Raw genomic sequence first — 72089 nt, forward strand, 5'->3', positions numbered from 1 at the left:
ACTTGAATTGATGGAAATCAATATCAAAAAAGGAAATGGAAACCAAATAAGGATATGAAAATCGAATAAGGAAATGTTAATCGAATAAGGAAATAGAAACCGAATAAGGAAATAGACACCGAATAAGAAAATGAAAATCGGAATAAGGAAATAGAAACCGAATAAGGATATAGAAACTGAATAAGGAAATGAAAATCAAATAAGGAAATAGAAACCGAATAAGGAAATGAAAATCGAATAATGAAATAGAAACCGAAAAAGGAAATAGAAACCGAATAAGGAAATGGAAAAAAAAAATTTTGAAGAAAAAATTTTGAGAAAAAAAAATTTTGAGAAAAAAATTCTGAGGAAAATTTTTTGGAGGAAAAACAATTTTTGTGAAAAAAAAATTCAGTTTGGAATTAGAATATTTTTCAAAATTTGAATATCGAAAAAGGAAAAAGGAAAAAGTAAACAACTTGTGTCTGGTGAAATTTCAAAGTTTTTATTTCACTGCCATTTACAAAAATGTTCAAGTTCACATACGACATTTTGGAAGCATGCATTACAGCCAAATTTTCAAAGCCTGTTTGTGAGATATACTTTTTTGGGAAAAATTAGCAATTTACTACATTTAAGAAGCCCAACGACGACATTCTTGTTCATTTATAACTATTCGGAAACTATTCTATAAATAAAAATGCATGACTGTACATTCAAACTGAAATTTATATTAAAAGTTTACAAATAAAAGAGGTAATCTTGCAAACATTATCCATAAGCACATGTTAAAAATCTAGTTGTCCTACATCAGATCATACATGTTACCCAAAGCTAAACATATGTTAATTAAAACGCCTCTTGTATTTTTAACAAAAAAAGAATAATAAACAAAATAAGAAAACTTCCAGGATATTCATCCTTCTATGAATTAGATGATGCATATCTCGTTCATTATGTATAATAGTGCAAGAGAGCAGTGAGTTGGTTGTTGATGCTTTTCCCCTTTTTGTGGGAGGAAAGTAGTGTTTGCTTGTATGTTCTTTTTATAAATAACGGAGTAGTCCTATTTGTTAACGACAGTTTCACTTTTAGTGTCTGGTAGGTCTGTTAACTAACATAATATATATACTTTACAAACTGTAAACTTTAACATGATTTTCTTTAGTTAATTGAAATATAATGGTTCGTTTGGAATGAAAGCAAACCGCTTTTACAGAGGAAACAGAAAACATGCATTTGCACACTGACCTTCTGACCATTAAACGATTCGAAACATAATCATATTGTTATAAATATAGTTGCATCCTATAATAAAACTAATGAATGCATGTTATTCTTACAGATCATATCTATAGTGACCAATATTCTGTACTCACTTTCGTTATCTTAGATTTTGCGATGTGCTTTTCTTGCTTTCTCTTCATTAGTAATATAGATGCAAATATGTGAATTTACTTTTACTGCACAACACAAAGTAGTAAAAGTGATTATCTTTGATTATTTTGTTTGTCTTCACTTTTTTGTCCTGTTTTTCCTTTAGGGAATTTAGCATTGCCAGGAGATATTAAGTAAATTAGTTATTGTTACACTTCCAATCTTGTTTTAAATCTGTTGATTTTGGAGCTTTACATTTCGTATACGCACTTGTGTTTTGTTAAAGAGCAGTAAAAGACCTATCGACTTAAACATATTTGTTTGGTTTTTGTATTAGTGAATTGTAGTCTCATTGCCGAACGTGTATTTATCAAATTGACATTTAATAAAATCACCAAAAAACTGACGATTGCTTTCTTTGTCTCTTTACAACCGTATGTTGTGACTTTCCCATTCTAGAATCCGCAAATCATGCGTTGGCTCCGTTTAAGAATTAGATGTTTTGTTGCGTATCATAAATAAGGAACGTATGTGGAACAGAAAATGCTTCCACGTCCGCAACTGTTGAGTTTACCCCTAAACTTGGTGAGTTTCTTGTTATTCAGTCTTTAGTTTTCGTTCTAATGTTTTGTTATTGTTGTTGGTCCTTTCACCGTTTTAATTTTTGACGATGATGTTGCATTTTTTTTTATTATACTAACTGTAAAGTTTAGTTTCTTCGATTAATATATATAATACTGATAACATGAAGTGTATATTAATTCAAGGATGACTTATCTACAATAACAGGATAGGTACTTGCATATATGGAACAGTCTAAATTTTAAAAAAAAAATAACCCTACGGTTTTGCTTGGGGTATAGGAATATGGTCATCTCATAACTTCTCCCGTCTGGCTGTAAATCACTTCATAAAAAGTAGCGGAATATGCCAATGAGTCATTTAAAACTCAACAAATTGGAAACTGAGTGTCGAAAGAGCTTAAAAGACAAGCAAGGAAAACCCTACAAAGAAAACTATAATTGAGCAACACAAACTTTTAGTTTTTCTTAGATAACTGTATACATTACGCAGCCATATCCGGTTGGAATAGCGACGTTAACTCCGCTGCCGTTTTAAGCGGAATTGCAACGGTGTCTGCACGTCCAAGAACCCTTGCAACAACTTTCCTAAGGTCCGTAGGTTGGCTGTTGTAATGTGTTCTTCTAAAATCAATTTGTCATTTCTTTTTACTTAAATAGATATATATATATATATCAATTCAAAATAAAACAAAATGTAAATAATAAAATAATCTATTTTATTTCAAATACTACTGTTGTTTGATAGAAGATAACAGTTACAAAATAATATTTTTACTTAACATCTGAGGGTTTAACAGCGTCAGTAATGTCAGCCTATAAAGCAATTGGCATATACATTGATCAGATGTTAAAATTGTAACCCCTACCCTTTAATGTAAAGGCTTGGCAGTACAGGTCTTGAAATAAGTATACTTAAAACAAAACAGATCTATATAACTGTATCTACATTAAAGATCCATAACACTGACAACAACATGTGTACAAAAAACTAAAAGCCATTCAATAGACCAAACATATAAATTCTGTTCTTTTTCTTTGAATATATATCAAACATGAATCTGGCTTTAAACGTAATTCGAGGCAATCATTATCCAATATGAGGAAAATACTTCTGAAGAACCTGCAAAAAATGATAAGAAAGTTAAGTTAATATAAAAAAGCAGGAGGTGAGGTATAATTTCCAATGAGACAAATATCCACCACGTTAAACAACGATTTGATGTGGTATGCATGATTGCCAATTAGACAAGTATCAGACAGCTTCGAATGGATATAAATATAAGTAGTTATAGGCAACTGGACAGGCCTACAAACATGAGTGAAACCCGTTCCGTATACTAGACAATAAACAGCCCCATGCACGACAAAGTGTGATACAAATGAAAACAAGCAGCTTGTTCTATTCTAAAACAATAAACGAAAAACAGTTATGGTAGACAGGAACACCAGACAACCAATGATTTGCAGGCCTTGATCTTAAAACATAAAATACCAAACAGGAAAATACCAATAACAACTAATAGATACATTATATATCTCTACCTGTGTGACGTTTACATTCTGACGTCAAACACGCTATTCTACGCCAGAGTTAATGTTAAAATTACGATTCGGTCCCAGAGTTTAAAATCCCTCGATTTTTTATGGGTTGATTTGAAATACATAAATAAAATACAAAAAAAAGTAAGCAATGAACGAGGTTGTTAAATGTAATATATGCTTTTTTGTGCTTCTTTGTTAAATATTTATTCGTTTTTGTTGTGATTAAGATTGTGACACGGTGTTGACTGCTGAACCTCTATTTTACATTTTTACCTATTATGTCTGTTTGTTTTATTCACGCACCGTTTTCAATATGATTTGATGCGACTGTCATACAAGTAAGAGGTTTAGCGCTATAAAACCAGGTTCAACCCTCCATTTTCTACATAAGAAAATGCCTGTACCAAGACAGGAATATGACAGTTGTTGTCCATTCGTTTGATGTGTTTGTGCTTTTGATTTTGCAATTTGATTAGGGACATTCCGTTTTGGATTTTCCTCAGATTTCAGTATTTTTGTTATTTAACTTTTTTTTATATGATCTGTGAATTATTTACAACCAACGTATTAAGAGTAAGAACGTTATAAACAGTTTGCGACAAGAATGCACGTGTGCAGAGCTTAAATACAAGTATTGACAAGATGTACGACGATTCCATTTGTTCTATTTCACAAATAACCGAACCAATTTTAGTTCCAATAAAGACTTTCCTTAAAGATTTTATTATACATCCGGGTTTTATAAATAATTTTAATAAACAAGTGCATTCAATGGATTAAATAAGTTAATAAAGGTCGTATCGTTATTACCGAGGAACTATAAACATCAGATTAAAAATAGAAATGTTATACCCCGTATTTAAGATTTCTTCACGTATAACGAAACGGCAATAAAGTTTATCGACAGATTGTAGGTATTCCTAAGGGCACCAATTGTGTCCCTTAAATAGCAAACGTGTTCCTGTTCTGTTATGATAAACAATTTAAAGCAGGACTCATTAAAGACCCGTCTAAATTTCATCTAATTGATCAATTCAAAAACATTTACCGTTATCTTCATGATATTTTTTCGCTAAATAATCAAGAATTCTAAACATACTGCCGAAATTTACTCAAAGGAACTTAACTTAAATAAATCAAACATTAACAGCAATAAGTGTCCTTTCATAGATTAAGACATTTCAGTTTTACACGAGATTTTATCAAAGCATTTCCTACATCGAGCCCTGTTGATATACGATTTGGGTATACTTATCAATCCTTTAAATAAACTTATTCTAAAAGGTTACCAATCCAACACTGCAAATAGATCTTTGAATAATGTACATTTTGGTTTAAGTAATGATTATGTTATCGGTAAATTTTAAACATACTTAATAGTATAGCTATATACATACATGTATGCACTATCACGGTACTACAATCTGTCGATACCTATATTTTGGCATTGCACATGGTCATGTTTTCCTTAACTCTTTATGACGTCTTTATACTAAATCAATTGGATGTTAGATCTGTGCTGATTGATATATTAGTCTTATATACATGATTTCATTTATTAGTTGTTATTGGCTTTGAACTAGCTTTCAGTAACTGCGAGTACTCTCAGATCTGTACATTTTGGTTTTTTTTGTTGTTGATAGGGATGTATAAATACTCTCCCACGTCCGGTCTGTGTTTTTTGTTAGATGTTTTTCTGCTTTGTATAGATCTGAGGAGTTCAGCTATTTTTAAGTGATATTTAGAGTTTGTTCATAGGTTCTGCTGTAACACCAATGCCAGGTTAGGGGAGGGCTGAGCGCCCACAAACATGTTTAACCCCACCTCATTTTGTTCGTCCTAAGTCATGAGCCTGTAGTCTAGTTGTTGTCGTTGGTTCATGTCTGTCAGTTGTAAATTGTTTTGTCATGAATTAGAACGTTAGTTTTCTCAATTGAATTGTTTCATATTTTTCATATCGGGACCTTTTTTAGCTGATTTATGGTATTGGTTTTTCTCATTGTTGAAGGCAACACTGTTGCCTATACTTGCTAAGATCTATTTCATTTGAACTTGGATGGATATTTTTTCATTGGCAATCATACCACATCTCCTTATTTTTATATCATATGCACGGTTTCATAAAATTTATCCAAGTTGAGAAATAAATAATATAGTCAACTTCCTTTTTTTCACACAAACATACATGTATGACTAATGTAACTAAAATAAACAGTAGGTAAGCCATTCATGATTTGATCGATCGTATATTACACAAATGGCTTCTGGCGTGCAATATTGTAGGCCTGTTATATATGATCTGTGTATTTACAACCACCAAGTCAATGACACTGCGGGTGAAGGTTTCCTGCGCAGGGTATGATTAGCACAGTAGTCAGCAATTCTGTGTAGACAGGAATTATTATTTATATGTTCACAATTATAATGGAATAGATTTCATTTATTTAAAAAGCTATATTTGGCAAAACCATTTGGAAATTGTTGTCTTAAATGCTCTTTAACTTTGAACTTCTTTTGGCCTTTTTAACTTTTATTATTTGCGCGTCTCCGACGTGTCGTTTGTAAATTTTAAGCATGATGTCGGTGATGATTTCATTTGCCTCCTTACTCCACCAGACAAGGAGTGCTATAAACAATCATCTGTCTGAGCAAATACATATTAAATCACAATGCAGTTATTGTCTGGGACTAACGTGAGTTATTTTCTATGTTGTGATTAATATCACTTTTTTTTAAAACATATTTCTTGAAAAACATTTTAAACATGCCCTCTTGCACGTGCTTTTCTAATCCAAAATATATTTTAAAGTATATATAATAAAAGAAATCTGAACAGTTAATAGAATAAACATTTCGTAGTGGTTGTTGCAATTGTAACTCGTCAAAGTCATTTGTCCCGCCATTGTGTTATTGTACAACGGTCATTTTTTTATATTCTTGTCTTTCGTTTTTGCTTATGTGCTTTGTCTATAGAGGGTCTATATGACATTTTTTTCTTTGTTGACTTAGTTTGTTTTATAGTGACTTATATGTCTGTTTGTTTTCCTCAAAAAATGTCAATATAATGGAATTCTATGCGAATGTCATACAAGTGAGAAGTTAAGCTAGCAGTGAAACCATGTTTCATCCACCATTTTCTTCATACTGAAATGTCTATACCAAGCTTAATTCATGAATATGACAGTCGTTTTCCATTCGTTTGATGTGTTTGAACTTTTTATTTTGCCATTTGATATTGGACTCTATGTTGTGTTTTGAGTTTTCTTTAGAGTTTGGTATTTTAGTTATATTGTTTTTTTTTCTAGACACCCTTTGCCTAAGTAGTCTACGAAAATTTTAAGATCATGGAAGGTACTCTTGAATTTGTACTTTAATTTTGGCCAAATCAAGGTCATATTGTCCCTTCCCCTTGTTGACTAATTAAAAAAGGAAAGGAAGATATGGTGCAGAAGTGTAAACATAACAGAGTTACCGTTTTCTCTTTCCTATCAGATGCTATAATCGTGATTTGGAAGTCTTGAAGATTTTTCGTTTTCCTTTCATCTGAAAATTCTGTTATCTTTTGATTGAAAATCTTTGCAACAGTTTCAACTTGATAATTACATTCCTCGACAAAGCTAGGGAACGCTATGCTGTCGTAATCTTCATGAGCACTGCTAATGCATTTCATAACAAACTTTTCCAGAACCTACATTTATATTAAAATTTGGCTAATTAGATCATTTGTACATAAACAATTCACTTTCCTACGCATTTATGTGGTCATATGAAATATAGATTTTGTTTTGTTTTAGCTCATTTTAAAACAATCAGTTTGCTGTCTTGTGTGTCCTTTCACGTGCCTAGCTAAATACAAGAGTGCACACGCTGAAATGTCTCGTCTGCTTTACTGACCATTGATTTTATGTTGACAGTACTTTACTATAAGTATCACATAAACTTAACATGATCTAAGAAAATGAGGTCAAGGTCAGATAAACCAAACCTGAAATACATGTACACCTTACAATCATTCCATACACCAAATATAGTTGACAACCTGCTTACAGTTTCTTAGAAACAAACTTAACCAGGAAAACTTAACATTGAACAATGAATCATAAAAAGAGGTCAAGGTCAGATGAACTATGCCAGACAGACATGTACACTTTACAACCAATCTATGCATTAAATATAGTTGACATATTGTTTATAGTATCTATGAAACAAACTTAACCATGAAAACTTAACATTGACCAATGAACAATGAATATGATGTCAAGGTCAGATAAACCATGCCAGACAGACATGTTCACCTTACAACCAATCTATGCATTAAATATAGTTGACCTATTTCGTTCAGTATCTGAGATATGGACTTGACCACGAAAACTTAACCTTATTCACTGATCCATGAAATGAGGTCGAGGTCAGATAAAAACTGTCTGACAGGTACGTGGACTATCCAAGGTACGCAATACTAAAAATAGTTATCGTATTACTCATAATAAGAGAAAAATTAACATTACAAAAAATCTCATTTTTTATCAAGTAGTCACTAAACCATGAAAATTAGGCCAAGGACAATGGATATATGACTAACGGAAACTTCATAATATAAGGCATCTATATACAAAGTATGAAGCATCCAGGTCTTCAACCGTCTAAAATATAAAGCTTTTAAGTAGTTATTTAATGGTATCAGTAGCTAGTGCTATGGTATGGGGAGAATATAAATCATACATTTTCTCTATAATGTTCTGTTCATGAAGATATAAAAATAGCACTAAACCTGGGGTTGTAACTACCTCAGGCAAAGTGAACTGCTTTGTTTAGAAACTCTTTGTTGTTCGTGTTCTCTGCCGTTTTTTTTTAATTTAATTTTTTAATTTTTTTCTCTATTGTTTGGTTACATTTTTATTTTTGCTATTAGCCATTTTATTTACTCTAGTAAATACTATACCAACAGTGCACTACCAGTTTCTTGCAAATATCATTAACCCAGTAGGAAATTCTTTGAGATCTTCTGATTCAAATAATACATTATGTCTTTGACATGATAAATTTGTAAAACTATATAGATTGTTATGAAACTTGGTCAGAAGCTAATCTTTAAGACCATGATATACATGTAGCATCTGAAGAAAAAATTTGATTTTTTTTAATTCCGTATTTTACTGATGAGTCACTGTAAGGTCTTCAACACTGAGCAAAATACCTCATATTATTGCAAGTTTAAGACGGGTTCTAGGACCGGTTAAATTCTTTGCAAAATAATTCGGGTAGACTTTGTAAGATGTATTACTGCCTAATCGGGACCGGTCAAAAAGAACATATCTGAAAGAAGTACATATTTATCACAAAATAGTTTTTACGGATAGGTGTAATATCAATCTATTAAGAATATATTTTGGTAACTAAGGATTCAAATAAAAGGGGAAGAACTGGTGATATTTGTAGAACATCTTTTTACTGATAATTTTGAATAATACAAAATTGTATGAACTAGATATCATTGAGATGGGAGCCATCTCTGTGGGCCCCGCTGTGAATATTGTGTGGTAAATAATTTGTATCTTTATCATTGGAAGTGGGGTTGTCAACTGAAACCAAAGTTTTTGACCTTGACCTTTGACCTAGGAAGTTGTACATAAATTATGACACACCCTGTGGTGTTGGTTTATATACATGTCAAGTATAAACTTTGAAATCATAACGGTTCTCAAGATATAGAGCGGACACGATCCTTACCATAGGACATGGGGTTGTCAACTAAAACCAAAGTTTTTGACTTTGGTCTTTGACCTAGAAAGTTGTACATAAATTATGACACACCCTCTGGTGTTGGTTTATATACATGTCAAGTAAAAACATTGAAATCATAACGGTTCTCAAGATATAGAGCGGACACGATCTTTACCATAGGACATGGGGTTTTCAACTAAAACCAAAGTTTGTGACCTTACCCTTTGACCTAGGAAGTTGTACATACATTATGACACACCCTCTGGTGTTGGTTAATATGCATGTCAAGTATGAACTTTGAAATCATAACGGTTATCTAGATATAGAGCGGACACAATTTGTTACGGACGGACGTACGTACGGACGGACGTACGGACGGACAGACGGACGGACAGACCGACGGACAGACAGACCGACGGACAGACAGACCGACGGACAGACTGATCACTATAAGGCGTCCGCCATTCGGCGGGGCCCTAATAAATCTAAGAAAAGAGAGTATATATTGACTGTTTTTCAGATATAAAGTTATTGATCCGGTATATTCAAAGCCCCGGTAACCAGTACGGTCTTATGAATAAAAAACGGAACAGTCAAACCTGTATTACGCAGTTACTCTTAGGATAAACATTTACCGCTCAAGAAAAGTAACCTTGTAACCTTTTAACAAGGTTCCAAAAATTCCAATTTCGACATGACCCGTACAAGGGTTCAGGGCAAATTGTTTAAGGGTTTTCAGTCAGTAAAGTTATAAAATAAAATAAAGGGCTGATTTCGGTGATTTGATTTGAAGAGCAATTTGAAATATGTTTTTATTCGTGGAAAAATAAGTCGTTGATACGGTTTTGAATAGAAAATGTAAGGAGTGGAACACGGGGAATTCACGAATTCACCTTCTTTTGTGCAATCTCGTTTGCAAGTGGGTTTCGAATTTCATTTTGACTTCGATTTTGATAACGTCATAATTTTTTTCCGTTAAAACATTAAAATGACCGTTATTAAAAATTGAAATGACGATTTCGTGCGGAAATCATACGACCACTGACCGCGTTAGACAGGTGACCGCTGAAACGAGTTAAATTAAATAGAGAGAATGCTCGGAAGTCTGTGAAAGCAACCGTAAGAGGCAGGTTTTATTGTATATCGACCTCGTCACTCATGAAATCATACCCTTGATATAGCCACATATATTGGCTAAACGAAATTGTATAGTAAGCGATACAATCAATCGATATGACTAAATGTGATCAACTACCTGTTCAAAGCTTAAACAAAATGAAAAACAAATACGACAAACAGTAAACCCGATAACCTTGGTTTGAACTCCTTAATGTTTTGGAGCATCCGCGTCTAAATATTTACTTGTTTATGTACTTTTCTATGATTTACTTTATTGTTCATTCATCTTGCTTTATTCTTTCATCGGACCAAATTATTATTATTTAATTTTAATAAATCGATAGATCTAACAGGAATCTAAGATTAAGATAGGAAACTAATTAATCACATATTTTAGGCATTATTCAAAAAATGCATATCAAACAGAAAAAAAAAAAAACAATTACTATAATGTTAAAAGATAATAACGTTGCTCATAGCTGCTTACCTAGATGATCAGTTGCTCATGTTGCTGTGGAACTTAACCTTTTTGCCTTTTTTTTTTACAATGGTTCATGGAATAATGATGCACATTTTTTTTATAAAATACTTCACATCAAACACAGATGTTTTTTTTTAAATGTTTACCATAAAATGACATATATACGTCCATGAGATAGCAACCCGACGACACAAAAACAACTGGTATTTGTTATACAAACATTATTTTAGTATGAACACTGAAGAGATTTATCCTGCCGAACTGACTTTAAATGTAGCTAATACTAACAATGAACACTGCCCTTTCCTGGATCTTGATATCTTTATCTTTAACGGGAAGCTTAAAACCAAAATTTAGGATAAAAGAGATGATTTTTCATTTCCTATTGTTAATTATCCATTTTTAAATGGTGACGTTCCCTTATTGCCACCTTATGGTGTTTATATATCTCAACTTGTTCGATTCGCTCGTGTATGTAACAACGTATTTGATTTCAGCGAAAGAAACTAATATTACACCAGGGTTTTCGATATCACAAACTAGTCAAAACATTTACTAAATTTTATCATCGGTACAAGGACATCATTCGTAAATATAAATCAACATGCAGACATCTTATACGTTCGGGTATTTCACATCAAATATTTTATGGTAATAATCTTTACAAAACACAAAAATGTCGGCATTCACCTCAAAAGCTAACCAAACCTTTCAACAGACTTATTCGGAAAGGATATAGTTACGATAATATTGTCAAGTCATTAAGGATTGCATATTTTGGTATTAATATTGATTCACTCATAGGGTCTTTGCATCGGACATAAACACAGTTATTGGCATGATACGGGTTATGTTCTTCTCATTTATCTTATGATGGTATGATACTAAACCCCTAACGGGAGGGATTGTACTTGATTTTCATATGATGAAGACATAATCTTTCAATTAGTTTAATTGAGGTCTGGACCTGGCATGTCAGTAACTGATAGTAGTCCTTTGTTCATTTATGTATCATTGTCATTTTGCTTAGTTTCTTTTGTTACCTATTCTGACATCGGACTCGGACTTCTTTTAAACTGAATTATTACTGTGGGTATTGCTATGTGTTTCTTTATTCTACATTGGCTAGAGGTATAAGGGAAGGTTGAGATCTCACAAAACATGTTTAACCACGCCGCATTTTTGCGCTTGTCCCAAGTCAGGAGTCCTGGCCTTTGTTAGTCTTGTAGGTTTTGTTAAGTTTAGTTCATTTATATGTTTTGGAGTTTAGTGTGACGTCCAATTTCACTGAACTAGTACACACTTTTATTTAGGTGCCAGCTGAGGACCACCTCCAGGTGCGGGATTTTCTCGCTGCGTTGAAGACCCATTGGTGGCCTTCGGCTGTTGTCTGGTCTTTGGTCGGGTTGTTGTCTCTTTGACACATTCCCCATTTCCATTCTCAATTCTATATATTTTACTGATAGATTGATAAAGGTGTTGAATAAAACAGAAGTCTCTGCGCGTTTAACAAAGACGTACCTCTTTTCCGTTATTTGCCTCATTTTCTTTTGGAACCCAGCCAAAAAATAGCTTCTCACAATCTAATTTACAACTGCTTAAAATAGCAACAACTCCTGGACTAAGACCATTCCCATACGACTTCTTGAAGTCTCTACCTATTTCGCCATTTGTTTCTTGCAAAAGTTTGTTCGATAGCCTTCTTTCTTCAAATTTTGAATCCAACGGTAAACCGACAACAATAACATCCGTCTGCCAAAATAATTAGTTATATTATAAATGAAACTATCGTAAATTAAATTGTATGCATAAACATGATAAAGTGAACATTTTGCAACTCCATGTTTGATATATTGCTAAGCCTTTCATCTGCCTGGTATTTTCCTGTGAAAAATACAAATAACACTTGCATGTCATAACATATGCATAGTATTAGACAAAATGTGATCCCCCTCTACCTATGTTCGTTTTGCTATAGATAGATCTAATAAAACAAGTTGTGAACATTAGAAGAAAAAAATTCATAACTACAGACAAGTTGAACTTAACAAAAATCAGCTAGGCAACTGGCAGGCATTTGTCAAAGTAAAAAGTTTGTACTCCGCCCTATGCGCATTTCTGAATTTTAAGTAAAAGGCAAACAAAATTGCATGAAGGTCTATATTCAGGACATTTTGATATATTGATATAAAGCGTTCATTTTAAGTAATAGATTAGATACCTTTTGTAGTAGAATATCATCTGTCGTCACTCTTACTATTGGCATATGAGTTGTATAACCTGGAGATGAGTCAACTAAAATATATCAAAATTTTAAAATGTATCTGTTGATAGTTTTGAGTGGTATATTCAATTTTATGAAGCACACATTCATGACATTGCAATGATGCAAAATGTCGATAATTTTATTACACTATCCCATAAAAAAAATCTAAAATACATTCTCATTTCATACGTATGGGGAAATATTGGCTATGCAAACAACTGAAACTTCGGAATCTGAAATAAAATGCTTACTTAGAAGAAGTAAATGGTCATGCTTGTGTGTATCATGATTACTAATTTTTGCAATTTTGAGTAAATTCTATAAAGTAAGAGACCTATAAATAACAAAACATGATCCTGTTTTATATACTGAAAGTGAAAAAAAAAGTGTTAAAATCTTCATCTAGTTCAAAATGTTTTTTTTTTCATTTTGTTACCAATATTTTTTCACGACCCATTTTGGTTATATCATCTCTTCAAAGTGTGTACTAATATTGAATTTTCAAATTTACATAGTTTTGATGTATACAAATTGATGAACCAGATTCGCATTTCCACAATTGATTGCTCTCAAATGATGTCTAATGTCGAAATATCCATGTTTTTTGTTTTTTGTTTCAAATTGGAAAATCTAATGTTTTATGAGATACTCTTGTCATAGTATAAATTGTTTCGGCTTTATAAAGATCAGCAGTGATTTTGACGGTGCCAGGCATGACACGGCATGTAGACTAACTATAATGATTTACTTTTTACAAATGGTGATTTGGATGGAGAGTCTCATTGGCACTCATACCACATCTTCTTATATCTAATTAAGATAATTGTACATTTCTCCTGATCAATATTCGAAATAATTCAAAATACTATGTGTTACCCTCAATAAATCAGTCAAAGATTGCGTAAAATTACCTGCATCTGTCAAGTCGTATTAATTCAAAATACAAAAAGATATATAGAATGATGGAAAAAGTTCGAAAACTAGAAAAAATGTCTGTAACCAAAATTAAGGATGAGACGTAGTTTCTTCAAAAATTCATACTTACGTCTAATCCTTTTGCATTCTTCACATACAGTCTGAAAAGAAGAAGTTTGTGACTAAAATTATAAGAACCAAATGGAATATAGAATTTTATCACGTGATGATGTGCAGTGCGATAGGGTCTTATTTAATCCCTTTTTCATACAATACATAAGACTGTAAGACGAAACAAGAAAGAATAATCATTCCATCAGGATGTGAATCATCGCCACAAATAACGGACTATCTGGAATGCATTAAAAGTATGTAAAAGCAGGGCATTATATTTAATTATGTAAAAGCAGGGCATTATATCTAATTATGTAAAAGCAGGGCATTATATCTAATTATGTAAAAGCAGGGCATTATATTTAATTATGTAAAAGCAGGGCATTATATTTAATTATGTAAAAACAAATCGATGACACTTGACTTATAATTTAGTAGGACATGTGCGCTTTTCGTCTGAATAAGTCTTATCAGTGGCGCCCAAATAAAAAAGAATGACATGTGATGTTGAAGAGCATTAAAAAAAAAAGCGGAAGGTCCAAACGGTTGCAATATAAGCTGTTTAAAGGGCTATACCTACATATACTCACCTTAAAATCTCGATCGCAATTTCTATCGTTTTTATAAACTACAAAATCTATTCTTTTTAACTCTGTACTCGGATGTGCTGATGAAAAATTTCTGATACAATCAATCATTGTCTTTGCCACTACTTGCATTGGAAATCCTAATCCACCTGTTCCAAGAGTTGGAAAAGCTACTTTACCTGATCTATGTTTGTGTGCATTCGATAACGATTTGCCTATTATGTCTTTAAGCACCTAAATTAAAATATATCAGATTCAAAACTGTAACAACTGCAATCGAAATAAACGGCAAATGTAAATTAATAAGTGATTTATAAAATTGTTCTACTATTGTATATGTAATGATTCAGATAAGGGCTGTTTAATATTCACTAGAAACGTATCTAAAGTATATCATACTTAGTCGTTCTCGCTTTCGGGTAAAAGTTGATTGGAAAAAGACTTAGCACAATATACTTTGTAATAACCCTGGTATATCAAGGTTTGGTTTTCAGTAGCAATGTATATTGACTAATACATGTCAAAAATCCGACACATATATTGATGTAAAACATTTAAAACAGATATGTTCTAAACTATGATCATCACATAACAAGTAGTAATGAAGGCGTCAAACTGTTAAACCTCAATAGATTAGGCTTTACTTACCATTCCAAAACATCATAGATAACTCCCAGATTTTGAAAAGGTTAGTTTTGCTAAATTTTTAGTTTTCGATGGGGTGTTTAACTTTTCGTTCTCATCCATTATTCGCAATTACGTTATCAGTTTTTATTTTATTTAAACTGAAGTTGAAGTATCACTGAGATATTATAGTCGTTACCAAAGCATTCAAACCTCAACATATTTTAGTAGGTCAGATTTGGGCAAATAAATCAATTTAAAAATCTATAACACCATGGTCGGTGTTTCACAAAACGGAGCACATAACGATAAATGGTACCAACATAAATATAATCAACAAGACAACATTGAAAAAAGTGTGCATGTATATATTTAATGAACATCTAAAGATTTTTTTTCTAACCATGATTAAAATTTACATAAATCAATTAAAGAATATTTTTTAACAAACGGTTGGGTTTCTTGACGACTATATTGCTGTTCAAAACTTCTCGTTTAAAATCTGTATTTTTATCAATGCACATAAAAACTTTTATGGTTGTAAAAACAAGTTTAGTTATCCAACCATTTGAAATTACAAAATGTCAGCTATATCAAAGTGCAATGTGTCGAATCACATTAACGATATTCAGAATTACTTGATTTTAATATAAGCTGCACAATTAAAGCTATCGTGTCTGTTCTGCTGATGTTTATATCTTCTATTGTATTATTCTAACCGGACATATTTTTTTCTGGATAATGTCAGTCGATTTTGGAATTAGAAATTAGGCTGCTATATTCATGATATTCCAAAAAATACTGAATCGGATATTGGGTTTAGTATTATTTTTTGTTATGATTGAAGCCTTCAATACCATAACATTGCATCGCGTATTTATTAGCGATGATCACACTTTAGTATTTTGGTTTATGTACAAGCTTGATATGACACTTTGATAATAGAAATACATACTTTTGTAGGCTTAAATGTTCCTTTCTCATTCCAATGTGGTAAAACACCAAAGTAAATATATTTGCAGCTTAATTCGCCACCATCAATTGTAAATATATCGCCTATTTTTCGATTCTTTCGAGTGCAATCGGTTAATATTTTCCGACCGCCAACATCCACTAATGATTTGAAAATAACACTCGATTCAGTCTTCATATCCATTGGGAATGTAGATACGAAAATGTCAGCCTGGAGTTTGAAACAATAAAAAGAAAAAAATGCAATCAGTTGAAATGCAACAAAATCTTCTAAGTGGTTATGTAACGTTTCACTCGAGTCCCATTTGAAAATATTTCATGTAAATGGGAATAGGTAAGAAAATAGTTATTCAGTTCCTCAATAAAAGAATGAATACAAGTAAACGAACTTTTAAAGGCTAGCAATACCATTTTGTCTATTTTTTGTTTATCTTAGACGTGTTCTTATATGTTATACTAATCTGTTAATTCCAGCGCCAGACGAAACACGCGTCTGGCATATCAAATCACAAGCTTGTACCTTCCATGAGTTTTTACAACCATTAAGTCGATTCCATGCTATTGGGCGTTTCGTCTCAGAGGAAATAAGCAGCCCAATAGTCAACACGTCTGTGCTGACATAACATATCATTGATATATTTATATTCTGTTAATTTGCTGTTAATAAAATGTTAAATTATTGAAAAATCTTAGGTTTTTCTACCCACAGGCGTAGATTGCTACTGTTTTACGGAATTTTCGCTTTTTGATTCTCTTCAACTTTGTATTTGAATTGCTTTTAACCTGTTGATTCGATCGCCACTGGTGAGTATGTAAAGACGAAACGCACGTCTGGTGTGCCGAATTATAAGCCAGGTATCTTTGATGAGTTTTTATACAGTTATTATGATTTACGCAGAAATCTCATACCCTTGATGTTGTTATATCACTCTTTTTCACTTTCAATTTAACAGCACCAAAATTGAAGTTTTCTGTATCTTCGTCTGAAAGATATGAATTATGAACATTTAATGAAATCAATGAAAAAGGTCATGAACTTGTCGCAGTGTATAGTGGATTATGTGTATGTTTCTTGTTTGGGACAGGTACACACACAGTTTTGTGTGGTTTACAGGTTTGTAAGCGCAATGTTCAAAGATCCTTCAGCCTGGGACACCCATATTGTCTGAAAAAATTACTGAACAATTCTGAATTTATTGCAGGCGAATTGTCTAAACAGAACTGAATTTACAGCTATGGATAAGTCTGGAAATTGATTGAAAGACTGAACATGCATGGCTGAATAATTTATTGTTCAGACTTTTCAGATGTTGTTAATATCAACATGACCGTTTCAGATTGATATTTATTTATTAGAGAACGTGACCCCTACGACCCTATTCTGCATTTTAGAGGTGCTGCAATTATCATAAATATAAGTTAAATGCTTAAAGCATTTTTAAAAGTGATTTGTCTACCATATAAAAAAAGGGAGACGTGGTATGATTGCCGATGAGACAACTATCCACCAAAGTTCAAATGAAGTGGATGTTAGTAATTACAGGCAACCGTGCGGCCGCTAACAATGATAAAAACCCAAACCGTATTGTCGGCTATTAAAGCCCCTTACATGAAAAATATTTAACCATTCAATTGAGAAACTAATGGCCTAATTTATAACATCACAATTTAAGAAAATCAAATATGACAGAATGAACCATCGTCAACCACTAAACTACAGGATCCTGACTTGGGACCGACGGATAAAGAATGTGGCGGGGTTAAACATGTTTGTGAGCTCATCCCTCCCCTAACCTGGGACAGAGGTGTAACAACACAACAAAAGCACAAACTATGAAAAAAACACTTGTCCTACCTCCATGACAAATATGTTCTTGTCCCCGCAGATAAACCCCCAAACAACATCGTTTTTGTGTGTAAATCACGTTACATAAACTGCCTGATAATGAATTAGGTATTGAGAATTCACTTTGAAACTCAACATATACCCCAACGACACTTACTAAAGAGGAATTCTTTTATAATCATAGGTCTGTTCTATGATGAAGAACTGGATCTTCCATCACTGTATTGGATACCTAAACAACATAATTGTCCTTACAATCAACGATATATTGCTGGGTCTTCCAAGTGCTCGACGAAACCTCTTTCTAAATTATTAACATCAATTTTATCAGCAATCAAAGCCGGGCTTCAAAGTTATTGTGAAACTACCTATTCTAGAGGTGGCGTGAATCAGATGTGGATACACAAAATTCCAAAGAACTTTAAGAGTAAATTCAATCTAAGACTCTTTCATCTTGCAATAGTATTAAAACATTTGATTTTTCTACACTTTACACAAGTATTCCCCATTCCAAACTAAGAGAAAAATTGAAAGAGTTGTCCTGCTTAGTCCATAAAAAAGAATGGTCATTGTAGATACAAGTATCTTGTCTAAGGGAGGGATTAATCATACTTTGTAAAAAAATCACTCTGATTCAAACCAAAAAATTATCTGAAACTGACATTATCAAGATGCTTGATTTCTTGATTGACAACATATTTGTTACGTTTTGAGGACGCGTTTTTCAACAAACAATCGGCATTCTCTTGGGAACAAACTGTACCCTTCTTGCCGACTTGTTTCTTTATTCATATGAGGTTGAATTCATACAGGAACTTCTAAGGAAGAAGGAAAAGAAATAAGCAGTATCCATTAACGTTACTTTCCGCTATATAGATGATGTTCTCTCAATAAATAATTAAAAATTTGGTGACTATGTTGAACGCATCTATCCCATCGAACTTGAAATAAAGGATACAACAGATACAGTAAAGTCTGCCTCATATCTTGACTTACATCTAGAAATTGACAATGAGGGTCGGTTGAAAACAAAACTTTACGACAAAAGAGATGATTTCAGCTTCCCAATTGTGAACTTTCCATTTCTATGTAGCAACATTCCAGTAGCCCCTGCATGACACATGTGGAGCAGGATCTGCTTACCCTTCCGGAGCACCTGAGATCACCCCCAGTTTTTGGTGGAGTTCGTGTTGCTCGGTCTTTAGCTTGCTATGTTGTGTTTTATGTACTATTGTTTGTCTGTTGGTCTTTTTTTTTTTAGCCCAGGCTTTTTCAGTTTATTTTCGACTTATGAGTTTGAATATCCCTCTGGTATATTTCGCCTCCCTTGCAAAAGGCTTTATTCATCAGATCGATACAAAGCAGAAAAACACCAAACAAAAACATAGACCGGATGTGGCAGGATATTTGTCTATTCCTCATCCCTTACAACAATAAAAAAGACACTAAGTACAGATCTGAGAGTACTTGCAGTTACTGACAGCTAGTTCAAAGCCAATACAAGTAATAAAAAAATAATGTATCTTAGACATTAAGGTTACAAAGATTAAAGTGAATCTGAAGAAGGCCAGTGGCCAAAACATATTTAATTACTACAATAGAATATCACAACGTACAAACATATAACAAAAGAAACGTTGCGGAAAAGTATTTGAACACTGAGTTGCGAAACTCATTATTAATGTTTCTGTAAAAATATTCACAATCAATAGAATTCAGTTTACAATTTACTCGCATTTGTTATCATGTATTCTGACATTTGGAACTAACTGCTCATCATGACCCAATGTTTGTTCGTGGTTGTGGGGTTTATCCGACTATCGGAAGGATTTGTATGCATAGCCGTCTGATAATTACAATCAGTTTTTGTATTTGAACAGTACTATGATATTTATTCGACTTTCAAAAACTGCATCTTTTCATTTGTCCAAGAGTAGAAGTACGGCTTAAAGGGACATACATTCCTTGTAAGGGTGGCAATGAAAAGCAGGCACAAGACATTCATTATTTTTTGGAAGGTCACAAGTACGACATTATAAAGACTACTTGTCTTATCTAAAACTAAGTTTCGAGGGTTAACTAAATATTAGTTTTTTAAAGGACATTCATATATCATGAACAGTTCAATAATTCAATAAATTATATCGCAAATCTAAGAATGTATTATAGAACAATGATTTAATACAATTCTACATTAATTGAAAATTAGTTTTTCCCACACATTTCGACGATGAGAATGTTTTCCATATATTTCTTTAATTTGTGGTTGAATTCTTGCTTATCTCGTTTTAGAAAATAGTAGCAAGAAAATTAGTATTAACAATTGTAAACATAATTGCATATGATCGATTTATTCTGCAATATGCATGGTAATGCTTTAGCAAACAATCGAAACTGGACGAAGCAATGTTTAGAGCAAAAAAATACTATTTACTAGGCGAAGCTTATGTTAATAGCAATATTTAAACACAGAAAAAAAACATATTGGTTTATTTCAAGATAAAACATCAACTCCCCTAGAAAGAGAAAATTACCAAGATTTTAGTCTATTAAAAAGTAATAATACATATTTTGTAGTTGGAATTCCTTATTTTTTGTCTATTTTACGAACCGTGATAAAGATAAAAATAACAAGATGTGGTATGATTGACAGTGACCATAGGATATAGAAGTTAGCAATTATAGGACTTAAACAATGAACAAAATCCATGCAAATGTTAACAGGCCACGACAGGAACAATCTTAAACTATTCAAACGAAAAATCTTACGGCCTGATTTATGTAAAAAAAAAGAGTAAAAAACGAGGAACAAATATAATATACAGCAACAATTAACAACCACAGGCTTCTGCCAAGGACGAACTTTCATATTGTACTTCACAATCTAGCATTTTGTTTTCTTCCTAATTGTTTACGTTGTATAATCTGTACAGCACATCAGGAAAACAAATAAGATCGTATATACATCTTATCATACATTTAGAAATAGCACGATGTTAACTACATTTTTTTAACAGCTTTATTACCGTAATTTATCATTTATTTAATTTTTTGTTACCTTCACTATTGGAGTCGATATCTGCTAAAGGATCACTCTTTTTTTTATGTGTTAGGTGCTAAAACAGACAGTGTTTACAACAATATAATGAAATAAAATGACTCAAGTAAATTATATAAGACTTTGTGGATTTTAACAGCATGTGTATCCTTTTCACTAACTTGTGTAACTAACTATGCCTTCTAAACATCTGTCATAAAAATTAATTGTATTTTTCCCTCAACAAATACTTGAAAAACAAGTTTTAAGCTGTTACTATGATTCAGTTTAATAAAAACACAGAGACTGCAAAAAGAAAACATGATATATTGATTTCTTCGTAAAATTTTCTGAAATAGCATTCGTCAGGTGTTTTTGAAACGTAATGGGTCTATTCAATACAACCAAAACGAAAGGTTTGTCTGGCAAGGTGGGAAACAAAACAAACGATTATTTACTGCTTGACATGTATGACGTGGAACGAATTGTGATCTTTTTCTGAGACTGACACTGTGATGTTCGGGTAAATATAAAACTTTAAAGCAGGATTTCGACATTTTCTTTCTGAACTTTCCATTTATGTTTTTCGGTGTAGTCATAGTTGGTATCTTACCTCTCTTATTATCTTTCTGTGACACTTGAGAAGATTTTAAGATATGACAATCGAAATCGGGACCATTGCCAAAAGAAAAGAAATTGTTGTTTACAATCACGTCATTTTTTTTTCTGGTATATAGTTGTCTCATTGGCAATCATACCACATCTCCTTATTTTTATATAAAAAGACAATACAGACAAAGCTCTCTACAAAACGAAAGATTCGGCAACAATAGTTATCAAAGGTACCAGGATTCTATACTATTAAATGAGAAGACCTAATTTTGTGTGTTTTTTCTCTTCCTTTCACAATAAATTAATCGTCATGCCATTGTGTCCTATAGTTACCATGCAGAGTCGCATTTGTCATCCCTGCTTATGATTATTCCCTTTGGGTTATTTAGGAGGAAAATGAAAATAAAGGCGTCCGGATATTGTTTCCATCATCGGACGGACTTTAAAGTCATAGACAAGACTTCCGTTTAGAACTGTTTAAAATTACACATTATTTTCATAGGTACTTGGGGACAGAACAATTATTATCGCCTTTTCTGTATACTATGAACATACATATACAATAAATAAAGTGTATTTGCTATTTACTATCAATGCCAAGTTTACTTTCAACGGCGGTCATATATTATATAGAGATCATAGTATACGTATGTTCATAGTATACAGAAAAACGTGAAAATAATTGAAATTAAAAGAAAACAAAAAAATGGGGAGGGCTAAAAAGAATTGTCCTGTCCCTAAGTACCTATGCCTTTTGATACCTTTCCCTGAAATTCTCCAGTCATAAAATCTTTTACAAAAACATATCCTACAACAGTTTCCATACTTTCAACCACGCTCTAAATGACCGTGATTTCGCGGGTGTGTTCTAGTATAATTTAATACGCCAGACGAGCGTTTCGTCGACATCAGACTCATCAGTGACGCTCAGATCAAAATAGTTATAAAGCCAAACAAGTACAAAGTTGAAGAGCATTGAGGACCCAAAATTCAAAAAAGTTGTGCCAAATACGGCTAAGAGAATCTATTCCGGGGATAAGACAATCCTTAGTTTTTCGAAAAATTCAAAGTTGTGTACAAGGAAATTTATAAAAATGACCATATAATTGATATCCATGTCAACACCGAAGTGCTGACTACTGGGCTGGTGATACCCTCGGGGACGAAACGTCCACCAGCAGTGGCATTGACCCAGTGGTGTAAATAGTTATCAAAGGTACCAGGATTATAATTTAATACGCCAGACGCGCGTTTCGTCTACATACGTGACTCATCAGTGACGCTCAGATCAAAATAGCTATAAAGCCAAACAAGTATAAAGTTGAAGAGCATTGAGGACCCAAAATTCCAAAAAGTTGTGCCAAATACGGCTAAGCTAATCTATTTCTGGGATAAGAAAATCCAATAGTTGAATATTTCTACGATGAGTAAATGTTCTTTGTGGCACGACTGTCATACGGTTAATCTAGGAAAATTATCGTGAAAGAATAAGAAACGGTGATCAAGTATTGTGATGGAATCGTGTAAGATCTAGTAGAGGATCGTGAATACCATTAGATACAATTAAACTGTAATATATGCGAGAGAAAAATAAACGTTGTATCATTAAGAGGTGGAAAGAAGCAGAAAAAAAAGAAATATGTCCGTCAAATAGTTCAACGTTATACACAGTATTTGAGAAATAGAAACGTTCAAAGTTTCACAGTAATTACCAAACAAACAAAAAATAGATTGTTCATTCCAATGATTTAAACAATTATTACCATAATATTAATGACGAAAACAATGAGGGTTTATATGTCACGTACTGTTGTTTGTCTGTTGGTCTTTTTTTCTTTTTTAGCCATGGCGTTGTCAGTTTATTTTCGACTTATGAGTCCCTTTTGGAATATTTGGCTTCTCTTTTACTGTTTCAAATGGCTATTCAGATTGTAATGTTGTAACTTATTCATATTGTATGCAAACATTGGAATATTTATTTTTTATCATGAAAAGATCGAGTACCGCTTTTTGACGATCGTGAACAGGATCGTAAAATATCATTTGTCGCTTTTTCATTTTTTTGGAAGCTGAACGTTCAAATCATTGCGGTAATTATATGGTAATTGGAGTAGCAATAGACTGCATTACTTATTCAGTTTCACTTTTAAATATGAATAAGGCTATGGTGTCAATACCATTTGATCTGTTTCTTTATGAAAGCCATGCTGACTAGTCGATGGTACTATATAGTCATCACTGTTTGTCTGTTAGTCTGTTCTTCTGTCCATTAGTAAATGAACTTCAGTCTTAAACAGTAATTTGTTTTAACACTATGTAAAAGGTCTGAACAAAATAATTTCTTTAATGTTTAGTCTTACAGCCAATTTTCATACTTATCTACCGCGGTGAACTCAATACAGTTCAGAAAAATTCCTTTTCTTTTTTAAACTGAAATTTTCATCGAAAACAAATAATCTGATGCACAGTAGTTGTCGTCTTTTTATGTAGTTCATACGTGTTTCTCGTTTCTCGTTTTTATATAGATTAGACCGTTGGTCTTCTCGTTTGAATGGTTTTACACTAGTAATTTTTGGGCCCTTTATAGCTTGCTGTTCGGTGAAAGCCAATGCTCCGTGTTGAAGGCCGTACCTTGACCTATAAAGGTTTACTTTTATAAATTGTTACTTGGATGGAGAGTTGTCTCATTGGCACTCATACCACATCTTCCTATATCTAATACATCTTAATGTACTGTCTGACACACTGAGTTCTTTTCTGTTAAATTACCTTAGTACAAACTTTATTGACGAATGCTAATATTTATGACACGCATATTCGTTGTATTGATTTTTTTCGGCCTTTTGACAATACAACGTAGTTATGACAGAATTTGAGTTGTTATTAATTGCATTCACGATCCGACCGCAATACTTGAACACCGGTTCGTAGTCTTTCACGATATTTTCACTAGATATATGGAATGACAGTCCTATTTGGGGTATGATCTAAAATTGATACAACAAAGAGGAATGCTTAGTACAAATAATAAAAGAAGGAAAAGTGTTATGTAGTTGATTATAGTTCTTTTAAAACAGTGTTTTTGTAGAATGAAAAATATACCTTTTTACGCCTTTTGCCATGATCTTCATTTTGTTTTATTTTATCTGAAATTAAATATGAAAAAACAGTTTTTAAATTAATATGATCATGATCACGCTTGGTAAACAACATCGTTTTTGTGTGTAAATATCATCACATAAACTGCTTGATAAATGAATTAGGTATTGACAATTCACTTGGAAACTCAACATATACCCACACGACACTTACCAAAGAGGAAATCCTAGATAATCATAGGTCTGTTCTATGTTCCTTTGGAATTTCAACCAAAGACGAAGAACTGGATCTTCCATCACTGAATTGGATACCTAAACTACATAAGTGTCCTTACAAACAACGGTATATTGCTGGGTCTTCCAAGTGCTCCACGAAACCTCTTTCTAAATTATTAACATCTATTTTATCAGCAATCAAAGCCGGGCTCCAAAGTTATTGTGAAACTGCCTTTTCTAGAGGTGGCGTGAATCAGATGTGGATATTAAAAAATGCCAAAGATCTTTTAGAGTACATACAATCTAAGACTCTCTCATCTTGCAATAGTATTAAAACATTTGACTTTTCTACACTTTACACAAGTATTCCCCATTCCAAACTAAAAGACAAATTGAAAGAGTTGGTATTACTTTGTTTCATTAAAAAGAATGGCGAACGTAGATACAAGTATCTTGTCTTGGGGAGGGATAAATTCTTCTTTGTAAAGAATCACTCTGATTCAAACAAAAAATTCTCTGAAACTGACATTATCAAGATGCTTGATTTCTTGATTGACAACATATTTGTTACGTTTGAAGGAAGTGTTTTTCAACAGACTGTCGGAATTCCAATGGGAACCAATTGTGCCCCTCTTCTTGCCGACTTGTTTCTTTATTATTTTGAGGCTGACTTCATACAGGAGCTTCCTAGGAAGAGAGATAAGAAGTTAGCAATATCCTTTAACTCTACGTTCCGCTATATAGATGATGTTCTCTCACTAAATAATACAAAATTTGGTGACTATGTTGAACGAATCTATCCCATCGAACTAGAGATAAAGGATACTACAGATACAGTTAAGTCTGCCTCATATCTTGACTTACATCTAGAAATTGACAATGAGGGTCGGTTGAAAACAAAACTTTACGACAAAAGAGATGATTTCAGCTTCCCAATTGTGAACTTTCCATTTCTATGTAGCAACATTCCAGCAGCGCCTGCATACGGAGTATATATCTCCCAATTGATACGATATTCCCGGGCTTGTGTTTCCTATCATGATTTCCTTGATAGAGGATTGCTGCTCACAAGGAAGCTATTAAACCAAGAGTTCCAAATGGTGAAGTTGAAGTCATCCCTTCGTAAATTTTACGGACGCCATCACGAGTTGGTTGACCGTTATGGAATAACCGTTTCACAGATGATATCGGATATTTTCCTTATGTCGTAACTACAATACCCTTCCCTTTTCACGAATGTGACTTACCGAATAAGACTATTTACCGGATTTGTAATAACATAAGCAACACGACGGGTGCCACATGTGGAGCAGGATCTGCTTACCCTTCCGGAGCACCTGAGATCACCCCCAGTTTTTGGTGGGGTTCGTGTTGCTTAGTCTTTAGTTTTCTATGTTGTGTCATCTGTACTATTATTTGTCTGTTTGTCTTTTCATTTTTGGCCATGACGTTGTCAGTTTGTTTTCGATCTATGAGTTTGACTGTCCCTCTGGTATCTTTCGTCCCTCTTTGGTAACTTTATTTTAACTCGCACATAATTATGTACTTTTTACTATGTTTTCAAAACTTCTATCTAATTCGTCGTTCTTCCTATATCATGAACATCTTGTTATCCATGAAACTCCACAAGCTTATAATATCATGGTAAGATTTATAGCTTAAACTGGTTTCTCTAAGTATCGGCTTTTAATCATTTGTTTATATTTTATAGGTTCTTTTGAATGATATCAGTAATGACTGCTTATTTTCTATTATTGCTACAGTCGTTTGGTACAATGCATTTCCGAAGCAATACCTTTTAAACGCACTTTTATATACATAATTTTGAAGCTTGATCCATGTTTTGTTTGTACGACACGTGTTGTCAATGAACAAACGAGGTGTATAAGTGAAACGACTATCCATACTGGTAAAACTTTGTTTGATGTTCTTTTGTATTAAATCCAATATAATAAAGTATAAGTGTATTACAAATAAGAATCAAAAAATAATTCATAGCAGCTGAAGATTTGTTTTCATTTAACCATTGGTTGGGCATGTATATTCGATTATTTTATATACGGCTGTCATGGACTATTTCGAATCTAATAGGACAAATACGGTCAACCGTAGAGGCTTTATACACACGATAATGTTTTGTCTGTTGTGTTTTATGAGAAAAAACGTATCATTATGTACAAAAAAAAAAATAACATCCAACAGCGGTTCACGATTTCAATTAAAATAAAGAAATAGTTGCATTCGTATTCAACAAGAACATAAGGTAGAAAACATTCAAAAGCTGTTCATGATTTCCAAAAAAATAAAGAAATAATTTCTTTTCTATTCAACAAAAACAACAGTTTAAGTATCTTTATCCTTCTTTTATTCAAATCTTATAAAAAGTTACTTGTTCAAAGGTATTTGAAATAACTAATTGCATATAACATTGCATTATTTTGTATCAACATTAATGGCGGTTCGTGATTTCTAATAAAACAAATAGATCATTGCATTAATCCTATTCATAAAAAGAAATATGGGCATGTTTTAACAATACAAACAATAATTTACTATATTATCTCTTAAATTCATCCTATTGTCTGAATAACAATCCATCTGGTTGTACAAAAAGTAATAAAAACTAACGAGAATTTGAATACAAAACAACTTATAATGATAGACAGGTATGGCTTGAACATTCGTTTGATGTGTTTGAGCTTTTGATTTTTCCAGGTTATAAAGGACTTTCCGTTTGGAATTTCTCTTGGAGTTCGGTACTTTTGTTATTTTTTTTTTTTTTAACTATACCAGAAATCACTCAAAAACTATCTATATTGAGTAGAAAAATAATATCTTCCAATACTCCTTGTAGTTGTAATATGTTTCGCTACTCTTATGTCAAGTATTACCTTTCAATTTTTGGAATTCTTTCTTTAATGCCTGAAAAAAAATATTTAACATTCAGATAAAATAAAAACTCAATTTCTTAAAGCAATAAAACATCTATCAAGTTTTTTTTTATGCAAGTACAGCAGAACTAGTACTGTGAGGGAGACAAAACATCCTGTCGAGGTTAATACATTTGTATTATTTTTAGAACAAAGGCTATTGTAACATATTTTGAATGTTGACCTTTAACATTTTACTTCCGAAATTAATGAGATATTTTACATTTAATAATTATAATCTTATATGTGAAGTCGTCAAAACTTGTTCACATCATATCCGCTAGTGTTTTATTATGATAGGATGACATAAAGATGTTCGTTTTACTTTCCGAATATTGTTTAGTTGATGCATATAAATTTGACCATTTACACAATTCTTCTTACCCACTGGACGTTGAGTTACAAATGGACAATCACTACTTTCTTATTTTTGTTTAACTGTTTGCTGGTTGTCCTTTCCGTTTAGACAGGCAGAGCGTAATTAAAAAACTTTTGACTGTCCTATGTAATATTGTTATGTTTTGTATCCATCTGTGTGTTATGCTTCATTGCTGTTTATCCTTGTATTTATATTTTACTGTATTTGTACTTTACCGAAAAAAATGTATACTATATACGGTATGTACTATCAACTACTTTTTTATCGGGGTCTTCGTCGGTTTAATATCCACTACAAAAGATTGTTGTCGACGTATTTAACAATTGTACTGTCAACTTATACAATTTTTTGTCGGCGTCTTTGTTAGATTTATGTGTATATTTGATTGAATGTTAAGTCAGTTGTGATGTATGTTTACATGGTTTTGGCTTCTGGCTCCAAGTATTGTCATATAACTTATTATGTCCGTTTCAGTTGCTCACCTAATTTTATGGAGAGAAAAAAACGGAACTATAAACAACTGTCATACAAGTGGGAGGTTTCGGTAGCTAAACAACCAGGTTTAGAGCACCATTTTCTTCGGAAATCGCCTGTACCAAGTCAAGAATATGACCGTTGTTTTTCACACGCTCCGTTGGTTGATAACGTTAGATTTTGTCAGTTTTTATGGTCTTCCCTTTTTGACTTTAACTTGGAGTTCTGTATTTCTGTTATACTTTTGCATTGCCAAATCAAATATTTCGGTTTATGAAAGCACAACTCACAATATAAATACGTACAATTTCTTCTTCTCCTTTGTTACTACTGTTTTCATCATTATGCACAAGTATATAAATACGATCAATGTGCTTTGGTTTGTGCTTCTGGCAATAGGTCATACAGCCAGTAGCTAAATTTTCTGCCATTACATTTGTCGGAAAGTGAAGGGAACCAGTACCCAGTGTTGGAAACGCTATACTTTTCTTTCTTTCCTCGTCGCACTTCAACAAACATTGCAATACCAATTGTTGCAAATTCTACAGGATGAAAAATGTAAAAAGTTCATGTTGTATCGTTGTTAATGTATTCTAGAAAACTGCATTTCGTTATTCAAGTAACTTTATTTCTGTAAATTACTGGTATATTTATTATGACATTTCATTGGTTCTTTATACTTTTTCTCTTGGTTACTATTTAGCTATGTATCAAGGTAAACGCATAAATTCGTTTGGTGTAGAACAATATTCACTTAAAAGAAATATTCCAACCTCTGTCTTTGTAAAGTCGTTTATCCAAAGCAAATGGTTGAAATATAATTGATGAAATGTAATTTTTTAAGTCACATCAACATTTCTATTACTGAGGATTGACTTCCATCAAAAGTATCATTGCATTTCGAGGTACTTTGACCGAAACTCTACAAGTTAAGATACCGTATCAAATTACATAGATTTTTGTTCTTCTTTTGCTTGGAAAAAATGTTCATGGATTAAGGAAAACGTATAGTTGTGGATGGTTAATTTTGTTTTAACCTGATGTTGCATACAAGCCTATGAGAAATTTAAATCTTATTGAAAACGATCGTAGTAGACTTTTATATCAACAATTTGACAAAAGAGGTATAAGAAAAAATCCACGTATAATAGTATATCTTAATCTTGTTGACTTGTAGCAGCTAATGATCATTTATGGTTTTTTTAAAGGAAGATGATGAAGTCAAAAATTTTGTCATACATTTCCTCCTAGTACTCTTGACTAAAAAAAATTGATAAAACTTAGAGTTTATAAACTTTGTCCAAAAACCGTCGTTCATTTCCTTCTTGCACTCTTAAAATAATTTTGATTTACTTGTTGCGCGGTCATAAACTGTGTATAAAAACCGTCATTCTGTAACTCCAAAATCAAATAATTTTCCGGATTTTGTCGTTGTTTATGTAGATTGTCTGTAAATTCTAGTTCATTTTGTTTCTGTCTCTCCTTTAACAATTTTCTATGGAGTTAAATGTTAAAACCATATCCAATTATTCATTTTAAATAATGTACCAAATAAATCTAAATACAACATACAAGTCTGGCACAACTGTCATCGTTGTAATCCTCCCATTGTTTTAGATTCGCAAAGTATACTTCTTCACATGGTAGGTTACCGGCTTTGACCTCAATTATGTCATCGCCTTGAATAGGTTGTTTCTTGTTACAGGCCAATTGGATGTCCTTCCCCGCTGCCAAAAGAACGGCCTTTGAAAGAACGCCTTTTTCTAATTTTAAATCCAATCTAGCGGTAACTACAATTACATCTACCTGAAAAACAAATTCATACTCCATTTTGATTCAAGGAAACTACAGTAAAACGCACAATTGCATTATGTTTACAGAAGCCGACAAGAACAACTTAATAGTTGAAGACAGATCAATTATAAAGTTACGACATTTTGTTTACTTAATAATGCATTATATGAAATTATTTGTTAAATAAACTGTTAAACTTCCTGATTCAAACCATCTTTGAAAAAAAAACAATCCTTTCATCAAATCTGGAAATGGAAAACTTATACCGTGAACTTAATCTATTTATTTCTCATTTCATTATTTTTCAATGTAAATTATTTGTTGATTTAAACGTTTTCATTTAAAGGATGAAATCAATTTGCACACTCATGTTTTCAATAAATGCATCACCGATCACGTTTCTTGATTACAAAGAATGATGATTGCATTACAAGTATTGAACCAAACCCAAACTAGCATACATTTTTCCTTTCGTAGACAAAGACACAATCGACATTTAAAAGTGTCAAGACATTGCCGTGATCTTGCCTTAAAATGTGAATAAATTTAAAATTTGTACGTTGACATGTAGTACATTTCTTTTAAAATTGTTGATTTAATTATTTTTTGTTGAATTTTGTTTTTATGTTTTATACTGGTACCTTTTTCTTTGTTATATCTCCCTTTTCTACAGTTATCAGGACTTCTCCGCAAGTTAAAGAACAAATTCTATTTTTGTTACCTAATAAAACATTATAATATATCAAACACCCGTTATCAAATACCTATCTGAGATAACAAAAAATAATTTAAAAATCGTAAGATAGAATGAATGGTTATTGTTTACTTGTCATCAAGTGGAGGCATCATATATTCCCGCGTAAGATAAGTTTAAAAGTGCTGGCGGTTTAAATACTTTTATAATAAAAGTAAAACAATTTTAGCACGAAAGTTATATACACAATTAATATAAAATGTGTTGTCTAATAACTTTTGACTTTTGTTCTTCGTTTACATATTTGTATTATTTTTTTTAAATAGGAAAATTGCTACTTCATTTAGATTTCAAATCATTTTCTAGCAAATAGTATTAATCTTACCTTTGCCTGGAACATATTTATCAATTATTTCTGTTTTCATTTCTACTGTTTCGTCCTGTAATGAATATACAATTAAAGCAATAACAATAAAAAATCACCGAACTTGCAGCGAAAAAAAATATAACATGCACATTTGGTGTGATTATATATTTAAGAGGTTTGACAGGATAAGGAAACCTGTTAACGAGGGGAAGTGAAGTGGGAGTCGGGATAGGATACGGAAACAGGGAGAAGGGGTACTGTACAAACTAAGGATACACTAGAATGTGTCCCAATTTTAAAGTTGTTGATTCAATCTGGGCTGGAATCGTCATCACAAATCTATGGAGCGCAATTTTAATTTTAATTCAAAATTGAAGACAAAATTATAATCATTTCTTACTCCATTATTATGACGTCAAATGTTCTTGTTTTCCACAGAATTTCCTATTGTAACTTCATGAAAAAAGGCGACTTTATCTGATGACGTCACATAGAAAGAACACATCTTGTTGCTGATAATTTGAAAAGATGAATCAATATTGTCTGTATATCGTCGAAAACTCATTAGAGAAACATATTCCACCACCAATTCTTGTGCAATACGATATTTATCCACTCTCGACTATCGAATTTTACATATTTAAAACGCTCACCTACCTTGCGTTTAATATTTGAAAATTTTACTGTCTCGAGAAGATAAATATCGTATTACATATAAATATTATTCGTCTAAATAACAGTCCAACAATGTTATAGATCTGTAAATTTGCACTATGCCCGGCGCGCTAGACCACTCGACCACCTAGGCTCGATAAAAATCAAGCTTTCGGTGGCCGGGTGTTACCTTTCCTCGTCAGTTTTTATCTAGCGTCGTAACACAATCCATGATATATAAGGCATGCAGATGGAATATTACAGATCAGCTAATTCATCTATCATAGAAGATCTTACAAATCAATATAGGATACAATCACAGAAATAATTATGCATAGGAACCGCTCTCAAATGTCAATTTTTGACAGATTTTTTTAAATATATATTAACGGTTTATATAGGCAATGTGTGGGACAAGTTTGAAAATCAGAGGCGATCAATTATTGAATGAAATTTGCATTTTAAGCACTCTCACGCCTACATTTCTCGTTGCATTGTCATGAAATTTATATAATAGCTTTATATCAGCATTATATATTGGATGTGTTAAATGAATAACATGCTGATCTATTATATTTACTTACAAACCTGTTCGTGCATTTTTCATTGTTATTCAACGCAAAAAAATTATCTAAGATACCTGGATTTACTAAACGTTAATCGGGCATGACTAATTAAACACGTCTCCTTAGAATCAGGGGGCCCAAAATAGAATCGGTTAAAAAAAAACAGCCAGCGAAATACCATAATTTACTATTTCAAAATCATAGTGCTTTTGGTTGATTTTCTCCGACCAATTATCAGACGGTATTTGAGTGGAAATACAAACCTCTCCGAAACCGGGAAATGTTGGCTGCAATAGGAATTTATTTACAAATAGTCCATACCTCATTAACTTATAGTGGCCTTTTTTGATAGTAAATACATGTCGATTTGTTTTTGGAATTCGTCTAACGTGGAGAGAAAAAAAAAGGGGGGTGGGGGTGGGGGGTGGGGGGAGGCTAATAGCTCAACTTACGAAGTCCATTACTAGGGGAAGTGTGCAAGCTGTACTATATAGCTAGGCGATCACACTGTCCCGTTATCAGTGGAAAGCGCTATATGTGGTCATACCAAATCTCGTTTTTCAACTCTGGAATCATGGGTAGAAATATTATCATCAAATAGATAAATATCCTTGAGTGTTTGATTAATTATCGGTTTGTTGAAAATAAAATGAGCCAACTAAGTGCGGTAGTTTCTTATTGCCATGTATTTAAAACTTCATTTTCAACATTTACAAAATGAAATAATTTTTTTAAAAGAATACATTGGTACGACTTATCATTAAATTGCGCATGAGCCAAATGAAAACTATAAAAACTATATTATTAAATCTGCCGTGACTAAAAATGTATCGTGTATTTAAAAGATATAGTTCCTTTTGTCAAAATATCTATACTAATAAACAAAGAGACCGATTTCATTGAGCCGCAACTCCTCTGAAACCATACAAAGTCGTAAATATTTGTGATATGACGTATAAATGTAGTGTTTTGTACTTCCAAAATTTGTCTTTGAAACAATTTGTTTTCCACAGAAAACGCCAATTTTTAAGAAATTATTCCAATTCGGAGACCGTTATCGATCTATGTCTTATACGCTCTCGCGCATGCTCAGTTGACGTACTACCGGACAATTCGACCCACGGCCAACTCGTTTCAATCAAACACTCTCACTAATTATTACAATTTGCATCACTTTATCAAAAAAAAAAAGAAATATAACAAACTCGAAAAATGTGTTAAATCATTAGATTGTTTTCTTCTTTTTTTAGTAAATTCCTCCTTTCTCGGAGCACCCGTGTCACACAGAGAGAACTCGCACCACTCGAAAAAAAAAACTGGAAACTTGCACCACTGAAGAAATGTTTTTAATCATCAGAGAGCTCTAGATTGTCTTCTTCTTCTCTGAGTTATTTCCTCCGTTCTTGGAGCACCCGTAACACACAGAGACAGAACTTGACTCGCACCTTTTGCAAAAAAAAAAAAAAATACTACAAACTAAAAATCATTATAATGCATCAGTGCATAAAAACAGTTTGAGAAACACGAACCCAAGCTGTGTATCACCATAAACATTTCAAGTAGTCTTCAAGCCGGGCTCGCCCGGGTTTTTTTTTCTAGAAGTCATAATTGCTTCCATTTTTAAATAGAACGTTGTGTTGACGAATTATGTCTCGGTTTAATATTTACGGCATCAAAGAAGCTAGCTTCATACCGTGATGTATAAGCGAAAGACAGGTTTTTTCTTCGCTAGTACACAAATACATCTGTCAAAAATAACCGAATATTTCTTGCTGCAGATTGATTGAAAACAATTTCGAATTTCAAAATTCTCTTGTTTTCAATCTATTTTAAAGTAAGAGACATATACTTTTTTCTGTCTATCCGTCATTATCCTCTCCCCCATGAGATGTGCGGGAGGCATCAATGCAACGTCTATAATTATTAACTGTTTTTTATGTCGTTTTATCAACACAAGATTGAAGACACCTCAGGCCTGCATGTCATTCGGATTTATGTTTTGATTTATCATGTGTTGTTTGCTTAACGGTCAGGGGAAAATATTCAATGCATATCCAACCAAAGAGTTGTCGCACGTGTTATTTAACATGCAGCGAGCGTAACATTCATCCTGAATACGCGAGGTTCTGGATTTAATGTCTCTCCTCCAACCTGACATGGCTGCTAATTTATACATCACACGCTTGTAAGAAAGGGGTTCACTGTATGAACCGGACAATTCCAGGGGTTACCATATTTCTATACCCAACTCAACCCTTGAAATTAATTAGTACTCGAACAAACTAAATCAAATTGTCCTACAGTAAGACTTTATCATAATCAAGTGTGAAGTATACTTACATAAACATAATATATTCAATACGTATTTGTTTACAAAGATCGTGATTGCAACTTTTCCTACAATTTAAATCTATAACATGTATATGTCAAACACACGTGTTGTTTTTTTAACATGTATTTTAACGGATCCGACTGAAATTACAACCTTTGTCAATCCACACAATTATCCTAGGTAGAATTACCGTCAAGATCTTACGTAGGATTAAAGATATTTGAAGAAATGGCATAGTATTAATGTTTTCTCTTTTTTTTTTCAAAATGGAGAGTAGAATTTGCTAATTTTGCTAAAAATGAATATGTTTAACCTAAACTAAACATATTGAACCCTGCCGCATTTTTGCGCCTGTCCCAAGTCAGGAGACTCTGGCCTTTGTTAGTCTTGTATGTTTTTTTTTTATTTTAGTTCATTTGAATGTTTCTGAGTTTAGTGTGACTGCCATTTTCACTGAACTAGTACACATTTTTGTTTAGGGGCCAGCTGAAGCTCGCTGTTTTGAAGACCCATTGGTGGCCTTAGGCTGTTTTCTGCTCTTTGGTCGGGTTTTTGTCTCTTTCACAAATTCCATAATTTCCATTCTCAATTTTATTTTTGTATATCTGCAGAATTCCCGTTCAATTTTAAAACAAAAACTCTTATTTCCTTAAATTTGTAAAACGTAAAATACACACTTAAAATAAATATGATGTGATGTTTTTTTCCTTTCAACTCATTCATAAATTAGGGTTACTTGTACTGTACATGTATATGGATGCACTATTTTCCGACCTAACTTTTTGATGGCAAATTTTTCGAACAAAATGGGAATTGTATAAAGAAGTAAGATTTTTTTTATTCCGACAATTATAATTGTAGTTTTTAATTTATAAATAATACCAACATTGTTATAGTTTAACATTAAAACCATCACCATGGCTAATGACACTGTTATAATATGGTATCTAGGATCTGCTATTCATTAACACGTCAATGGTCAAATATTATTTTAAACTGTGTGCTAATTGAGTTAAAGGGAGTTTTGCATAACTTATCTCTACCCAGAATGCATTGAAACATCTCTGGCCATTGATTTTTGTTACTATTAATAGAAATCTCTATCAAATCCCGTTTCAATCACAGTTGGAAGTACGGGGACATCGTGATCGCCTTACTATATAGAGGGTTGTTCAGTAATGGACTTCTGGTGATGTATAATCATTAGTCTTCAGTTGATAATTGTCTCAAACTGTTTTCTGCTTTTTATACATTTTATTTTTATTTATATTTGATTTTTTTAATTGTAAATTTTAGTATTTTCTTCCTCATTTTTCTCTCTTTTTTATTATTTTTTTTAACATTAAATAACGTAGTCGACATCAGGGGTTACATTGTATCCTATCCAGCCAAACAAAGAGGAAGGGAGTAGAACAGAAAAAAATCTTCATTGAGTGGCAGTAACACATATCTTGAGGCATACAACAAAGGCAGTCTAGTCTAGGTGACAACATTTGCTGTGTCAAGTTTTTTTTATATCTGGTATAGTTGTCATAAAAGGAAAAATGGATAAAATTAATGTTGGCAACAATTTATAGAAGGATTCAACGTATATTGGCCGTTTCATTTATTCTTCAGATATTGTCTTCCTGGTCGGTTTTGTTATTTTTAAGTTTTCTACCATTGTCCTTGCAAAAGGCGCCAACAATGTGTTAAAATCAGCCATGCGACTTTTTTGAAGCTTTAGTTGACATTTGTTGTTCTTTAGAGATTTCAATCATTTAACTTGTGCGTAGATCGTATTTCCCCCTCAACGAGTAATTCAAATGGTTCTTTAACGTATAGATAGCGTGAAACTCTCACTATTTCAGGCATCGGATATACGATATTTCTATTCCGACCGGACAAAGTTGTGTATTTATACATCCGAACAGCCAAACAGACGCAGCCCTGTAGCAAGGGTATACTGTCGAACAGGAGAAGTCTAGAGATTTGAATTTTTCTATACCCAAGTCAATCCTTTGGTTTTGAATAAAAAGAGATAAAGGTATACAATAATGCGACAGCAACCCGACAACACACAAATCAAAACACTAAGAGTCAATATAAGTCTTTTGTAATATAATGATTGTACAGGCCGGACCAGTAGGTATAACCAAGTGACTGAAATGCAATATCGGCGAATATAAACCAAACAACTTGTTTTAGTGTAAACAATATTTCATTTTGAAAAAAATAACGTAAACATTACAACATGACAGTTTTATTAGGATTGGAAAACAAATGAATTTTCACTTTCACAAATTCCTCTCCCAAACAACTTGTTTTGAAGATTGTAATTTTAATATTCCACCAGAATGGTAACATTAGTCAGTGTTTTGATAAATTGACAGTGGTAAGTCTCGATTCCCTCGGAAAGTTAATTGTCGTCCATGTAGCATGTGTTGAAATATTGGAGCAGACGGTTTTACAGAAATTTAAGGCAGTCACTTTGTACAATAAATACGGTGTTGTAAGAAATCGGTTCAGTGCGATTTGTTCCGGCTAATTATGAAAACATAATAAACATTGAATGTGAAATAGAATACACCTCGTCTGATGTCTAACTGATATCACTATTTCATATATATAACACATTTGAATATCTCACTAAATAAATCCGTAATATAACTATTCACACAAAATTATATGCATTCGTTCTCTTTGAGAAGAATCATGTCCACGATTGGTCGTGTGTAGATGGTGGCTTTCCATTTACGATGATTCCTACCTTTTGCTTTCCGGACATGTTCGTCGGAACTTTAAAATGAGTTTACTATAACTCCTATGGGCCATTGAGTACAGCAACGGTTTTTGTCCTTTAGAGGAATGACGTCTCCTTTGATGAGATCACGGCGATCTTCGGTCCTTTTCTTCGTGGTTGTAGTAACGGCAGGTATTTTCCTCTAACGGGACCAGAAAACACTGGCCAGAGCCTGTACACGTCTCCATTCGGCTAGACATAGATCTCGTTTGTCGAATTCTCCAAGCTGATCTGAAGTGAAGATGTAATCAGTCTTTTGAATCAATAGCCTAGCTGGAGTTAAGATTAACGGATTGTCTGAATCAGTCGATACCGGTACCAGAGTTCTTGAAGGGTCCGTCCTCAACGTTGATTAAGTCGATTTTTAAGTCATCGATTGCGCCGATAAAGTTTGTTTCACGGTCGGATCGGAAGATTTGAACTTGGCCTCTAATAACTGTGAATCTTCTGATGGCGTTTATAAAGGCTGAAGAGCTCATTTCTTCGATAAGTTCGATGTGAACAGCTCTCGTCACTAAGCAGGTGAATAGAATTGCCCAACGTTTTGAGTTTTACGTGTAACAATAGTCCATGGTCCAAATGTGTCTATTCCAACGTTTGTAAGCGGAGGTGACGGTTCAAGACAGTCCTCTTGCAAATCAGACATGATTTGAGACTCGGTTTTTCCTCTTAGTATGCGACATGTCACACATCTGTGAATAATAGACTACATCAGGCATTTTACTCCAACGATCCAGAATCCTGCGGATCTAATCGCTCCATCTGTGAAGTGGCGACATTGATGTTTGATTTTGTCATGGTAGTGTCGGACTAACAGCGTTGCTATATGATGGCATCCAGGGACGATTAATGGTTTCTTTTCACGGAGGTCCAAGTCCGATTTCACAATACGGCCTCCTACTCGTAATAGTCCTCGTTCGTCCAAAAACGGGTTGAGGTTAGCTATCGGGCTCCGGTTATGAATTTGTTCCTGACGTCGAATGCAATATATGTCTTCTCCGTAAATTTCGTGTTGTGCAGACATCAATATGAAATTTTTGGCATTCGAATAACTTTCCAGAGAAGTCACTGATTCTGCCTTTCTTGTCCCGTATAAACGGAATAAACGTTCTAAAAAGGCTATCGCTCGGACAAGTGATGTCCAGTTAGAAAAACGATGGAATCTTTTAGTTCCGATACCTTTATGTTCAGATGTGGTATATGGGTTTGCAACATTTACGGTTGCACGGTTTTCTCGATCTTCATCTGGGTCGACGAGTTGATATTCGTCTTCATAATTTTCTTTCTGTTTTGAAGAAAGAAGTTGTCACGATCCCAATAACCACTCACTACGATTAATTTCGTGGGCTGCTATGGATCTTGTCCCAGAATCTGCGGGATTACGGTCAGTTGGTACGTAGTTCCATTGACTCGGAGAGTTACAATTTCTTATTTTTTTCTACTCTATTAGCAACGTAGATGAAGGATCTTCTTGTCTCACTATTAATATAACTAATACTACTTTAGGATTTAAATTCCTCTCCGTGTTATCGGTTTATTTTCTGATGACAATTGACATAGGAAGTTGTGTTCACGTCCCAGCTGAGTCCTAGACTACGTTGCAGGGGTTTGCTGTCGGCTTCTAAGTCTAGATCTTTAAAGTTTGAGGCCAAATCCCTGGCTTGAAAAGCAGACATAACTTCCGCACAATTAGAGATGAACTTGTGAAGTACTTTTGTAGGACATGGCGTGAGACCATCGTGGACACAGAAGTTTCTTGTCACAAAAGTAACGTGAAAACTGAACTCTTGTCCTGATGCCGATGCTGCTTTCCTAAGTCCAAGCGTAGCAACGGCAGGTGACGGGCTATTTCCAAAAACATGAACCATCACACGGTATTCGACAAGGTTCTTGTTTGGGTCTTTGTTTTTATGCCATAAACATCTTAGGTAGTTTATATGGTCTTCTCTGACTACAAAACAGTGAAACATATGTCGAACGTCAGCAGTTACTGCGATCATTTCTTTCCTGAAACGCAATAATACTCCCAGGAGATCATTGTTCAAGCCTGGGCCTGTCAGCAGGACACCGTTAAGTGATACTCCGTTGCATTTGGTGGAAGAATCAAACATACCCCTGATCTGATCGGGTTTCTTAGGGAGATAAACACCAAATAATAGTAAATACCAGCACTCTTCGTGGTCGTCCAATGGTGGAGCAAGCGTGATTGTTGTCCAGAATCTTGCTCATAAATGCGAGAAAGTGTTCTCGTTTTACTGGGTTCCTACTAAGACTGGCGTCTAACAGATCGGCACGACAAAGAACTTCTTGGCTGTTGCTAGGCAATGGCTGTCTTGGCACTTGGAACGGTAACGCTGCTTTCCAACTTCCGTTTGAGTTTCTCACAAATTCGTTGTTCATCTGCTTCATGAACATTTTGTCTTCATATGACGTTCCAGGTTTATCATCGTCCCTAGTTTTTTTCAAAGAGTGGTGATTGCAAGTCCTTCTTTACAGGGTTTGTGTAATTTTGTCAAACTTGCTTGTGCATGGTTGAAACGTTGATGGTTGTCCTGTAGGTAAAATGTTCGTAATTTTTACGTTTGATTCTAGAGGCACGTGCTGTTTGTTAATGCAAGTCTCTCCAATTACTACCCAACCCAGTTCCAATTGTTGTGCATATGGAGTTCTAGGTGGTCCTATGCGCTGGTCAAGGACGTGGTGTGCCTCTATCAGGTCTCTTCCAATAAAGAGTAGAATTTGGCAATGTTCCTCTATTGGTGGAATGCTTCTTCTGAGCTGTTTTAAATGAGAATGATGCATTGTGACTTCAGGAGTAGGAATTTCGTCCCTATTATTGGGAATGTGATCACATTCTATTAGTACAGGCAAGTCAAATCTTTCATTACCATGTATTGATTCCATAATGAAACCTTCTTCCTCTTTTCCCAGAAGTAATTACTTTGCCGGAGCATGTTGATAGGGTATAGTTTACCGGCTTTTCTCGTACGTCAAAAAAAAATGAATAATTTGTCGAGGCAAGAGACCGGTTGCTTTGGTCGTCAATAATTGCATACATCCGTATAGTCTTATTCCATTTGTCCTTGTGATACACATTCACATGTAATATTTTAGCACAGGATTTTCCGCTATATGGGTCCTTGCAGATTTCTGTGCAGGTAGAATTAACTGAAGTTGACTTAGTTTCAGCCGATTCTGTCGGCTCCCGTCTAGGCGAGCTAGACTGACAGCTTGAAGGTGGTTGTGGTCTAGTGATGTGAAGTGCGGGTGTGTGTTGTTTACTTCCACATCCTTTACAACTGATGCGTGCATTGCATTATCGACTTCTGTGTGTGGCGGAATCGCAACACTTTCTGTTTCAAAAGACCTTTGCGTTCCTCTATTGACTTGGCTCGGAACGCTCGACATTCATTTAAGGAATGCTTGGTATAGTGCAGAATGCAAAGACCTTGTTTGGTGGCATCTCTAGATTGTTGCTAAACTGCTGTTTTATGGGCACCAACTTTAGCTTTATGGAGAGACGTGCACCTTGGCGCAGCACCTTTTGTATTTGGTGTGACTTTTGACCCAAAGATGAACCCAGGATCGTTTTTATATTGCTAATTTCTCTAATGAAGGCAGAGAGTTCTGTGAAAGGCGGAAAGGCAATGTCGTGGTTTGATTTATATCTAGATGCTCTTGTTATCCACTTTTCCTGAAGTCCATAGGGAAGCATTTCAATGATAGGGTTAATTCCAGACGGTGAGTCAAAATAAGCAAGAAGAAATTCCAGCTTTAGATTTTCCTTTTGATATTCTATTTCTGATAGAATATCACACAGTTCGTAAACACGTGCATTGTCCTTGTTATTCAATGTTAGAAAGTTGACAAGTTTGCTCGTGAGAGACGCCTCCAACATTTCTGGAGTACCATACCGCTCGTCGAGTCTCTGCCATAGTCTCTGTAGGCCTTTTGTAGGGCAATTGGCGTTCGACGCTCTTATGCTAATGGCATGTTTAGCAGACTCTGGCGCAAGCCACTTGATCAGTAGATCTATCTGTTCCGAGTCGGAAACTTGCAACTAGTCTGTGACGTTTTTGAATATTCCACCAGAATGGTTACATTAGTCAGTGTGTTGGTAAATTGACAGTGGTATGTCTCGATTCCCTCGGAACATTAATTGTCGTCCATGGAGCATGTGTTGAAATATTGGAGCAGAAATTAAAGGCAGTCACTTTGTACAATAAATACGGTGATGTAAGAAATTGGTCTGGTGCGATTATTATATTATACGGATAATTATGAAAGCATAATAAACATTGAATGTAAAACAGAATAAAGAGTCAATTTTATAATATTTACCGTCAAAGGTATCAGCAATTTTTATACGTGTGCATGCAAAACAAATTTCTTGGTAGAGGGGTCTAAATACAGCACAAACAACATTTTCCAAAAGACCAAATGAGTGAAAAAGTATATTTTAACAAAACGCATTTGACTAGCAGGTCGAACAACTTATGTTCTTAAACCCTGCTGACTGCCATTGCCGATTGCAAAATAAACGGATCACAAGATGTAGCAAAATAGATCTTATTATTAATTTAATACCAAACAGAAAACAATAAACTTGCGGAAAAGATGGTATATGGCAAACACGAGATGCAAATATTTGTACACCATATCCAGATTTCGACAATTAATGTCTCTTCAGTGATGTTAGGAATCGAAACGGTATTTGGAAGGCCATATAATTTACCTCAATTTAGGATAGACTCTTGAATTTTGAAAGAGTCAAAATAGGATTAACGGATCATATAAACCCGAAGGCAAATATAATACAAGCCCAAACGAAAATATATAAACAAGTCTAAATTGAAAACAACGTTCTAACCTATGATTGCGTTTGATAAAAACCGCAATTTTTATACGTGTGCATGCAAAACAAATTTCTTGGTAGAGGGGTCTAAATACAACACAAACAACATTTTTCAAAAGACTAAATGAGTGAAAATGTATATTTTAACAAAACGCATTTGACTAGAAGGTCGAACAACTGATGTTCTTAAACCTGCTGACTGCCATTGGCGATTGCCAAACAAACGGATCACAAGATGTAACAAAATAGATCTTATTATTAATTAAATTCCAAACAGAAAAACAATAAACTTGCGGAAAAGATGGTATACCGCAAACACAATGTGCAAATATTTGTACGCCATATCCGGATTTCGACAATTAATGTCTCTTCAGTGTTTTTACTTCATAACAATTGTTTCGCTTTGGAGATTCCGTATATCGTCAAGTTATCGGAATTCCAATGGGAACTAACTGTGCACGACTTATTGCGGACCTGTTTTTGTATTGTTATGAGCTACAATATATGACTAAAATCAGCAAAGACCCATCGAAACAACATCTGATACAAAAAATTTAACAATACTTTTAGATATTTGGATGAAATATTGGCTCTCAATAATGACGACTTCAGTATGTATACTAAAGAAATTTATCCTGTTGAACTTACTTTAAACAAAGCTAATACTAACAATGGCCACTGTCCTTTCCTCGATCTTGATATCTATATCATTAACGGGAAGCTTAATACAAAAATTTATGATAAAAGAGATGATTTTTCATTTTCTATCGTTAATTATCCATTTTTAGATGGTGACGTTTCCTTGTCACCATCTTATGGTGTTTATATATCTCAACTTGTACGATTCGCCCGTGTATGTAACAACGTATTAGATTTTAGCAAGAGAAATTTATGTATTACTGAAAAATTATTACACCAGGGTTTTCGATATCATAAACTAGTCAAAACATTTACTAAATGTTATCATCGGTATAAGGACATCATTCGTAAATATAACTCAACATGCAGACATCTTATACGTTCGGGTATTTCGCATCCAATCTTTTATGGTAATATTCTTTACAAAGCACAAAATAGTCAGTATTCACCTCAAAAGCTAACAAAACCTTTAAACAGACTTATTAAGAAGGGATATAGTTACGATACTGTTGTCAGGTCATCAAAGATTGCATATTTTGGCTTTAATATTGATTCACTTATAGAGTCTTTGCATCGGAATTAAACATATTTATTCTAAAACCAGTTGTTGGCATGACACGGGTTATGTTCTTCTCATATATTTTATGATGGTATAATACTAAACCCCTAACAGGAGGGATTGTGCCTGATATTCATATGATGAAGACATAATCTTTCAATCAGTTTAATGAGGTCTGGAGCTGGCATGTCAGTAACTGCTATTAGTCTGTTGTTATTCATGTATTATTGTCATTTTGTTTATTTTCTTTTGTTTCCTATTCTGCCATCGGACTCGGACTTCTCTTAAACTGAGTTTTACTGTGCGTACTGTTGTACGTTTGTTTTTTTTACATTGGCTAGAGGTAAAGGGGGACGGTTGAGATCTCAAAAAAACATGTTTAACCCCGCCGCATTTCTGCGCCTGTCCCAAGTCAGGAGCCTCTGGCCTTTGTTAGTCTTGTATCATTTTTAATTTTAGTTTCTTGTGTATAATTTAAAGTTTAGTATGACGTCCATTATCACTGAACTAGTATACATATTTGTTTAGGGGCCAGCTGAAGGACGCCTCCGGGTGCAGGAGTTTCTCGCTGCATTGAAGACCCATTAGTGGCCTTCGGCTGTTGTCTGCTCTATGGTCGGGTTGTTGTCTCTTTGACACATTCCCCATTTCCATTCTCAATTTTATATATATAGATTCATCTAATCTTGCATATTCAAGAGAGTTTTACTTAGAGCTCATTTAAGATGTGTTAACATATAATGACAAACGTACACTTTTTACAGTATGCATGTGACAAGAAACATATAGACTCTCACTTTTAGCCATTACAAATCAGCAACTGTGTAGTGTTAGAGTCAAATAATTAACATCTTCATTTTTGCTCTCTATCATTTATCGTTATTGATTAGACAAAAAAGATTTTGGGATAAAGAGTTTAAAAAGTTTGATCCGTAACACCAGAAAAGCATACCTTATCAGTTTCAATTTCCAATGTAATAGCTTTATTGTCTTCTCCCCGTTGTTGATCTTCAATGCCAAAATCATCGGAGTCTTCTTCATTATAGCAGTCACAACAGTTTTTCAAAACTATTAAAACATTAACGACAATATCCGAAACTGACAATGCCGTTGTTGCAATAGTGAATTCTGTCATTTCCCATTCGGACAAAATTAAGCTGTACAGTAAAACTACTAGATCGAATAAAATTTCTAAACAACGGTATATCATCATAAAACGCTCAAATCTGCTGTCAGATAAAAGTTCTTTTTTACTAGAGAACATGCATATTCTGTAAACAAGCAAAAATGTTATAAATGCATAGAAGCACACTGTATATATAACAATAAAACAAAACAAAAAGAATGCAATGTCCCCTTCATCTTCGGTGTCTCTATTTGTAAAACAAACAATTATAAATCCTCCTATATTTATCAAGTATCCGATTCCAACACGACTTAATAGTATTTTCACTTTCAGTTCGTTTTTTTTATCTTCAGTTTTTCTGTACTTTTTTTTCTTCTTTCCTCTACATCCAGAAGAAAATGTTTCGTACGTATTTATTAAAAAAGAACACAAAATGTCTAAATAGAAATCCCAGTTCAGACACATTTTTAAATAATTGTAAATATATATCCTTGTGTTAATTCTGTAGTCTGATACAAATTTTTAAAACAAATATGGTAGTCAGTAGTTTTAGTTTACAGAAATTCAATGGTTCCGCGAATACGTTAAGTTGTATTTAAATCTCCCCATATCTCTCCGATCGAAATGTTTATTTAAAGGATATAAGGACAAAGTCCAATATCGATCTAATTCCTATCTCTTAGTGCATGTATCTGCATATATGCCGCCATTAATAGTGTTGTTGTTTGCCGATAAAACTTGTAAACAAGATGTGTTGTTTGGACTCTTTCTTGGATATTTCTTGTGCTGTTATTCTCGCTCTGTATGAAAATGTTTCTCCTGTGTCTGATGGAGGGCATGTTATCAGAAAACCTTCCATATTTAGGAGAAAGTCTAAAATCAATCGAAATAAAATATCGCTAGAGGTACCCAAAAAAGAAAAACGAAAGTTAAAAGTTTTATTGATTCGAACATCATTTGGGTTACTAGTTAATGTTACAGGATTTTTAATTGTTTGCAGCACAAATAGAACTTCGTACAGAAAAAGTGGGACTGCTATCGGCCTATTTAGTACTATATTGCTGTATAATGTTTTATACTATGCAGTTGTGACATTTTCGTTGATGAATGGATTCGCAGCAAAAGTAACAAGGAATGATTGGCAAGGATATTTTAAACGTTTTATTGCGATATACAGATTATTTGACGTAGTTTTTGATGTGTTGTTATTAATGTTTAACTTTTTTGTATCTGAATGGACACATTCGAGTACCTCTGTGGCAATCACTGTTCTTATTTGTGTGGACATATTTATAAATTGCATTTCATTTGGGATATTCATGAAAGGAGCCGATTTTTCAACAAAGAAGGACAAAGAATAACAATCATTATTATAGTTAAAACAATTACATAATTATTTAGAGAGATGTGTTATTTCATACACTTAAATGCCCTTTCCTGGCACAGTTTAATTTGAAGTATGTGTTCCATGACTAACATATACTTTATTTAAAGTTTTGACTTACTCTTTAGTCCGACGAACATGAGACAAATTGCTAATAAGGATTTCCGTTTCTTTTTTTATAAGTAATCGCATACTGTACAGTCGTTATCGTACGATAGATTCAAACATGTTTTCAGAAGTGTCATAAGTACATGGAATTTTTGTATGCCTGAAAAATTCGTGAGCCTCAGACTGAATGCCGAATCAAAGATATAAAACAAATACTATCCGAAATTAACAAGGTGTTGAAGACCAACATGATTGATTGATTGATTGTTGGTTGCTTAACGTCCAGTGGCAAATATTTCATGCATATTCAGAACGAGAACAAATTAACAATAAATACAATAGGTATGTTCTGTAATAGGGGCGTCCGGGGTTAAGGTCGGCGAAATTTAGACTGCTACGGGAAATGAGGGAATACAGGATAGGGACAGAAATTTAGCTTTGCAACAGGTCACCTACGGACCCCTCAAAGAGTTGTTGCAAGGGTTCTTAACGTGCAAAGAGCGTGGCACTCTCTTTACACGAGGCATCAGATTTAACGTCCCCATTCTGACCGCAATGGCTGCAAATTTATACATCCCGCACAGTCAAACGGACGCCCCACTTTAGCAAGGGTTTTACTGCCGGTCGGAGGAAGACCTTGAGGGTGAAGACCAACATGTAATACTTGTATTTATATTCAATGAGGAACAACATTTGATGAATATTATTCCCCTATATGTACAAACTTCATATTCTTCTCTTAGCATCATATTCCCCTCTGTACATCGTAATCTCATCTGAAAATCGGGACCTCATTGTGCGACGTTACGCGCGTTTTGAACGTTTTTTTTTTTTCTCTTGAAAATAGCGATATTTTTGGCATTGCACAAGTCATGTCTTCTTTGACTGTCCATGACGTTAAAGCACTAAATCCCTGGGATGTGTTTTAGTTGATTTTAGTCTCTGATGCATGGTTTTTTATTATTAATTAATTTGGCTTTTAACTAGCTGTCAGTAACTGCGAGTACTCTCAAATCGTACTTTCTTGTTTATTTGACCTGTTGATACTAATTGTATTGCTTTTTTGTTACTTAATGTTATTCAGGGTTATATCTGGTCTATATTCCAGCTTTGATAAGTGTGTGGTATTACTATAAATTTTCACTTCGTACTATGAACATCAAAATTATTTATTTTGTAAAAATATTTCCTTTCTCTATTGGAACTGTACACGTATACCTAACAATAAAATTATTTTCATTTACCTATGTTTAAAGTTATTGCAAATGGCTGATATTTTTGTTCGAGCATATTGTTTTTCTTAATTTGTTTAACATTTAATATGTTACTTTTATTATTCTTCCCTTAGTTTATTTATTTAATTTGTATTTACATTGTATCATAGGTCAAATTTATTTGTTCAATGTATGTTCACTGGTGTTCATATGTCCTTTGATTGAGTTAAGCTATTTCAGTTGATGTTTTATAGTGTGTCTTTCTATGTTGTGATGTTACACTATTGTTTCAGAAAAAGGGTGAAAGTTTGGTACCATTAAAACCCGCTGCATTTGTTTGCACTTGTCCTAAGTCAGGAATCTGATGTTCAGTAGTTGTCGTTTGTTGATGTGGTTCATAAGTGTTTCTCGTTTCTCGTTTTTTTAAATAGATTAGACCGGTGGTTTTCCCGTTTGAATGGTTTTACACTAGTAATTTCTGGGGCCCTTTATAGCTTACTGTTCGGTGTGAGCCAAGGTTCCGTGTTGAAGACCGTACTTTGACCTATAATGGTTTACTTTTTTAAATTTTGACTTGGATGGAGAGTTGTCTCATTGGCACTCATACCACATCTTCTTATATCTATATAGTAAAGTAATTATCGTGTTCAAATTTATTTCAGACGTTAAAACAAAAAGACTAATAATTAACTTTTGATCGGTACTGTTTATTAAATTTTATGTCTTGTTTAGTTATAAAAACAAGCGGAAAAGAAAAAAAATTTTTACATTAATATTTTATGTTCAGGTAGTAAGCAAAGGATAGGCAGTGGAATAAAACATTAATTTCCCTTGGCTTCGGGAGATATGAAGATTTGTTCACCCTCGAAAAATCATATTTCCCTCGGGCACAGCCCTTTGAAATAAGAATCTTCTTGGGTAAACAAATCTTCATATCTCTCTCATGCACAGGAAATAAATGTATAATATTCATCATAAAATATGATATTAACTGTTCTTGTCCAAAAATAATATATGTAATTACAAATCCTTCTATTCAGATCTATAACTGATATTTTCTTAAAATTTTAATTTCCAATTTAGTCGTGGTAAAAATTTTACAAGAAGCCAGTAAAAAAATGGGGTCACCGATCTCGTTTTCAATTGAAAACGCCATATTTTTCGAAAATTTGTTCATCGGGACATGTAGTTTTTCGCAAGGTAAAATTTTATAAAAATTCCGATTTACTTAAAAATTGATTCTTTTGTTAACCTTATTGTTTGCAGAAACTTTATAATGGATATTGTCATCTTCTGTAGAACAACTTTCCAGCCTTTTTATGGTGAAATGCTAGTAATTAAAAACAAATGACCAAACAGTAAAATAACAAACACACCGACTTCCAAGGAAAATTAAAAACGGAAAGTCCCTTATCAAATGGCAAAATCAAATGCTAAAACACATCAAACGAATGGAAAACAACTGTCATATTCCTGACTTGGTACAGGCGTTTCCTTATGTAGAAAATAGTGGATTAAGCCTGGTTTTATAACTAGCTAAACCTCTCACTTGTATGACAGTCGCATAACATTCCATTATATTGACAACAATATTTGAACAAAACAAACAGACATAACAGGTAAACATGTCAAAAGTCGGAGTACAGCAGTCACAATTGTGTTAAAATCTTGATCACTATAAAAACAAACAAATATGTCAACAAGGAAAACAAAATGGCATATAGAATAAACACAGAAGCAAATATGAAAGACAAGAATACAACAAATCACCATATCACAATAACACATTGGCGGGATGTATAACTACCGAGCTACGCCAAAAGGATATTACCAAAAATGAACTAAACAATAAAGGTTAATAATTTACAAAGACACATAAAAGAACATTAAAACACGTAATTACGCTGATCAACAACGTCAGTACATAGAATCTATACTTCAAGACCATCATGTATAATTTGTGAAGTTGATACGGAATATTTTTCAACAAGGTCTTGGTATCTTCCGAAGAACTTTCTTAGAAAAAGGACGAGACGTTCTTTTACAAAACCCTGGTTCAATAACTTTCTGCTCAGACACTGATGACGTTTTACAAAGTCTGAGCAGCAGTTGCAAGCTCTTGAATACCGAATGAGTTGGGAAATGTCTATCCCATATGCAGGTAAAGTTGGTATATTGTTACTAAGGTGGGGAAAGTGGATAATTTCAAAATTAAAATCGTCTCCTTTGTCATAGATTCTGGTACTGAGATGACCGCTTATGTCAAATTCGAGGTATAAGTCTGAAAATGAGGCGGAGGAAGCCGTGTCTGTTGTTTCTTTATTTATAATTCTGGAGGATATATTAATGGAACCCAATCAGGAAAGTTTGGATTATTAATGGAAAGAACATCATCTATATTTCTGAATGTGAAATTAAATGATCTGGCTTCTTTGGTCTTCTTGTTTTTGACAAGTGTCTAAAGGAACTCCGACTCATATGAAAATAAGAAATGGTCGGCAAGGAGAGACGCAGAGTTCCTTCCCGTAGGAATGCCGACAATTTGTTGAAAACGTCTACCTCCAAACTCAACAAATATGTTGTCAATAAAAAAAACTCCAGCAAACTGATCACTTGTTCCTCTGTGTAGTATGTCTTACCTTTTTTTTCACTATTAACAAAATATGCCGTATGGTATCCCAAAGTAACAAATTTATAGCGTATGCTACCTTTTTTATATTGAAAAGCATTGTTGTTGTTTTTTTTTATCTCATAAGAGTTCAATAGTATATTTACTTTTCTTTATAAAACAAATATAAAAAAAACGTAGGGTCACCGCACTGGAAAAGAAAGATATTCCGAAAAAAAGTTAAAAAAAAAGAAAGATTGAAATAGCGGGAACAAATTGCGCCAATTTGGAAAGCAACGTCATTTAACGTTAGAAGAGTTGTTGATGATATTCACGAGCTAGGTACTAATACCATGTTTGTTAATTGTTTATCGTTGTAATGCTTGTTTTTTTTAATGACAATACACAAATATCAATGTACACACGGAGGTTAGTTTTCAACACAGATATGTTTACAATCTAAAAGTGGCGTGAAGCAATATATGAGATGAACTAATATCTCGATTATAATTATGGCTAATTGATTGTTTTTGTGCTTCGTGACGTCGATTTAATGAGTCCTATTCAACTGATTTTACAGCGCTCACAAACATGTTTGGCCCGTCACCCGTGCCTATACCGAGTTAGCATTTTGTAATTCAGTGGTTGTTGTCTGTCATATTTTGCTATCTTTTTTATTTTTCTCGTTTGAATCAATTGTTTTACATTTGTCATGCCGAGGCCTTAAGTTATAGCCGTTTTTATAAGATCATATCACTTTCAGAAAAATATCATAACAAAGTATAGTAAATTAGAAGTAATATGTTTTTATTGTACATTCATAGAACTATACTACGGAGGTACTGAACTGTATATCAAAATTGAAATACAAATCTGGTAAGCCTGGTATCTATGATGAGTTTGTCTACATCATTAGCTTTATTATGGACAAATGACAAAAGAATTAAAAGTCCGAACGTTTATAGATTTATGATTTGTGCCAAATTTACGGAAGCTGGTTAGTGTCAAGGTGTAGTTTAATTTTAAGTCGTTATTATAGCTTAGTTTATCGTTAAAACAATAAAGCTAACACATTATAACGATTAAGCTAACCCGTAATCACGACTTTTAAAATAACTATCTATGATAATGACTTATCTTACTCGTTTTAACAACTAAGCTAACTTGTTATAACGCATTATCTAACTCGTTTAAACGACTTAACTTACTCGTTATATCGACTAAATAACCCGTAATTGTGACTAAGCACATCTTTATTATGATTTAGATAAATTGATATTACGACTAAGCCAGCTTTTATAACGCCTAAGTAACTCGTTATAACAACTTAGGCACTCGTAGCTCCTTATAACGAGTTAAGTAAGTTGTGAATACGAGTTAGTTTAGACGTTTGTGATCAGTTAGCTTAGCCATAATAAAGATTTACGTAGACTTTAAATAAAACTACACACAGACACGTAGCGTTTTCCGAACGAATCAACCGAAAAAGGTCAGAATTTAAATCAAAGTATGTAACTTAATTCGCCTAGTTAACACATCGATGAACTCTGAAAAAATCGTTCAATCCTTAAAGTGTTATTTGATCATCTGTTTTGAATATATTCTTAGCTGATCCCCAATACGCACATATAGTATAGTGTCTGATTTCATAAATGTGTATCTTGCATATTTATCCATATAGCAAAAGTCAAATAGGCAACAGTCAGGAGCATGCAATTCAGTGGTTGTCGTTGGTTGCAGTTTATCATAATTATTTCATTTCATTTTTGTTATGGTCCTGAACATTAATCAGTCCCTTGGTCTTCTCGCTTGAAGTATTTAACTTATGTGATGTTGGTGCCTTAAATAGCTTACTATACGTTCGGGATTTGCTTATTGTTGAAGGCCATCAGGTCACCTAGTGCAAGTTACTTTTGTGTCAGTTTGTCTCTGATGGATAGTTGTCTCATTGGTAACCATATCATGTCTTTTTGAATGTAAATGACCCCAAATAAAAATATTGAATCGTTTCTGCTGATTTTTTTATTTTTTTTTTTGGGGGGGGGGGGGGGGGGTAAAATGAAATTAAGAGCTGTCGCCGTAAAAATACTTTGTTTTTCTATCTTATTACTTTTAATCATTTGAAAAAGCTTTTGAAATCTAGATCCGCCAATGATTTATAACGAAGTAAAATTTAGTTCAATTGAAAACAGATGTATTCTTCTCCTCTTCTAATGATCTGTGAAGAGACTCTTTTTTTTTTATCGATCTTGAAACTTCCTGTTCACGCCTTGCCAATGTTGATGCACTGATTCTATGAGTATTGAAATCTGCTTAAAGTCTGTTTGTTTTGTGTTCTCCCTAACAGTTGTTATACAATGCTGTAAACAAATGGTTGGTTCAGTGTTTTCACCAATAGAACAAAAATTTATATATTTGCATGAAGTTCTCGGTGATTGAATAACGACATAATATTATAGTTAATGACAAATTTAAGTGTTCCGTATTGTTCAAATTATTTGGATTATTTAAATTTTTGACAGAAAATATGTTCAATAGAACATAGTCTTCTCGTACCTAGTAGAAAACATTTTCATAACTTTTATTTTTGAAGAATAAGTTAAAAATGTGCAGTTCGATCCAAATATTCGCTCGTTCTCGTTTTGTCTGACCTGCGTCGAATGTCACCTGAAGGTGTGCAATAATTATACTTCTTGCTGTCATTGTCCTCGATGTCGGCGGTGATATCGTATCAGGTTTAAGTTTCAATCTGGAATAACTTCATCAAGCTTCATATAAATAAAAACAAAAAGATCAGATGCTTTTGAAAATAGTTGCGCAAATATAAATAAAAAAAAGTACGACGTATCAAATTAAATAAAGCTTGAAATTTCGAGGATGCCTTGCAAACGTTCTGTATCCTCTCCATGGATTTTTGGTCGATTTTAAATAGCAGAGTGACCCTTTCGGACCGACTTTGATATTAAACATGAAATGTTTTCGTGAAATCTTTTTGATAAAATGCGTATCTAATACCAGTTTCAGGGTAAGCTAAATTTTATTGACAAAGGAATACCAGAAAAAATTCGTGGTTCCTAAGCGGTATCGGAAAATGTTTTGCAATATATTTCTAATATCAAAATGGCATTTTGCGCCATTTGTAGAATGTAAAAAACAATTGATTTTTCCATTGCCGACAATAGTAATGTTTCTTGCTGTACTGATTTTAGTAAGCTGATTTTTTTATTATAAAACCATTTTTAAAATAAAGAATATTTATTGTGATAACATATTTCATAAAAAAATATATGGTCGCGTTGCTTTTCTAGGTGTAATTTACAGTTGTAAAGGTTGACCGTCAATCTCACACAAAAATAACAGTAAAATTTATGCATTCAACAACAGGAAGAAAACAAATTCTCAACTATTTCAGAAGGACGAATCAAATTTTATTTTGTCGTTGCTTCAACCAAGAATCCATAAGGTTTCAGGGAAAAAAAATTATTTGTGGCATACTCCACCCAATCAAAATCTGTCATGTTTTGTTTCTGAATACCATGTTATGCTCATTATCGACTGTTTCCATAGGAGCTAATTGTAGATTATAACCTATAGAATAAAAAAGAGCCCATTTTAGGCCTAATGAATATTTTTATACCTAGTAATGGAAAAGTTGTGGGCAAAAGATGTCGATCACTTTCAAGCGAAGAAAAAAGAAAAGTTCAACATGTACCCCATATGACGGCAGAGGAAATGTGAAGCTGAGAGTTGACTCTTTTGCCAAATAAAACTTATTTATATTCTTATTAAATATACATAAGCAATTAGTCTGTGTGTTTTATCAATAGACTAGTGGATATGACTTTCACATAAAACACTAACATCAGCTGTCAGGTAATTGGGGTAGATTCTACCCAAGAATTGAAAACTACAGGGAAAAATGCTAATTTTCTTAATTTTGAAGTATTAAAAGTTTAATCTAAAACAAATAAATGCACTGAAAAACCATAACCTTATACCAAACAGATAAGACAGTGACCAGAGATGATGAATCAATTATCTTATCATATCTGTCACTGCAGCTGTAAGAATTAACAATTTATATCTGTACTGCTATCTCTCTCTATTTATGTGATTTTTTATGAGACTTCTGTTTTGTGCCTTTCTTTCAAATTATAAATGAAAATTTTAACCAAATTTCCATTATAAAAGTAAAGACAGATTCCCAAACTTTCACAAACATTTTCCTTAAACTGTTACAGTCAGGGATTACAAATAAATTCTTCATATTAAAATGACCAAGTTCAGAAAGGGAAATAATTCAGGTTTTTCAACTGGAACTTTGTCTTACAATAGACAAAGAATAACTGTTAAACCAAGTAAAAGTGACACAACACAAACAGTTTATAAAAGACTTACCACAAAAATGACTTCTCTTGTGCAAAACAATCCATATAAGGATAACGATACTCAATATGCAAATGACACCAAACCTGTTGTTCTGTTGCGACCAAGGGATGCTGCTCCTAAAGTTAAAAATACAAAGAAGTCAGCAAAGAAAAATCAAAGGTAGGTTAAAAGATAATTAGACTAATAACATAAAATACTAAAATAACAGTTAATAAGAACAAAGTTACTATCTAACTCTATTTTAAATTGTTTTTTAAGAGCAAATTGATAATGACTTAAAATCTACAAATTTTCCTTGAAATACTCTTTTGTTGTTGTTGTACCTTCTTGAATCAATAAAATATATACTAAATTTAAACATAATATTGATACTTTAACCTGCTAAGCCTCATAATACCAAGAAATTCCATTTTATATTTGTGCAAAAAATATTGTGATCAAAGGGAGGTAATTCACAAATATTTTTTAAGTACATTTAGAAACTACTGCTACAGATAGAAAAACACTCTCTTATGACATTCTTTTCTAATAAATTTTAGGTCTGAAGATTCATCTAATAGAACAGTAAATGTGAAACTGAATGCAATAATGTGGAATTCTGTATTTAGAGAACACCAAATAAAATGCAGCGCGGAAATTCCGCACCTAGAGGTGGTCCTCAGCTGGCTCCTAAATAAAATTGTGTGCTAGTTCAGTGAAAATGGACGTCACACTAAACTCCAAAACATATAAATGAACTAAAATTAAAAAACATACAAGACTAACAAAGGCCTGAGGCTCTTGACTTGGGACAGGCGCAAAAATGCGGCGGGGTTAAATCTGTTTTGTGAGATCTCAACCCTCCCCCTATACCTCTAGCCAATGTAGAAAAAAGAAACACATAGCAATACGCACAGTAAAACTCAGTTTAAAAGAAGTCCGAGTCCGATGTCAGAATAGATAACAAAAGAAACTAAGCAAAATGACAATGATACTTAAATGAACAAAGGACTACTAGCAGTTACTGACATGCCAACTCCAAACCTTAATTAAACTGATTAAAAAATTATGTCTTCATCATATGAAAATCAAGTACAATCCCTCCCGTTAGGGGTTAAGTATCATGCCATCATAAAATATATGAGAAGAACATAACCCTTATCATGCTAACAACTGTTTTTAGAATACATGTGTTTATTTCCGATGCAAAGACCCTATGAGTGAATCAATATTAATACCAAAATATGCAAACCTTAATGACTTTTTTAAAATAAAAAATATTAATTGTCTTAACATATTTAATTAAAAAAAATATAGGGTCGCGTTGCTTTTCTAGGTGTAATTTACGGTTGTCAAGGATGACCGTCAATCTCGCACAAAAATAACAGTAAAATTTATGCATTCAACAACAGAAAAAAAAAATTCTCAACTATTTCAGAGGGACGAATCAAATTCGATCTTTTGTGTTTTCTTTATCCAGAATTCTTCTCGTTAATCCAAACAGAATATTACGTCCATAGGTCACAATCTAGTATGATGTTGTTTTTTAAATAAAAGTGTCAATCCAGTTGAGAGAACGTCTGAGAATATTGATGTCTATATGTTTAACTTTAGTGTCTGTATATATATAATTGTCAAGGAAATCTCTAGAACACTGAAAAAGGAAAACTCATTCCATCAGTCTCTATGATTGTTCCAGTGATTTCTAAACTTCACAGTTACAATATCATTTTGTAAACAAATATAAGGCCTCACAGAACAAATTAGGCCAACTTAATAAATATGATAGTTACAATATCATAACAGTATCGGCTCCTGTTAAAGCTGTACGGTGACATATTTTTAATCTCCTTGCTTATATATATATATATATATATAGCCACTGGACGTTAAGCAACAACAATCAATCAATATATATATATATATTAATCATTACTCATTTTTTCTTCGTCTCCCTCGCGATAGTGAACTGAAGACTTTGGGAAACGTTTATAATTATAAAAAAGTGTTCATCGTTTGTGTGCATTACGCTATTAATCACAGTGCCTTAATCCGTTGGATTCAAAAAATTGAAAACAACACGTTTAATAATTTCATGCGTTCGAAGCGCTTTTCTGGATTTACCTTCATCAGGAGCGCTCAAAGCCAAACATTAGTAATCCGAGCTTAATTACCATATAATACAAATACAAAAAAGTGTGGCATGATGGCCAATGAGACAAATTGACGCAGAAATTAACAACTATAGGTCACCGTACGGCCTTCAGCAATGAACAGAACCCATACCGCATAGTCAGCTATAGAAGGCACAGGAATGACAAATGTAAAACAATTCAAACGAGAAAACTAACGGCCTAATTTATGTACAAATTAATGAACGAAAAACAAATATGATACACAGCATCAAATGACAACCACTGAATTACAGGCACCGGACTTGGGACAGGCACATACATAATGCGGCGGGGTTAAACTAGTTTGAAGGCGCCAACCCTCTCCCTAACTTGTGATATTTACAATTGTTTATTGCATACTTTAGTATATGTTTTAATGTGACAGGATTAATCGTCGTTGCTTTCAATGCAAAAGAATAATTTTAACAACTTAATGATACACAGTCATAAAATAATGGCGAATCAAAATCAAAGAAAGGGCCTTTCCACAAGTGTTCCATACGATTTAAACAATGTGCATAGTTTATGAAACCGGTTCTTAAATAACCGTTTTGGGTCGGATGTACTAAAATAGCTCAATCTTAGCTAACATATATCAAGTCAACTGAAGAACTTTACAAGTAAAACGAATGTTAACATAAAAGAATGTCGAGAAGAGTTGATAAAACCACCAGTTCATGCAAATATTTAAATGACCATATAAATATGGATAAAAATGAAAAAATAAAAATTCATTCTTATCATGGAATTAGTGGTATCTGATCTACGTTTATTTTGCCATAAAATCATATGCTACTTAACAGCGTGTTTCCAATTTTTCATATAAGGTCCAGATAAAGAAATAAATTAATTTTGAATATAATGATTTATAATGTCATTTAGGACGTTTGCTTATCTTGTTTTCGACTTTTTTGTCAGATTTTCGGAATCCTCCTGTGTATCCATGTGATGCCATTATATTTGTTTTGCCAGCTAACCCTTACCTTTCTTTTTTTATAATCTTATAAAATATAGTTAAAGAAAAACATTTTTGAAAATCTGATAAATTCTTTCTTTTTTCATAGTTTTTGAAAGAAAAAGGTACCAATGTAATACTATGAAATATCCAGGGAAAATCATCTCCCGTCAATGTTCAAATGCATACATCTCAAAAACAGACACAGACCTTGTACTTTTTTTCTCCATTTTTAGTTCAGTTATATATATATACTATTGATTTAAATAAAAGTCTTTTAAAGAGGTTGTTATTTTCAATAAGAGTATCAAACATCCTTCAAACGAAAAGTGATGTAGCCATTATTATGTAACTTGACACATCTTAGTAATCTGAGACACTGTTTTGTAGTTGTATCATATGAATATGAATGCAAATACAACGACTTGGTTGCTGCTAATCTAAAACAAAAAAGGTAGTTGCAAAAAATATTCAATGTCTTCTCATTCATGAGTTTTTATGAGTAACATTGTGTTTACGATGAAGCTTTAAGGAACTGATCTGTTTTTGGAACTAGACAAATTACAACGATACATCAAATCAAACATAATCATTTGCATTTTTAAAAAAATAGACTATTCCACTACCTCTGTTAAGGAATGGCAACATTATTTTGGAAATATTGAGGGCTAAAAAGAATTTATAATTAAGATATGTATTCTGATTTTTACGTAGTTAACTAATGTTATCATGGCACCGAAGATTTTAGAAAAATAAAATCTCCCATTGACCATTTTGACGTCAATGCAAACCTATTTCTTGAATTAAATGTATACCTGTTTTACCTTTAGAAATCAGGAGCTTTCCTAGATCAGTCATACCATTTGGGCTTTTTTATGACCTTGTTTACACACACTGTAGATTCGCACTCAATTTCTACACTGATCCCATCTCAATTAACTTGGATGCTCTCTTAAAGCTGAATCTTTATTCAAAGAAAATGTGGCATACTTTCCATGTGAGTGATTAAATTTTTCTTCCTGTTTTAGTATTAGATCAGTCACTGATGTCAGAACTTGAGAACAGAATACTGTAAAAGGTAAGATTATGTTTCATGTAACTGAAGTAAGTCTACAATGAAATACTATTATCTGGAATGTGAGTGTACAATGTACGTGAACAAATTTATTATCATTTTGTTTTAGTAACAATTTTGAAAATGAGATTAAATGACAGACAGATAACTTGAAAAAATAATAATAATGTTTGTATTTATTTATTTTCATTTATATATACATGATATAAATAAAAAAAATTACAAACTAGTGATTACTTTGCTATGTTCATTAATTTGATTTAAGTATGCTGAACCATTAGAGCGTTTGCTGAAGACCGAGTTTGATATCGGCAATAACAAATTTTGTATCTACCATTCCTGTAATTTATCAAGGTTGAATGTTATTTGAATGTTATCAGAATACAAAATTTAATGTTGCAACTACGAACTATTGTCATTAATTACTTTTTAAGAAATGAAGTTAAGAAATTTGATATCATTGTAGTTCTAACATATTCCAATGTGTAAATTTAGATTTCTCCTGCTAAAGCTAGAGAGGGATATATATTATACCTTTATGGGTAAAATAAATCTCCAATAAATTCAATGCAAACCTATTTCTTTAATTAAATTTATACCTGCTTTACATTTAGAAATCAGAGAAGTACAAATATAGCCCCAACTATAAAACATAGGGCAATTCGGCATTTCTTGACCATTCACACGGCCTTGTTTACAAACACTGTAGATTCGTACTAAATTCCTACACTGACACCATCATTTATCAACCCTGTAGTAAAAAAACAAATAAGTACATTCAACATGTTCAGCATTCATTCTTTTTTTAACCCTAATTTTGATCCATCTATAAACACAAATGTTTATCATCGACACTATCTACCAATCAGTCGAGCACAGGACTTCTTTGTTATACAGAACTCTCACCCCGAAATCGGCGGTCCTTAATGACGTTTTTCAATTACTGAATTTACCCCTATAAAGGACCTATTCAGGCATGGGGCGAATTACATTGCAATGTAATGCATTATATTACAATTACTTTGACAAAACCATGCATTAAATTACAATTACAATTATATGCATTTATCAAAGTAATGCATTAAATTACAATATTTTTTGCAAAGTAATGCATTGAACTACACATTACATTAGTAAATTTAATTATCAAGTGAAAAGAAAAATCAAACATTTTGAAAAACAACATGAAGTCACAAAAGATTCTAGCATATGCAGTAAGTGTTCCATGTATTGAATTTAAATATACATGTAAAAAGTCTATTCAATACGACTATTACATTTTAACATCATAAGGGTTTCGAAGGTTTCATTCTTCATGCGCATTCTATGTTTCAAAGTATACATCTCTGTGTTTTCCCCAAAAAGAAATTACAGGAATGCAGTTTAATAATTATTTTAACTTAATGTTAACTTTACTTTTATAAATATACATTTGGTTTTTTTTTTAATTTCAATAAAAATATTTACTGAGAATTTCTTTCCTAATTATATAATAAACATAGAGCTTAATTTATGACCAAGTGTCAAAATGGTGAAAAGATTGATTGTCAAATAAACTAATTAGTGTTTAATGACAATGTTCAATTATCTGACAAGGTATTCATTGATCTTTTCACAACAATGGAACACTTTTACTGTAATGCTTTCCAAATTTCAATCTTTTTATTGCTGGAAAATGTATGAAATAAAATGAATTTTCTTTAAAAAAAAAAGAACTCAATCTGATATACAGTGTTGTGTGATTCATTTAGAATTGTAATTTGGTCATTGTAGTATTTATACCAATGTTTTTCATGTTCTACCTGGGACAAGGCTTAATCTCCAAATTCACTCTAGTGATTTATATATACTGTGAAAAATGAATATTAAATAGAAAGTCAATATCCAAATGATTTTGTTCTTACTTAATCAAGAAATCTTAGATTCTGCTTTAGTTAACTTAAATCACCAACAATCTGTTAAAGATATATAGTATGTGAAAAAGTAATGCCATGTAATGCATGATATTACACAACTTTTTGCTAAAATAATGCATTAAATTACAATTACATGTAATGCAAAAATTGCTGCATTACACATTACATGCAATTACAATTACAAATTTGCATTACCCATGCCTGGACCTTTTTCCCCATTTCCTTCTTTTTTTTGTATTAATCATGTTGATCAAGTGACCAAGTAACTTAACCAATTTTCAAAGAATGATGTAAATTAAGTAAATAGTAACTAAATATGAATTGTTTTCTGTGTTTCTTTAACGAAGATTGCAAGTACATCTCAAACCTAAAGTCTTGGTGTATTTTTAGTTACATTTTGCCTTATATGGGAGTTTTTGGCTATATACCCTAACATTGCCCCTTGAAAGACTTTTTAATCAGTTTCATACAAATAAAACCAATAATAATGTTTCATTTTACTAGATCTGAGCTTTAATTACTTTCAAAGTTCAAAAACTGCCAATGACAAACACTCTGCAGAAATTCTTGTTCACTTAACATCATGAAATATTCTCTGTCCAAACTGGGCAGTCAAAATGGAAGTAGAGAAATGTGCCAAAAATGAAAAATAAGAAGAGGTATGACAAAATTTTGCATTTGAAAAATTAAATTAAGAATTAAGTATATTCAATAGCAAACATTTTACATAGCAATCCAAATACAACCATTCCAACAACAGTTTCATAGATGATGGGTATCTAATCCTGAAAAGTTCTCCGTAATGTTTTGTCTTTTTAATTAAAGAAACGCAATGAATTATGTAAAAAAAAAAACAGCATATATTCATACGGTATGATTATTCGAGTGTAAAAACGCCTTTAAAAAGTGCCTATCTACAACAGCATCAGCAACTTAACATGGGAAACACTGCTTAAAAATACTCTGTCAAAGGAAGGTAACTCTGATTTTACATATGATTTTACACATTATTAGAAGACATATACAAACATTGTACATAGCAATCCAATTACAAACATTCCAAAAACAGTTTCATAGATGAAGGATATATAATCCTGAAAAGTTCTCCGTAATGTTTTTCTTTCAATCAAAGAAACGCAATGAATTATGTAAAAAAAAACAGCATATATTCATACAGTTCGATTATTCGAGTGTAAAAACGCCTTTAAAAGTGCTTATCTACAACAGCATCAGCAATTTAACATGGGGAACACTGCTTAAAAATACTCTGTCAAAGGGAGGTAACTCTGTTTTTATATATGATTTACACATTATTAGAAGAAATATGCGCAAAATGCAATGTAAAATGGTGAGAATATTTATGTCTTTCATTAATCTATAACTCTAGAGAGTACTTTCTACTATTTCTTTCAATGTGGACACAAAACTGATTTCTCGTAGACCCTATGCTTCCTTCATCAGAATACCCAGTACATCCTTGCCAGCCGCAGTTAAACATATAATTTTGCAAGAAATACAAAACAAATTGTTTCAAAAAAGCTTCCTTTAAATTAATTTTTACAGGAAATGAGCGTTTGGTTTATTGTGTGGCCATGAAAGAGTACAGTGACAGAGTGCATATTTTCCCAACAATGGCAAATTCAGTAAATAATCAACCATTGACCATTTTGACGTCAATGCAGACCTATTTCTTGAATTAGATGTATACCTGTTTTGCCTTTAGAAATCAGAAGCTTTCCTACATGTAGATCAGTCATATCATTTGAGCTTTTTTTATGGCCTTGTTTACAAACACTGTATTCACACTCAATTCCTACACTGATCCCGTCACTTTTCAATCCTGAAGTAAAAAAAAAATTAATTAAATGCATTGAACATTCATTTTTTTTTAGTTTTGTTTAACCCTTGTTTTGATCAATCTTTCAAAAAAATATGTATTGTAAACATTATTTACCAATCAATGGATCACAGGGATTCAGTGTCATGAGAAAGGCTCTCCACCAAATGAGCGGTCCTAAATGGCTTTTATTTATTTACTGAATTTACCCCTTTTACCGAAGTTATACAGACATCTTTTAAACTAATGCATACGACGTGTCAATGATATTTGCATTAAAACTGCTCATCGTACTCTTCTATCAAAACCACCCGAAAGGTTGACGGGGATATAGAAATACTGTAATCCCTGGATTTCTCCCATCAGGCAATAGACTAATGCTAAACAGGACATTGGTTTGTCTATGTGAGTTGTACATGTTGAGTAGATATACATTTAGATAAATACATGATTTACGAATGGAGAGTACGACACTAAACACGTCAATACGTTAAGGAAACCTTGCACGTACTCTTTGAATAGTCTTTTGTAGACAAATTATACAAGTATTCAATGTACAGCGTATATTGATTTACAATGCTTTAATTAAAGATAATTTCAACAATCCAGTAATATCATAAACGTTTCCTTTTATTTAAGGTATGCACTTGGGAACCTGGCTTTGTGATTATTTCTAAACATGAAAATTGCAAAAATCATTTGAATAAGTATCACCAATGATGAGTGCAATAAAAGAAAAACGAGAAGTTGGTCAACAAACACAAGATTTTCAAGTGTATTCGTCATCAGGTGTCAATGATTCTGATCAAGAATTTTCAACAGAAGAACAAAACTGAAACTGCAGATTTTCAAAATCTCGAATCAGTTTTTGCTGAACAAAACCTTATAATAAGAATAAAGAAAACAAAATTACATATTACCAGGGAACAACTAACAAAAGAATCACCTGTGTTTGAAAAAAATGCTGCAAAGTGAGTTTAAAGAAAAGGGTGCTTATGAAATTACTCTTCCTGGGAAACGAGTTGAGGACTTTGTTCACTTTCTTGGATGCACACTGCCGAGCATTGATGACGAATTTACAGGTATATTATCATTAAATAGTAAAACCGATCTCCTAAATTGGTAGTTAGTAAGGTTGTCAAACACCCCGTAGTAGTATTTTTTTTTTTAATTTCAACAACTTTTTTTATTAAAGGAGTCGTCTTACCGTTTTGGTCAACATACACAGTAGGTAGATCTTCCCATTCTGAACATTATTGCTTTGCCTGATTTTCTCAGTGTCCAACGATAATCAACATATAGAAGACGATTACTCACATGGTTGGTAGTTAAGATCACTAAACACATTTTTTTAACTAAATATCCAATCGATTATTGTGCGAACATATGGAGTCAATATGCTCAGTAGATTCAAAAGAAGACATTTTGTAAACGTAAACTTATGTCAGACGACAACGGACTCAACCAAGTGAATACAATAACTTGCGCTTGATTGTTTACTTTTTGTATTGTTGGTGTTTTAGTGGGTTTTTTTCTTGGGTGGGGGTAGCTGTATGCATTTTTTTTTTAATTTATGTAATAATACTTTTTTACAGCTGCAACTGTTCATAAAGTACTTCCTCTTGCGCAAGAATATCAGACTAGAAGAACACTTGAAAAGGCAGATTTGTTTTAAAGACGGAATGTGAACAGTTAGGTGACTATTTATCGTCTCAGCAGATAATCGAAGGTATTTGAGATGCAGAACTATATAACATACAACAATATCTGAATGCAGGTATAAACATTGCTTCCAAGAGGTATTATCAGAAATTAGTGCGGAATGATCAATTTGAACAAATTTCCATAGAAACAAGGCTATATATCTCTCTTAAACGTTGGGAGGATATTGATACAATGTTTGAAAAAACTGACTTTTTCAAACCGAGACCAAAACCGTCGGTAGGAGGGGTATATGCGAGAAAAACACTCATTCCTGCACCTTCACATTCATTTGAAAATGTAGGTGAACATTTAAAGTTGTTTATGAACAACAGTTAAATGTCGCTACGCGAAAAATGTTCCATGTATTAGATTATATGCATCGTAATTGCTCGGACAGGCTTGGACACGTTCAGTACTTTTAGCTTGCTTTAAATCGGTGTACAAAAATATCAATACGGTAACATATTGTTTATTTTATTTTTTGTACTTGTGTGTTTGTTATCTATAATATCAGGACTGTTAGCATTGAACGTACGCTGTATTATGTACCTTTAATTTGTTAGGCTGTTTATCGAGAATAACAGAAGACTCACAAATTATTTTACTTTGGCACATATATTTGTGGTTGACGTGACGATTGAGAGCTTGGCATGTTGTACGAACAGTAGTCTATTGCTGAAAACTGTTTTCTGTCTCATATAACTTTTTTTATTATTTTTGTCTTAGAACTATCTTGTGAGTTTGGGCCCTTTAAAACTTCGTAAACTAGAATATAGACAAGTAAGACAGTCAAGGTCTAGAAAAATAAAAATAAACATAATTAGTTAAACGTTCTTACTAAGGAAGTCTTCACTAAGGGTAGTATACGTTTATGCGTGTATTTTTTTTATAAATTAGCACCGCATTGTCATGAATCCCATATGAAAAAGGTGGTCTTAAATTGTATTTTCCGAAAAAAAATCGGATGATGATTTTTTGACTGTCTAGAGACAAACAATTTTGATCTTTTTAAATGGCATCCAACATATGTGAATTTAAAACCGTTGCCATCGTTATCATATTCTCCTTCTTGGCATACGTGTCTGCCATGAAAACAGTAAACAAATATGATTGATTAGTATTACAAATAACTAGTTGTAGATTTCTTTGGATTTTGTGTTGTTGTTGAGTTCCTGTATCGGCAGTACCCTTTATACGTAATTGAAAAAAAAGGATTTAAATATATATATTTAAAGGAAAAAGAAGCGTAATAAAATGTTATTGTTTTTTTTTTTTTTTTTTTTGTAATTATGTTGAAATTTGCATATCAATTTCACATAGATTCAAAAACGGTTTATCCTATTTAAAATATATTATCGTAGATTTTGTTCTGTTGTGTGTTCCTATGGTGCGTTTCTAATTGCTATTGAAGTATAAGAATTTGTTGTTTTCAATTTGAAAGATATCGAATGGTCTTTGAAATTAAAATAATCATAATTGTAAACTTGACCTTTGAGGTTTCGAACACTCTAAAAATAATAGGTAGTCGTGATTTCTTTTTGTTAGAATCTTCATCGTGCTTAACTGAAAGCTAATATTGAATTCTCATTATGGTCTTTGAACATTTAAATGTTTTCTTTGACACTTTGTTTATTTTCCTGAACATCAAAGTGGCACTCTAGCACATCCATGTAATATACAAATACTCCAAGTTGCTTATAGGATAAGCTATTCATTGCAAATGATTTTTTAAATGATATTATTTTAAGATTAAAACGATTTGAAAAAAAAATATTTAATATAATTTACAATCACTTCTGTGTGTCTTCGTGGATTTTTATGAATAACTTTTATCTGGTACATTCGACACCAACAGTTTTAAAAGTTAATAATAACATGAGACATTCAAGACCATGAAAAGCAAACTGGTCTAAACAGAATAGCAAAAGCCATGCAAGGTTAGCATTGCCCTAGGGAGTTACAATTTGTATTAATTTACTGAATTACATCTCTGCACTTTGGTTGCTGTAATATTGTCATTTAGTCTTACTATATATAAGTGTGGTATTAATTTAATGGGGGGGATTGATATAACTTTTTTTTATATTCATAGTAATTGAGGTATTCTGTAAAAATGTAAGGAGATGTGGTAAGAATTCCAGTGTCTCCTTTTGGAATTTTTACACAAGAATAGAAATATAATGTTACATATTCCTTTTGAGAAACATACTCTTGCATAATTCTTTTGTAACACGAATTTAGATAAACATTTTCCTGTATGTGTCAATTATTTCTGTTGGCCGTCAATAGTAAATTCTACGATCTCGTTTTTATTTAAAGTATACATAGGTACACCAATATTTGTGCTCTACTCATGATTTGGGAATGTTTGATACTTTGGCTTAAAGTGTCACTTTTTACCTACCTTTCTAAAATATGACGTGCCTTTTCTTCAACGTTTCTACCAAAATGCTCATTATATATTTTTCGAATATAGCTGAATTAAAGCTATCTGTGACCTTGTCTTTTATTATACTATAATTAAACATGATATTTGAAACACTTGAAACAAAATAACGAAATAAGATTTCTATACTAAATAACAAACAGCAATATTATGTTTGAATTTTTTGTGTAGTAAAATCACTTAACCTTCGTCCTCGTTTCACTTTTAACCATTTTATAATGAATCGTTTTCACCTTCAATACATGCAATCTATCAACCTAATAGAAGAAAAAAATACATGTTATGTCATATGGATGATCCTTTTAATATTGTGTCGTTTTTTGTGGATTGAACATTCAACCTGGCTGTCATAGTTAATATGCATTTACAATTTAAGGTAAGGTCTATCAAACTGAAGATTTACGACATGTGTTTCATTTTAAAAGAACAAACGAAAAGAATCATGACTATTTAAAATTGAGAATAACTTCATTTGTAGAATGTTTTAAATCAAATTAAGAAGTATAGGTTTTTACTCTGAAATCCATCGCCTTTCCGTCATTGACTTACTGTCAGACATACACATGATACAGTATCAATACAATTCTCTCCTCGAATTATTGTATGATATATGATGTGCTTTATTGTCGTCAAATCCTTCATTGTAAAAGGTACAGTCCATGATAGTTTGACGTCTTGCAGTGCGGTATACATAATAACATTAAAAAATAGTCCACATTCCTTGACTTAAGATATATCCGGTGTCTTTACTAGAATTATTAAACATTTTTAATAATTTGCCAACACGTAGTTAACATCATGCTTTTTTCAAAAATATAATAAAGAGTATGGGTCACTGAGTTTTTTCAAACTAAAGGTTTTGCAAAATTGTTAGGTTTTGTATATAGATTATACATGGCAAAACTAATTAAGTGTTATAGAAAGAAAATTAAACGATAGAATTTGAAGATAAAATATGAGAAGATATTTTTGTAAAATGTGCTTTAAGAAAAAAAGATTAGAAAAATTTGGTTCACTAGATTTGTTTTCTTGCTATGCATTCCTTTATAAAAGAAAGGTTATCGGAGTTATCTCCCCTTATATGACAAAATTCGAATAAATGAATCATACAACAAATTATTTGTATTCGAAATAATAATGTAAACCACATTCCTCTATCCAAATTTACATATCTTCATAAATGTCTAGACTGACTGTGTTCTGTTTTTTTTTTTTATAATCCAAGTTCATGGTGGAAGACATCCGATATACCTTCATGGGAATGTCCACCGTTTTTCTACCACACCTTAACGATTTTGACTCAACGTAATTATTTATAAACACTATGAGTAAAAATGAATGCATCATATTCTTGAATAAGTAACATTACGACTGTATGTGTAATACCACCAAATCATAGTACGTCACATCCGGTTGCATACGAAAATAGGTCGAAAAAAAAATATCCTTGAATTTGACAGTTGAAGGTAATTAATCCTACATTTCATTGCAGTAAAACATTTCTGGGTCATAAACATATATCTTGGGTATTTAAAAGCACCATTTTTTTTTTATTTGGGATTTCTATAGAATATTTTGGAAACTTGAGGTTACATGGTTACTAAAGATTGTACACAGGTTAATAAAAGGGGAAAATTTGATTGGTTAACTTCCAGTGATGGTTATTTTCTTATATGCAATGAAATGTTATGTGAAATTTTTTCTATAGTACTGGACAGGATAAAACTTTACTCATGCCAAGTATTTCTTTATTTGAAACAAAGATAAATTATGCACAATTGTTTGAAAAGTGCAAATTTAACAAAGACTAAAAGGGAAAAATCAATGGTGGTATTACACCTGTACCAAGAATTACCAATTCATCATCACACAATTTATTTCTGATGCATATTAAAATTAATGAAGGTAGTATTTGAAACCAAACTTATTGACTTATTAACATATGGGTCAACAATGTATGTAATGATAATATTCATTTACTGCGCTTTTAAAACAAGTCAACATTTATTCTTAAATTAATTCAGAAACGGCTTACCACTTAAACAAGTTTTTTTTTTAAGAACAAAATAACTTCACTATTAGAAGATTAGTCTCTATAATTCTGAAATGATATATCAAACTCTCATAATAGTGTGAAAACCAATTTCCTTGTCAGGATTTAACATTATTGTTTATCTTTTGATAATAACATTTGTCTGCTGTATCACCGAAGACGTTTTTTAGAGCTTCATTATCCCCTTTTTTAATATCCTTATCTACAATTTTGATCAAATGATTATGTACGGATGTCACAGGTGGCTATGGATATGTTCCAATCGTCGTAGTCACTATCCCGTCCTATTTTTTAGAGTGTGGCTTTCCTGAATGCAACATATTTCAGAAATGTTACTTACCAGGAGCATTAACACGGATGTCACTAATCTAGCCATACTATGCTTACCGTATAGGAACAACTGAGAATACTCAAGGATTTTGATTGACAAAGTTGTCAAATTTTTATTTACTCCTCATTCTTTTTCTAATACATGTATAGATAATTTATTTTTTATACATTTTCTGCTTGATCTACATGATCTATTCAAATAAAATGAGTTAACCCCCCCCCCCCCCCCTCAAAAAAAAAAACAACATAAAAACAGCCAACCACAGAATGGGTCACACTACATTTACATTTGCAGTGTCGAATGCCCTTCAGAGGTTATATGCCGCTGCTAATAATCTGTAAACGTTATGTCAAATAAACTCATGATACCATGATTGACATTTTGGACGCTAGAAGCACGTGTCGTCTACGAAAGACCCATCAGTGACGCTTGCATCAAAACTGTGTAAAAGGCTAAATAAACTTAGTTTAATAAAGGACAAGGTACGATAAGCCCCTGTTTTGGCCCCCCTATTTTCTTATTTTTCAAATTTTGTTTTGGAAAGCTACTTATCATGTTAAAATATTCCCTGAGGTTTGAAGTTTGTTTGGATGAACTTCAAAACCATTAATTTCAGCAATTGGGTGAGGTGAGGGGGTAAAAGGGCATCAAAAACGCCAAAAGTAGGAAAAATTACGATTTTTTGCCTGTGTTTCTTAAAATTTAATAGCGTGAGCCTACGTGACCCGGAGAAAATTATGGCGATTTAGATAGCAAAAACAGTGATAATGACATTGGAATAAAAAAAAATTCCTAGGTCAGGTTGGCGCAGGCACTTAAAAACTAAAAATTCGTTTTACGGAACACCTCCAAAGTGAATAATAATTACAATATCTAAATAATAACGGAAAGAGACGGAAAACGTTCCGTGATTATTTTCAACATGAAGAACAGACGACGATTAGTTATGGTGCTGGAAATCATGAGCTGGAAATAACTTTACGTCAAAACAGGTAATAGTTTGTTGTTTTTATTCACACTTAATTTCCCTAATTTTATATCTGTTCGCAATGACATTCCAGTCGTAATGCAGTACCGTCGTTACCGACCCCTATTTTCCTGAACAGGCTATGCAGTTTCTATCATAGACGATAGCAACAATTCCAATTCTGATGACCATATTGAGTTAAAAAATAAAAATGTAGTGACAGACTATTGCAAAAATCCCCTCTAACATAATATAATATAATGGTAAAAAAACGGCAGACGATATGCGACGAAAAAAAACGAAGTATGAATTTTGAGAGGATTTCACTGCACGACTTTGGTAAAAAATGAAAACTTTTACAGTAATAAGCCCTTAAAAATCATGCAAGTAAAACATTTTAAACATATAATAATACAATCTGTTTTGTGACTTCTGCAAGGAAGATTTATATATCAAATATTAACAATGTGAAATTGTGGCGATTCCGTGGTGCAGTGGATGCGTGCTGGAAGTCCATGCCAAGTATTATTAGTTCGATTCTCCATTTTTTTTTATTTTTTTTTTTTATTTTTCTTTATTAGCATTATTATATATTTCTTAAAACTATATATTTTTCTCATTTATCTGTTTTAGATTGCAAGGAAATGTTTGGATTGGCCAAAAAATGAGATGCCAAGAATACGAAGCTATTGTTGTGTCATATGCTTAAAAACACATGTAAAAGAAAATAATAGACGACCAGTCATTAACACACAACTACAAAACTACATTGAGTCTTTGAAATACGACGAGCTGTTCATTCAACAAGAGAATCATTGATGCAGAGCTTCGTGCCCTCTTTTTTAGGCTTTAATCACATAACTCATCAAGAATTTTCTCAACAGCATACAACACCAACAGCCAAAACGTTATTTGCAAATGACAACGATGGTACAGCTATCCTTGTTCTAGATGGTACTCACTTGTATATACAAAAAAGCTCGTTTCACCAATTTCAAAAGATGACATATAAGATGCATAAAGGAAGACCTTTAGTCACACCTATGTTAATTGTTTGGGCAGATGGCTACATTTTGAATGTCATGGGTCCTTACTTTGCTGATTATCATAATAATGATGCTTCAATTACAAAACATTTATTTGAGACAAATGCTGAGGACATTAAAAATTGGGTTCAGGAGAATGATGTTCTTGTGGTGGATAGAGGATTCAGAGACGCTACAAAATTCTTAGAAAATATGAATTTTAAAGGTAGAGATGCCGTTTTATATAAAGAAAGGAATGAAACAACAGCCCACAGAGGAGGCAAACGAATCTCAGCTGATAACTAAAGTAAGGTGAGTGGTAGAAAGCGCGAATGGCCGTATCAAGCAATGGCGTTTTTTCGATAAGGTTATTTCTAACCACTATGTACCACACATTGGAGATTTTGTAAAGATAGTGAGTGCCCTCATCAATTGTTTTCGAGCTCCCTTGATAAACGATTTTGGAAATGACGAGATCGGTGAACAAATGCTTCAAAGATCAAGACCAAGTCAATCATGTTCAACAAATTGTGGAAGATAACAATCTAATTCGAAAGAAAGCGGTGTATACCGTAGTAAATGGTGTTGATAACGTGTTAGACTTTCCAAAGTTGACCTTACAAGAAATCAGAGACATTACCATGGGGGTGTATCAGCTGAAACTTGCTCCACGGTATACG

General features: G+C 32.8%; 1 protein-coding gene across 1 annotated transcript; it reads right to left on the bottom strand.

Moving 5' to 3' along the window:
- Positions 1-2635: 2635 nt before the first annotated feature.
- LOC127724531 (uncharacterized) lies at positions 2636-45807 on the bottom strand. The gene is made up of 16 exons (XM_052231509.1): positions 45071-45807; positions 31750-31804; positions 31312-31391; positions 30449-30682; positions 29182-29418; positions 27985-28015; positions 24882-24925; positions 21189-21246; positions 17194-17267; positions 16268-16495; positions 14692-14922; positions 14118-14148; positions 13028-13101; positions 12328-12558; positions 6955-7170; positions 2636-3060 (listed from the first exon to the last, which is right to left on the bottom strand). The coding sequence occupies exons 1-16, from the start codon at positions 45707-45709 to the stop codon at positions 3028-3030; spliced, it is 2496 nt and encodes an 831-aa protein (XP_052087469.1). The 5' UTR covers positions 45710-45807; the 3' UTR covers positions 2636-3027.
- Between the last annotated feature and the right edge of the window lie 26282 nt (positions 45808-72089).

This window comes from Mytilus californianus, unplaced genomic scaffold (assembly GCF_021869535.1).
Source record: "Mytilus californianus isolate M0D057914Y unplaced genomic scaffold, xbMytCali1.0.p SCAF_14, whole genome shotgun sequence".
In the NCBI taxonomy this organism is placed as follows: Eukaryota; Metazoa; Mollusca; class Bivalvia; order Mytilida; family Mytilidae; genus Mytilus; species Mytilus californianus.

Excerpts from the sequence above, each read along its gene's own strand:
- LOC127724531 (XM_052231509.1), bottom strand. The coding sequence starts at position 45,709 with ATGTGTCTGAACTGGGATTTCTATTTAGACATTTTGTGTTCTTTTTTA. Across the intron at positions 13,102-14,117 it reads AGAATGCAAAAGGATTAGAC|TTGACTCATCTCCAGGTTAT; the intron begins GTAAGTATGAAT and ends GATATATTTTAG. Across the intron at positions 3,061-6,954 it reads CTGATAGGAAAGAGAAAACG|GTTCTTCAGAAGTATTTTCC; the intron begins GTAACTCTGTTA and ends CATTTTTTGCAG.